Source organism: Salmo salar, chromosome ssa03 (genome assembly GCF_905237065.1).
Source record: "Salmo salar chromosome ssa03, Ssal_v3.1, whole genome shotgun sequence".
Taxonomy (NCBI): Eukaryota; Metazoa; Chordata; class Actinopteri; order Salmoniformes; family Salmonidae; genus Salmo; species Salmo salar.
This window is the reverse complement of record NC_059444.1, coordinates 14952156-15017834: the sequence shown is the minus strand read 5'-3', so window position 1 is coordinate 15017834 and position 65679 is coordinate 14952156. Positions and strand designations below refer to the sequence as shown.

General features: G+C 42.8%; 3 protein-coding genes across 3 annotated transcripts; 1 reads left to right on the top strand and 2 right to left on the bottom strand.

The window, feature by feature from the left end:
- Positions 1 to 10965: 10965 nt before the first annotated feature.
- angl4 (Angiopoietin-related protein 4) lies at positions 10966 to 18356 on the bottom strand. Its single transcript, NM_001139941.1, is given in 7 exon segments — positions 10966 to 12340; positions 12473 to 12751; positions 13238 to 13333; positions 13481 to 13594; positions 16438 to 16528; positions 16639 to 16749; positions 17810 to 18356. Coding segments are annotated over 7 exon segments (1398 nt in total). The 5' UTR covers positions 18332 to 18356; the 3' UTR covers positions 10966 to 12155.
- A 20031-nt stretch (positions 18357 to 38387) lies between these two features.
- rps28 (ribosomal protein S28) lies at positions 38388 to 45832 on the bottom strand. The gene is made up of 4 exons (XM_014190015.2): positions 45725 to 45832; positions 45395 to 45442; positions 39512 to 39634; positions 38388 to 38512 (listed from the first exon to the last, which is right to left on the bottom strand). The coding sequence occupies exons 1-3, from the start codon at positions 45761 to 45763 to the stop codon at positions 39512 to 39514; spliced, it is 210 nt and encodes a 69-aa protein (XP_014045490.1). The 5' UTR covers positions 45764 to 45832; the 3' UTR covers positions 38388 to 38512.
- Positions 45833 to 55281: 9449 nt separating this feature from the next.
- si:rp71-39b20.4 (potassium voltage-gated channel subfamily V member 2) lies at positions 55282 to 60852 on the top strand. The gene is made up of 2 exons (XM_014190008.2): positions 55282 to 56868; positions 59669 to 60852. The coding sequence occupies exons 1-2, from the start codon at positions 55537 to 55539 to the stop codon at positions 59996 to 59998; spliced, it is 1662 nt and encodes a 553-aa protein (XP_014045483.1). The 5' UTR covers positions 55282 to 55536; the 3' UTR covers positions 59999 to 60852.
- The last annotated feature ends 4827 nt before the right edge of the window (positions 60853 to 65679 follow it).

The window sequence follows — 65679 nt, the reverse complement described above, 5'->3', positions numbered from 1 at the left end:
GGGAGAAGTGAAATCTATGAACTTACAAAGTGAGAACAAAGAAACAAGAGATGGCAGTGGAAATGTAACCAACGGAATAAAAGACAGACTTTAAAGACAACAGTGGAGACCTACCTATCAGGCAACACAACACCTCAGTCACCAGATGACCTGCAGCCTGAACATGAGGATATCATACCTGCCACTAACTTACCTGCCCTTATGCACACCCTGATACCCCTTCCTCATCGTCTGCAACAGGAATGAGAAGTCGAATACTTGCTGGAAGGAAAAAGGTTCGAAGTGGTCGCTCAAAAACATAGAGATCTTTGCATGACAAATGTCAAACTTGATAACTTGACGGAAAACTGAGAAATACAAAAAAAGATATGATCAACTGATGAAGAAAATGGAGAGACAAGATTTCCCAAAGACAAAACAGAAAATGAAGGGAACGCCAAAGAACCTAAGAAGGATTTTATTGTTTCAAAATGTCATCATTGCAGAGTTAAAGCAAAAGTATAAAACAATGCGCAGTGCCAAGGACAAACAAGTGGCTTCAAAAATGCTCAGAGGCAACATCCTGAGAAAGTATGGCCTGGTCAAAGCTGCAAACAGAGAATTTGGATTTTCAGCAAAAGCATTGAGGGCAAATGAAAACAGGCCAACTAGTCTTCAATACTCCAGGAAAAAGCAGTGTAACATAATTAGCACAGCCACAGAAGAGAAAATCACTAGATTCTATGAACGTGATGATCGCTGCCTGCACCTGCCCACCCGTCCAGCATCACTACTCTGGACGGTTCTGACTTAGAATATGTGGACAACTACAAATACCTAGGTGTCTGGTTAGACTGTAAACTCTCCTTCCAGACTCACATTAAGCATCTCCAATCCAAAATTAAATCTAGAATTGGCTTCCTATTTCGCAACAAAGCATCCTTCACTCATGCTGCCAAACATACCCTCGTAAAACTGACCATCCTACCGATCCTCGACTTCGGCGATGTCATTTACAAAATAGCCTCCAATACCCTACTCAATAAACTGAATGCAGTCTATCACAGTGCCATCCGTTTTGACACCAAAACCCCATATACTACCCACCACTGCGACCTGTACGCTCTCGTTGGCTGGCCCTCGCTTCATACTCGTCGCCAAACCCACTGGCTCCAGGTCATCTACAAGACCCTGCTAGGTAAAGTCCCCCCTTATCTCCGCTCACTGGTCACCATAGCAGCACCCACCTGTAGCACGCGCTCCAGCAGGTATATCTCTCTGGTCACCCCCAAAGCCAATTCCTCCTTTGGCCGTCTCTCCTTCCAGTTCTCTGCTGCCAATGACTGGAACGAACTACAAAAATCTCTGAAACTGGAAACACTTATCTCCCTCACTAGCTAGCACCAGCTGTCAGAGCAGCTCACAGATCACTGCACCTGTACATAGCCCATCTATAATTTAGCCCATACAACTACCTCTTCCCCTACTGTATTTATTTATTTTGCTCCTTTACACCCCATTATTTCTATTTCTACTTTGCACTTTCTTCCACTGCAAATCTACCATTCCAGTGTTTTACTTGCTATATTGTATTTACTTTGCCACCATGGCCTTTTTTGCCTTTACCTCCCTTATCTCACCTCATTTGCTCACATTGTATATAGACTTATTTTTCTACTGTATTATTGACTGTATGTTTGTTTTACTCCATGTGTAACTCTGTGTTGTTGTATGTGTCGAACTGCTTTGCTTTATCTTGGCCAGGTCGCAATTGTAAATGAGAACTTGTTCTCAACTTGCCTACCTGGTTAAATAAAGGTGAAATATATATATATATATATATATTTAAACAGTAGAGCAACAACAGGGAAAAAGGACACGCTAATGAGGAACAAGAAGAAAAAAAAAGCAGAATCGCTTCTTGAATGGCACAATTAAGAACCTTTATCAGGATTTTAAGAGGGAATATTCAGAAATGAAAATGTCCTACTATGAATTCTTTAAAATACGCATTTTTGGGTTGTCAAGCCAACAGTCCAGGATAGGGACACATGCCTCGGCAAAACCCACGCCAACCTCCAGTACATGGTGGATAAACTACAGTATCACAAAGTGATCCGCTGCAGCAACAATGACAACCTTATTGAGTGTTTGTGCTGTGAGAACCTGAAGAAAGAGTGCATGTATAAAGAGTTCTCCCTTTGCCAAGCCAAAGAGCTTAAACATCTGACTTTGATGCTGGTGAGCAGACATGGTGGTTTGAGTGGAAAAACTAAGCTGAAGAGAGAGAGAGAGAAGGAAAAACAAAGAGGGAAACATGGAGAAGTTCACTATACATTTGACAGTAAAAGAAAAGCTATGTGGCACACTGCATATTCAACTGGAGGACTTCTCCAAAGGATTGAAAGAGAAGTTGTGGAAACACATGTACAATATTCGACACCAATACTCCAAACTGAGAGAATTAAAAGAGAATCTGCGGAAAGAGGAGATCATCGTGCATATTGACGTTGCAGAGAACTCAGGGGCGCAACTTTCACTGGGGACTGGGGGGACATGTCCCCCTCACATTCTGAAATTGCATTTTTGTCCCCTCCAGTTTTATAATTTGAATGTGATACAAAATGAGGCAACGGTGTGCTTTAGGACCATGCAGACACCTCCGAGCGGTCGGGTAGGCTGTTTAGAGTGTTTATCCGACTGGATAAAACAAATTATAATAATTATTTCCCCCCCACTTCTAAAACCAAAGTTGTGCCACTGAGAAAAGTACCTGTGTAAATACACCAGTGAAATCCAGGCAGTTCACTATGGTGATTCTCACATGCAGGTGACCCTCCACACCTGTGTTGGACATACCACAAATGATACCGATTCACTTTGCTCACCGAGCTCTTCTATGCGGATGACCCCTCTGCAATCTGGGCTCATCTCTCAAAAACACTGGCCTACTTCCTTGAACTCTGGCCAATTTTGGAATCTTACTTTTTCTTAAATGAATTAAATGTTCTTCAATGGTTGTTGTTGAAAATGTTTGCAATAAAATATTGTTTTCATACGTTTTTTTTTTACATAGATGTCATTTCCACCACACCTTGTCATTTCCACCACACCCATATTTTTAGGTAAATTAGTATAGTATGTATAATTTACATTGATTGATTTGTTTTAGATAGGGAAATCATATGGTTGTTATCATAATCTCACAAAAAGGTTGGATGGAAATATCTTATTTTTTATGATAAATCCATTTTTTCAGCTGTCACAAAGGCAAGTTGATACATTCAGGCATTGTGTTAATTATTTATTTTAGGAAAACCTTAAAAAGCACTTCAAATAATATTCAATGCAAGTCAATGTACAAATATATAAGAAATGTGTTATAAAATAATTGTATGATAATTTCATTTTCAACAAAAATGTATGTTTAATGATGTGATGGAAATGTCTATGGCTGTCTCAGAAAAATGCCGAAAATATATCAATTCCTGAATAGTATGATCGCAGCCATTATCAGATATTATTTCTAGACAAATCAAAGACGATTATAATACTGGTAAAATGGTGTTTCAATAGATTTTCATTTCTGAAAGCTTGCCGGGCCAAAGTGCCCGAAGTTGCAGAATCACCCAGCTCTCCAGGTCTGTGAATGCTGAATGTTTGCAAATAAAGGGGCCTTATTGTGAAATAGGTTTATCAGTAATTGTAAACCTAAGAAAGATAAAGAGTTCATGTTGTGCCCTAGTCTGACCTGCCCGGAACAAAAGAGAGCTCCTTGCTTAGTAGTAAACATGACCTTTCTCCCAGTTCCCAAGCAGACTTCCCCCTCAGCTGCCTGGTCTACTGATTACATGTGCCTCTCCTCACATTCCACTACCCCCTCCACTCCTGCCTTCAATTTTCTCTCTCCTCCTTCTCCCCTCCTGTTTGACATACCTCCCACACGTGCATAGCAGCCAGTCAGTGACGTAGGAATGCATGGCCACTGCATGCACAGGGAATGCTCAGAGAGTACTATAGGGACAGCAGGCTCATTAAAAAAAATAACATATGTAAAATAGCTGTTTACACATGTGGAGCTTCAATTTCACACATGAAACCATATTTTCACATGTATTAAAGAATAATATGTTTTCACCTCACGTGAATTGCAGTTTCACATGTAAAATTTGAGGTTTCACAAGTTAAAAACGTTCACGTGAACATCGGATATGCAATTCCCCATGTGAAAGTGAGATTTTCACATGTGAAACTGCAAATTAGATGTTTGTACATGTATTTCACATGTGAAAATCTAATTTGCAATTTCCCATGTAGCAAAACTCCACATGTGAAAATCTCACTTTCACATTTAGAATTGCAGATTAACATGTGGGGTTGAAATAATGTTATTTTCCTCACGTGAAAAGATGTTAACATGTTGCAGTAGAAATGTTTCCAAATGTGGAATTAGGGTGACCACAACACTTGAGGGTGCTGTTTCTGACCAACTCTCTCGCTATCTCTCTCAGAACGATCTTATTGACCCTAACCAGACAGACTTGAAGACATCCCAACCCAAGCACTCTGTTCCACTACCTCTGGTCTCTTGGCCCTCCCAACCCTGCGGGAGGGCAGCTACCGCTCAGCCCAGTCAAAGCTCTTCTCTGTCCTTGCACCCAAATGGTGGAACAAATTTCCCCTAACCTCTTTGAAGAGTACACTGCATGGTATGTACACTATGTACACATGGTAAGTATGTGGACACCCCTTCAAATTAGTGGATTTGGCTATTCCTGCCACACCGTTACTGACAGGTGTATAAAATCAAGCACACAGCCATGCAATCTCAATAGACAAACATTGGCAGCAGAATGGCCCGAACTGAAGAGCTCAGTGACTTTCAATGTGGCACCGTCATAGGATCCCACCTTTTCAACAAGCCAGTTCATCAAATTTCTGCCCTGCTAGAGCTGCCCCGGTAAACTATAAGTGCTGTTGTGAAGTGGAAATGTCTAGGAGCAGCAACGGCTTTACCGCAAAGTGGTAGGCAACACAAGGTCACAGAACGGGACTGGCGATTGCTGAAGCGCGAAGTGCATACAAATTCTGTCCGTCCTCGGTTGCAACACTCACTACCAGGTTCCAAACTGCCTCTGGAAGCAACGTCAGCACAAGAAGTGTTTGTTGTGAGCTTCATGAAATGGGTTTCAATGGTCAAGCAGCTGCACACAATTGTAAGATCAACATGCGCAATGCCAAGCGTCGTCTGGAATGGTGTAAAGCTCGCCACCATTGTACTCTGGAGAAGTGGTGAATCACTATGGTGTGATGAATCACACTTCATCATCTGGCAGTCCGACAGATTAATCTGGGTTTGGCAGATGCCAGGATAACGCTATCTGCCCGAATGCATAGTGCCAACTGTAAAGTTTGGTGGAGGAGGAATAATGGTCTCAGGCTGTTTTTCATGGTTCGGGCTAGGCCCCTTAGTTCCAGTAAAGGAAAATCTTAATGCTACAGCATACAATTATATTCTAGATGATTCTGTGCTTCCAACTTTTTGGCAACAGTTTGGGGAAGGCCCTTACCTGTTTCAGCATAACAATGCCCCCGTGCACAAAGCGAGGTCCATACATAAATGGTTTGTCGAGATCGGTGTGGAAGAACTTGACTGGCCTGCAGAGCCCTGACCTCAACCCCATCGAACACCTTTGGGATGAGTTGGAACGCCGACTGCGAGCCAGGCCTAATCACCCAATATCAATGCCTGACTTCACTAGTGCTCTTGTGGCTGAATGGAAGTAAGTCCCCGCAGCAATGTTCCAACATCTAGTGGAAAAACTTCAGAGAAGAGTGGAGGCTGTTATAGCAGCAAAGGGAGGACCAACTCCATATTAATGCCCATGATTTTGGAATGAGATGTTTGACTTTTGGCCATGTAGTGTATCTTAAATAACTCTCATCCTTCTCTGCACCCTCTCAGGGCTGGGTGTCTCAGGCTCTGCACACTCTTGGATTGTATCCTGCCTGGCAGACCGCACCTACTAGGTGACGAGGAGAGGATCTGTGTCTGCACCACCTACTCTCACTAATTGTGTCCCCTAGGGCTCGGTTTTAGGCCCTCTCCTCTTCTCTCTATACACGAAGTCACTCGGCGTGGTCATATCCTCACATGGTCTCTCCTATCACTGCTATGCGGATGACACTCAGCTCCTTTTCTCCTTCCTCCCTTCTGACACCCAGTTGGTGACACACATCTCTGCGTGCCTGGCAGATATCTCAGCTTGGATGTCGGCCCATCACCTCAAGCTCAACCTCGTCAAGACGGAGCTGCTCTTCCTCCCACTCCAAGACCTCTCCATCACGGTTGACAACTCCACAGTGTCCCCCTCCCAGAGTGAAAATAACCTTGGCGTAACCCTGGACAACACCCTTCTCTGCAAACTTTCTCTGCAAACATCAAAGCAGTGACTTGCTCCTGCAGGGTCATCCTCTACAACATCCATCCCTACCTCACACAGGAAGCGGAGCAGGTCCTAATCCAGGCACTTGTCTTCTCCCGTCTGGAATTGGCTGGGCTCCCTACTTGTGCCATCAAACCCCTGCAACTTATCCAGAACGCCGCAGCCTGCCTGGTGTTCAACTTTCCGAAGTTTCCCATATCACTCCGTTCCGCCGCACACTCCACTGGCTTCGAGTTGAAGCTCGCATCCACTACAAGACCATGGTACTTGCCTATGGATCAGCAAGAAGAACTGCCCCTCCCTACCTTCAGGCTATGGTCAAACTCTACAGCCCAAACCGAACTCCAGCTCTGCCCAGTCATATCTCTTCTCTGTCCTGACACCCCAATGGAAAATTCCCCCCACTTTCAAAATACAGAAATACAGCCGGTATGATGCATTTTACGCCATATGATGCAAAGTGCATCATACCGGCTGTGTTTCTGTTTTTTGAAAGTTATATATCTTGAAACGTGATTGCTGACATGCAAAACATTTTGGGACTATATCAACAATGGACTAATGAAGCAAATACCAAAGGATAGTTTTAGGGTGGAGTTTTCCTTTAAATGATTTCACATATTTAAGGTGTTAAATATGTGTAAAAAAAATGACTACTGTCTTTTTGACTGTCTTTTTTGCCATTTATGAATGTGTTATTCAATGCGTTTCTCTAGGCTTTAGTAGTAAAGGCCAAATTCAATATCTATCAAATCATTTTTTTTTATCAATGTTTTTTTACCTAAAGGGGTCCTAAAATGTAAAATCAGATAGCTAAATGATCCGAAGTATGACAGGGGATAAAGAGGCAAACTTAAGGTGCTACATCCATTCTTGGACTTCTAAATGAATGATACGTACTGTCAGGCTCTGACCTAGGAGAGCTGTGTTTTCTCTGTTTAGCTAGGCCAGGGTGTGATAGGTGGGTGGGCATTCTATGTTTTGTTTTCTATGATTTGGCCGGGTATGGTTTACAAACAGAGGCAGGTGTCTATCGTTGTCTCTGATTGGAAGCCATACTTAGGCAGCCTGTTTTTCCTTTGTTTTTTGTGGGTAGTTGTTTTTCGTTTTGTTGTAAGTACCTGACGGAACTGTCTGCTGTCATTTTTTGGTTTAATTTGTAAGTGTTCATTTCTTTCATTAAAACTCAAGATGAACATATTCCATGCTGCACCTTGGTCTACGCATTCTGACACTTGTGACAGAACTACCCACCACAAGAAGTCCAAGCCACGTGCACTCTCCAGGAGGAGGAGCGGGACCAAGCAGTATGGCTCAGAGGAGTGGACCTGGGAGGAGATCCTAGATGGGGCAGGACCCTGGACAAGGCCTGGGGAGTATCGCCGTCCGCAATGGGAGATAGAGGCAGTGAAGGCGGAACGGCAATACTGGGAGGAACGGCTAGGCAAGCAACAGGAGGCCGAGAGGCAGCGGCAAAAACAAATTGGGGGGGGGCACACGGGTAGATTGGCGAAGGCGAGGTTAAGACCTGAGCCAACTCCCCGTGCTTACCGCAGGGAGCGAGTGACCGAGCAAGCATCGTGTTATGCGGTGATACGCACTGTGTCGCCAGTGCGTACTCACAGCCCGGTGCGCTCGGTGCAAGCTCCTCACGTTGCCGTGCTAGAGTTGGCCGGCAGCCAGGGAGAAGTGCACCGGCTCAACGTATCTGGTCTCCAGTGCGTCTCTTCGGCCCAGGTTATCCTGCACCTGCTCTACGCACGGTACCCCTCATTCACCAGCACAGCCCAGTTCGTCCTGTACCAGCGCTCCGCCCTTGCCGGGCTATAGTCAACATCGAGCCAGGACGGGTTGTGCCAGCCCTCAGCGCCAGACCTCCAGTAAGCCTCCAAGGCCCAGTATACCCTGTGCCTGCTCCGCTCACTCTCCCTCCAGTGCGCCACCATAGCCCAGTACGGCCGGTGCCTGCTTTGAGCACGCGGTCCTCTGCGTCTCCCCAGTCTGGTGAGACCGGTTCCAGCTCCCCGTAGGAAGCCTCCAGTGATAATCAATGGTCCGAAGCCTCCAGTGATAATCCATGGCACGAAGCCTCCAGTGATGATCCATGGCCCGGAGCCTGTAGTGATAATCCATGGCACGAAGCCTCCAGGGATAATCCATGGCACGAAGCCTGTAGGGATGATCCATGGCACAAAGCATCCAGTGGTAATCCATGGCACAAAGCCTCCAGTGATGATCCATGGCGCGGAACCAGTAGTGATGATCCATGGCACGGAGCCTGCAGCGAAGGTCCCCAGTCCGGAACCTACAGAGACGCTCCCCAGCCCGGAGCCTCCAGCGACGCTCCCCAGTCCGGAGCCTCCAGCGACGCTCCCCAGTCCGGAGCCTCCAGCGACGCCCCTCAGCCCGGAGCCTCCAGCGACGCCCCTCAGCCCGGAGCCTCCAGCGACGCTCCCCAGCCCGGAGCCTCCAGCGACGCCCCTCAGCCCGGAGCCTCCAGCGACGCTCCCCTGTCCAGAGCCTCCAGCGACGCTCCGCAGCCCGGAGTCTTCAGCGACGGTCCGCAGCCCGGAGTCTTCAGCGGCGGTCCGCAGCCCCGAGTCTTCAGCGGCGGTCTGCAGCCCAGAGTCTTCAGCGGCAGTCGGCAGTTCAGAGCCTCCGGCGCTGATCCACGGTCTGGTTCCTCCGGCGACACAGAAGCGGGGGGATCAGCGGGCGGTGTGGGGGCTACACCCCGAACCAGAGCCGCCGCCAATTATAGATGCCCACCCGGACCGTCCCCAATAGGTTCAGGTTTGCGGCCGGGAGTCCGCACCTTTGGGGGGGTGTACTGTCAGGCTCTGACCTAGGAGAGCTGTGTTTTCTCTGTTTAGCTAGGCCAGGGTGTGATAGGTGGGTGGGCATTCTATGTTTTGTTTTCTATGATTTGGCCGGATATGGTTTCCAATCAAAGGCAGGTGTCTATCGTTGTCTCTGATTGGAAGCCATACTTAGGCAGCCTGTTTTTCCTTTGTTTTTTGTGGGTAGTTGTTTTCCGTTTTGTTGTAAGTACCTGACGGAACTGTCTGCTGTCATTTTTCTTTAATTTGTAAGTGTTCATTTCTTTCATTAAAACTCAAGATGAACATATTCCACGCTGCACCTTGGTCTACTCATTCTGATGCTTGTGACACGTACCCATTAATCAAATCAAATGTATTTATATAGCCCTTCTTACATCAGCTGATATCTCAAAGTGCTGTACAGAAACCCTGTCTAAAACCCCAAACAGCAAGCAATGCAGGTGTAGAAGCACGGTGGCTAGGAAAAACCAAAACCTAGGAAGAAACCTAGAGAGGAACCAGGCTATGAGGGGTGGCCAGTCCTCTTCTGGCTGTGCCGGGTGGAGAATATAACAGAACATGGCCAAGATGTTCAAATGTTCATAAATGACCAGCATGGTCAAATAATAATAATCACAGTAGTTGTCGAGGGTGCAACAAGTCAGCACCTCAAGACTAAATGTCAGTTGGCTTTTCATAGCCGATCATTGAGAGTATCTCTACCACTCCTGCTGCCTCGTGCTTAGTTCAACTGTCGTATTCCATCAGAAGCGACAATATAAGCTTGTTTTACTCCAATGTTTGTAAACAAAGTAAATTTAAACAACCACTGTATTGCCTAAAAACATGATTAAAAGTATAATTTCTATATCATGCATGGTCAGTGTTAGCATCCATAGTTCTGTCGATGAATGAGAAATGTAACCTCTCTCAGATGAATAGACAGAGCTATGGATGTAACGACTGACCATCCATTATATCACAGTTATAGTTGTAACCATGTTTTGAGGCATGATAGTGTTTGTTTACATTTACTTTGTTTACAAACGTTGGAATAAAACAAGCTTATATTCTGGGTTCTGATGGGATACGAGCTCATGAGGCATTTGTTTTATAAGTTATATTCTTCAAGAATCAATGGGTACAAATCATTAGTTTATGAGTCCAAAAATTGATGTAGCAACTCCTTATTGCCCCATGAATAGAGTAATAGTGTTATTATATCGTGCAATCCTTTAGTGAGTGAGCTACTTTTGTTGCATTAATATCAAGCAAAACTTCTGCAGTCAAGAACAAAATTCTTATAGCAAACAAAAATAATGATATTAAAAGCAAAACACAAACTCAAAAGTAACATATTGCAAGGTCGGTCCCAGGATGGGGGACTAGATGTAGCTGGAAGTGGTGATAGATAAACATGTGAAAAGGGGAGGGGAAAAAAAATTCACGAGGGAAAAACACTACATGTGAATCTTCACACATGTCCGTTAAAAAAAATATATATTTATATATTTCACGTGTCCGACAACCACGTGATTTCTTCATGTGGTCTTTTTGTAAGGGATTTGATACTCAATTCTGGTCATTGGCTCACTTCTGGATTGTATTTCCAGTTGCATCAGTGTGTTTGATCAGAGATCAGACAGAGAATTGTCTGTTTCATGCCAAAGATAATTTTCATTGGCTGGTTCACGCCAAAGATCATTTTCATTGGCTGGTTCATGCCAAAGATCAGTTTATTTTCTCTTAAAAAAACAGCAATTTTACACAACTGGAAAACATGAAACAGACAATATAAATTACAAACAGGCGATAGCAGAAATATATAACGATTCTTTACAACTTATAAATAAAAAAACTCAAGTCATCAACAAGAACACTATAGAATTTTACAACAAGTTACAGTCAAGGTTCTGAAGAGACAGTCGACATTCATTCATCATACACTAGACAGAAATAGATGACTCTGGTCATTTTAAGGACAGTCAATGTGACTGAAGGGTAAAAGATCTCCACGAGAACACAACAGTGGAGCGTGAGCTTACTTTGATTCAAAATAAAACTGCAGGAAATGTAGTGTTACATTGTACAGAAGCTGGATTGATGTTTGCTACATAGAATAACTTTAAATTTAGACAATGAAACCACCATTGTTGAAAAATACTTCACACACGTTCTATCTCATTACATCCTGTAATTCTGTAATTATAGTTTACAGTGATTATTTCTTTACATAATGCCTTTGGATAGCTAATGGCATTACTTTCATGTGGAAAAACAACAAATTGTTTCAGTCACCATTTGGTCCATACAATCGGATTAAGAAACTCTCTAGAGCAGCCCCACTGGTACAACTACAGTGTTCATTCTGACAAAACTTTGCTCTAGCTAGAAATCCTGTTAAAACTCTGGGAGAGCTCTTGCATTCAGAAACCACTGTCAGATAGGTCTTAACGTGGAAAATGCTTGGTTTCTTGCAACACAAAACACGTTGGAACTCGCCTCATTCTGTTCCATTCATTGATGCCGTCTGAGAGGCCCAGCGTTGCTTTAAACAGTGATTAAGAGTGAGCTCATACCACAGCTGTGGTGAAACACCCTTGCTAACTTTCCACTGCTAGATTCACATGTACATGTACTTCTTAACATCTTAAAGATACATTTATTCATTGTTCGGTTGTGTATCTAGCTGAGAGACTGTAAGACTTTTGAAAAACAGAGAATTGGAAACATGGAGCCCATTCAAGTACGAGTTATTTTGGTTTTGATAATGGCCTTGGCTCTGTTGAAGTCTCACTGGGTGAAGCCAGGACTGACTGTGTAGCTTACCCAATTCATCAGCTAACCACCTCTAACAGTGTTTCAGTTCAAGAGGAGAAAATTTGCCAGAATGCTGAGTGTCTCTCCTCTATGACTTGTTCTCGATCACAGCGGGGGCGATCATCATGATGGTGGTCTTCAGGGGATAGTAGTGGCCACGCCAGGTCTTCCAGAAGACCCCCTGCTTCCTCTGATGCCTCTGCTTGGGAGGAGGGCTCATGAAGTAGCGGCCGTTCAGGTTGGAACGTCCACAGTTGCTGAACCACCAGCCACCTGGAGAAAGAGAGCAAACATCTGGTTAGATTGGCATTGGTGCTACATTCCCAATTTGAGTTATTGAGAGATAAATCTTAGATAGAATTCAACCAAATAGTAACTTTGAACTTTGAAAAAGAGGAGACGTACCAGAGAGGTGTTTGGCGCAGTTGGTGTCGCTCTTCTGGTCATTGTCTTGGTCGCGGGTGGAGAAGGGCAGGCCGGAGGCCTCGGTAGCCAGGGCGCTCTCCAGGTTGCCGTTGGAGGTCTCTTGGATGTGGAGGGCGTAGTGGCTCTCCTCCCCGCCCAGACGGATGGGGTACTGGATGGTCTCAGAATCACCTCTCCAGTCGGAGAACTTAACCTTGAGGATGTAGTCTGTGTCTTTAGCCACGGCGCTCATCTTCTCAAGACCAAGCCAGAACTCACCTAGAGAGAGAGAGAGAGAGATCAAAGGAGTTAAAACCTGATCAGTGACTGTGGTAGCATGTGCAAAGTCTGCATACATGTGTCCAGATATCTCAGTGTCTTCGTTAATTTAAAGGATCTGATCGTAACAGGGCTGGTAATCACTTAATCTAATTTAACAGGAATAGACCATGCGATTTGGTCACTTCTGGCACCTAAAGCCACCAGGGACATTAAAGCTGGAGATTAGATGGTTGTTTATGCCAAACCTGCCATATCAAGATCCATCTGATCCCTCGATCTTGATATCTACAATCCTGTTTTAGTGTTAGTATCACTGCTTGTTAATCAAACTGAACTGGGAGGTTTCGGGTCAAGAGCTCTGCGCTGTACTGTTCTATGCTGTGGATGTGGGTGGTACTGTCCGAACCTCGGTGTGACCACGCTAGCTAGCTCCAGAGGAATTTATTGAGGGAGATGATAAAAGACAACAGAGGATATATTTACCATTCAGACTGCCAAAGCCGCTCTGGTAGGCCTGCCATAGCTGGTCAAAGTCAACTGAGCCATCCTGGCGCCTCTGGATCACAGTCCAGCCACCTTCTGTAGAGAGGAAAGAGAAAGAGCAGTGGGATTAGTCTTTTTTTTACTACCGCCAACTGTCATACATGTATGGATACAATATGTTCATAAACTAAGCTATAGGGTAACCTTATACAGTGAGCCAAAATCCTGGCTAACTCCACTTACCGGTTGTCATTTCGCAGAAGACTTCAAAGGATTGGGAGTTTAATGGCTGAATGGTGTACACTCCGCTGGCCGTCTCGCCTCTCAGGAACAGCTCATGGCATTCTGAGGCCATCTCTGAAAAAAACAAAGACAAAAACACAACACGGTTCACAAACTGTTCTCCCACACGTCGTATCTCAAGACAGTATCAGTATACGTCGTCAAGGTCTGTGTTCTAACAGTGCCTTGGCCTTTCCCCTTCGCTGGCACAAATATTCTATTTATAAATGACTCATTCAACTAGAAAACAAAAACTCTGGTTTCTTATCTCAAGCGCCTTGAACAGCAGCCAACATAGAGCTTGTTTGTGAGCTATGGGGCAAAAGTCCACCCTGCCTCTGACAACTCTACTTGTTTTCTACTGAGGGAATTCACACTTGTGTGTATGGAAGTGGGGGTTGGGTGGGTCCAAGCAGAAGTAGTCAAATATGACTGTTTTTAAAATATTATTTTGTAGGGACATTATTGCATAACATGTTTACCTTTCACTTAATAACTAGGTCAGATGTTCAGGAATCAGGATACATCTGGTTTCCCTATCTGGGATCCCTATCATTGGCTTCTTCATTGTAGCTCTCCAGGTCTGTGAATGCTGAATGTTTGCACATAAAGAGGCCTTATCTTGAAGTGGGTTTATTAGTAATTGTAAACCTAGCAAAGCTTAAGAGTTAGTGTTGTCTAGTCTGACCTGCCCGGAACAAAAGAGAGCTTAGTAGCGATTGGTTGCTGTGCTCATGAGGTAGAATGAGATAGAAACAGCATTAACAAAAGGTATGGGGGGCCCAGTGGCTGTCATGTGCCTGATGAGGCATGAGATGGTGCACACCCTTAATGTTTTCCAGAAAAGGGTTCAAGTTTATATGATGCCGACTTGATAGATACTGCATACGTTCATCGGCTATGATGCTCTTTATCAGCACCAATCGCCTAAATAAATATTTTAATTGAATTGGAGCCAATCAATCGATATTGGTTTTGGTTTGATTGATATTGATTTGACTTGGTTGATATTGAACAAACATAAGAGCAGACCACGGGACCCCAATGCATCACTCTTCTGAAATAACCCTTTCGGGGCGAAGCATGAACTCTATTGATTAGCGGTGCGTGGTTGTGGTCGCAGTTTGCCTTGGGGTCAGGGGTTCCTCTCAACTTTGGCACACTTCTCATTTATCTACGGCCGGAGAAGCAGGGGTCTACAGGGATGGGGAGCGGGGAAGGAGGGATGGAGGAGGGGAGAAGAGAGACTTTTGACTACTCTGATAGATCTGGGGGAAAGGTTGCACATTCTTGAGGGATGTACCACTGTTTTATGACGAGAGGGAAAAATGGGAGGGCTGGAAGGAGCAAGGAGGTATGCAGTCAGTGCCTTCAAAACAACAAAGGATGTGTGTACAAAGTTCACCAGACTAAATTAAACCGCCTCCTTTTCCTTGAATTCTTTCATGACTTTTTCTGGCTCTGGGCCAAATGACCTAATCTGAGGAACATACACTCTTAATAAAAAGGGTTCCAAAAGGGTTCTTCGGCTGTCCCTATAGAAAAACCTTTAATGTTCCAGGTAGAACTCTTTTGGGTTCTATGTAGAACCCTCTGTGTAAAGGGTTCTACATGGAACTCAAAAGGGTTCTACCTGGAATCAAAAGGGTTCTCCCTGGAACCAAAAAGGTTCTCCTGGAACCAAAAAGGGTTCTTCAGAGGGTTCTCCTATGGGGACAGCCGAACAACCCTTTTAGGTTCTAAATTTGCCAAAATTCCCCCTCCTCCGCCCCAAGCTCCATCAGATTTGTGAGTTATCCCCCTGTGCTGGGCTGTGACCCTGAGTTAACACAGTCCGAGACAGCTGAACTATTACCCAATTGGAGTTCAGCCAGATAACTTGTTTCTTTTACAGAATTTCTGAAATCCTGCTGACGTCAGAATTTGCTGTGAGACGACTCATTGTGTTCTGCTGGGTGACTGCATCTCACAATTCTGGGCCTGTAGGTTCACCTTTCACCTACTCCCTCAGTGGCTATCAGACAGTGGGAAATAGTGTAAAACCCAGTATTTAGATAGAACCACAAGTCATGTTGCTTTTGATTGAGAGAGCGATAATTTACTTGTTTAACAGGAAATATACTGAAATGGTATGTATAACAATGTTACTTTCTTTTTCAATCAACTCTGAGTAGGTCAATCACATATCTGACCAACTTCCATAAAGTGACATGGTTCGCATAGGTCACATTCAGAGTTAAAACATGACTCACATATCCTGTAAAGGCCAATTGATTCATTCATATCCCTCAATGTTGACTTTTTAGTGAGACCATACCCTAGCTAAAGCACTAAACAGGAACTTGCCATGAGTTAATCATTGTTCCATTGCCAGAAATCCTTTTCCCTACTTGGCCATGATCAAGCTCCATACAGCACTGATGAAAACCCACATTATGAGCTGGCCACAGTAGTACAGTTCAGATGTTAACAGCTGTCTGGTTTGGGTGTAGGTTGAGGACATCATGATCACTTTTACAATTACTGTACTACTGCATTACGTAAGACAGTGTGTAACCTAACTTCATTGCCACTTCCCACTGTGATCTTTTTCTTTATACTGTGAATATATTATATTTTCTGTGAACCCAATGAAACCGTTCCTTCAGACAAGTAATGTACATGTTCAGTCATTGGTAAGTGCATTAATTGGCATGGCCAATCACATGTGCGTCATGTTTCGCGGGCCTTGGCGGATAGATGCGCGCGGGCAATTAACTGATAATTACAGTCAATTCTTCACGTCATTTAGAGGGAAGTCCAGTTAAACTTGATGTTTTAAGCCTCTTACTGTCTCAAAGGAGATGGCATGGGAGATCAGTATTTGTCTGGGCGTCAATTTAAACAGCGGATTTGACATGAAGCTTGGCTTTACTTACCGATGGGTGAGTCGCGCTGCTCAATGCTGCCATTTTGAACGGCCTCTTCTGGTTTCCGCCTGAATGCTGGTCTCTCTTTTTTCAGCTGAATCTGAGTGAGCAAGGAAAACGACGTTTTAAATAATTCATAATACATAATAGCCTCATGAATTGTTTACATAATTATACATGGGTCAGTGATATTCACAGAATGTTTCATACCTGGTGTTGCAGGGTCCTGATGCGCACGTTCTGCTTTTCAAGTTTATCTTGCTGGAGTTGGATTCTGTTGACCAGGTCATCAATACGTTTATTCTGAGCTTCCAGCATCCACTGAAAGAAAACAGACAGGTACCCTGTTAGTCTTTCTCCTGTGACATCATTTTAAGTAGCCTAGGTTTCTTATAACTTAGGAATAGCCCACCACCAAAGCCGATATTGTGATCTGTGTTTTTAGACTATAACATATAACGTAACGTTAGACCACTATGTGCTTGTACTTTGAATGGGGCCGCATTTCACATACCCTATCCGAGCACATTCAACAGCTTTTGTCATGTCCAACCCGGTAGTTTGGTTACATAATAACGCGGGGGTTTCCATCCCACAAAAAAGTCAATGTCAGAACAAGAAATTATATGTTTTACTTTTCAGGTGCTATAGCAGCTCCACGTGATCTTTAAATCAAGAGTGACATTTTCCTCAACTGGGCTATGTTCAAAATATCATGGTTTAAAAATCATTCACACATTCTGAAACGAATGCGTGCAGTTCCTTTGTCTGGCCAACGTTTAGCACGTAGTCCACGCACTCCAGCACAATAAACACACCTACTGGCATGCCTTCAGACAGTGCTTTAGGCTGAATATCTTTAAATCCCTTTGAGTCAATGTAAATAATCCCAGACCAACTGTTCTTGTCCATCAAAGTGCATCTATTGTCCCCCTCCAGTTGTTCCTCTGAACATCAGCTAATGGGCCATTTGCTAAACTATTATGCATGACTAATGTAGGAGAAAGTATAATACTAGTAGCCTACTGTATTACACATTACTTAATGTTAATCAATTAATCTATTTGCTGTGGTGTTTTGTCATGTTATCGCAGTAAATTAATAGTAAATGAGTATGCCAGGCTGCTCACTAAAAAAGCATTATTTGGTAATGCCTTCATACAACTGAAGCAATCAGAATTGTAGTGATCAGAAATTAATGGATACAATGGCAACTGCAGAGAAGTAAACTCACAAAGGGGGAGACATGCATCAGTTAGCTTAATCACTTTCTAGCTCAAGTCATTTGCTTCCCTTCCTTCACACCAAATGCACAATTGTATCATAGCTTATTTTCCAAACACAATGAATGACCAAATAGAGTCATGGATTCCCTCCTTACCTGAATGATGCGTGCATCGCTGTAGTTGCCTGCGTTGCCCATGTTCATGTCGGGCAGCCCCTCTCCCTGCAGCATGCCATCCATCTTCTCCTCCAGCTTGTTCATCCTCTCATCCACCCTCTTCCTCTCCTGCTGCATCTCCTCTGTCTTCTCCCTCAGCTCGGCCGTCTCGTTGAGCACCTGGACCTCCATGTCCTCCAGCCCCCGGGCCTTGGCCTTCAACACCTCGCCCTCCGCCTGCAGCCTCTGGCTCTCCTTGCCCAGGTCCGCTGCAGTGCCGTTGAAGACCTTCAGCTTGGCAGTGATGTCCCTCATCTGGCCCTTGGTTTTGTCCACATGCTCCTTGAGGCCTTGGCCTAGCTGGAGCAGGCCATGGGCGATCACATTCACGTCGTCCCACGCTGCATACTGCATCCTCTTCTCCTTCCTGCTGGTGGCCGAGCCTCCTCTCCTCTCGAAGGGGTTGCCGGTGGCCATCAGAATGACCAGGCACAGAGTCAGGGTTGCTAGTGTTGTCTTCATTGTTGCCTGCTTTCCTTTGTTTGTTCGTTGGCTCGGGTTCTTTGGTCGTTTTTTTGTCAGGTGGTTTGCAGAAGCACCCTTCTCTTCCCAGTTCGTTGCTTGAGCTCAAGATCCTACCTCTCTGTGCTGAGCACTTTGGTTTTATACTTTCAGAGCCCTTCAACTGGCTGATCTGATTGGCTGGCCGAGCAGAGGGGGGAGAGCTGCTCTCAGGTTTCTCCCCCGCTCAGTTAACTCTTTATGTCAAGCAAAGGCAAGAGAGGGGAGCATGTGATGTAACAATGAAGCCAATTTCATCACTACCTGTAAAATACAGTAAACAAAGAGATTTCAGTCAAATTATTGCACATTGACATGCACAGCTGTACAATAAAAGACAGCTTTATGTGCAAACAGATCTTTCTACTGTCACCATAATGTTTCTACTATCACTATACTGTTTCTATCATTCAGTACCCATTGAGAATCACACAGCTGTATGGTAAAGGATGGATTAACACACTTTGTGTGATAAACATGATGACGTAACAAAGAAATGGTTGATATCACTTCAAACAAGAGAGGAAAGCCTATGCTGATTGATACCTGTTACTTTGCTGTTGATAATATTATTGTTATGGTGTGATAATGCTATGATAACATTACGGTGTGACAATGCTGTGATAACGGCATGGCGCGATAATGCTGCGGCAACGCCACAGCGCGATAATGTTGTGATAATGTTATGACAACGCTATGACGCGACAACGTTGCGATAATGATAGGATAACGGCGCAGAGGGATAATATTACGATAACGTTAGTGTGAAAATGCTGCGATAATGTTATGGTGTGATAATATTATGACAATGTTATGGTGTGACTTGAACATAATATACAAATGACACAAGTTACCATTACTTTCTATAAAGAGGTTAGGTAGTTATTACAGGTAAAGCTAAGTGTATGTTATTTTCCGAAACGCTTAAAAATCAGATTATTTATGTGTATGTACATTGGATGGTGCCCACATTGATCGTGCCCCTGCTTATAAATATTTTGGCATCTGGATTGACGAAAAGCTATGTTTCAAAAAGAATATTGATGAGTTAGTTAAGAATTAAAATGGGCTTCCTTTAAGGATTGGCCCCTTTTAATCAAATTTCGCCTAAAATGACATACCCAAATCTAACTGCCTGTAGCTCAGGCCCTGTAGCAAGGATATGCATATTCTAGGTACCGTTTGTGGAAATGTGAAAGGAATGTAGGAGAATATAGCACATTAGATCTGGTAAAAGATAATACAAAGAAAAAAACTAATGTTTTTTTGTATTTTTTGTACCATCATCTTTGAAATGCAAGAGAAAGACCATAATGTATTATTCCAGCCCATGTGCAATTTAGATTTTGGCTACTAGATGGCAGCAGTGTATGTGCCACGTTTCAGACTTATCCAATGAACCATTGCATTTCTGTTCAAAATGTTGTATCAAGACCGCCCAAATGTGCCTAATTTGTTTATTAATAACTTTTCATGTTCAAAACTGTGCACTTTTCTCAAACAATAGAATGGTATTCTTTCACTGTAACAGCTACTGTAAACTGGACAGTGCAGTTAGATTAGCAAGAATTTAAGCTTTCTGCCAATATCAGATATGTCTATGTCCTGGGAAATGTTCTTGTTACTTACAACCTCATGCTAATCGCATTAGCCTACGTTAGCTCAACTGTCCCACAGGGGACCCACCAATCCCGAAGAAGATAACTCTATAGAGATCCCTTCGATCTCCACTGAGTCAGGGAAGGATAACTCTGGAGATCCCTTCGATCTCCACTGAGTCAGGGAAGGACTACTCTGGAGATCCTTTCGATCTCCACTGAGTCAGGGAAAGAGAACTCTGGAGATACCTTCGATCTCCACTGAGTCAGGGAAGGATAACTCTGGAGATCCCTTCGATCTCCACTGAGTCAGGGATGTTTAACTCTGGAGATCCCTTCAATCTCCACTGAGTCAGGGAAGGATAACTCTGGAGATCCCTTCGATCTCCACTGAGTCAGGGAAGGATAACTCTGGAGATCCCTTCGATCTCCACTGAGTCAGGGAAGGACTACTCTGGAGATCCTTTCGATCTCCACTGAGTCAGGGATAGATAACTTTGGAGATCCCTTCAATCTCCACTGAGTCAGGGAAGGACAACTCTGGAGATCCCTTCGATCTCCACTGAGTCAGGGTTGGCTGACTCTGGAGATCCCTTCGATCTCCACTGAGTCAGGGAAGGATAACTCTGGAGATCCCTTCGATCTCCACTGAGTCAGGGATGCTTAACTCTGGAGATCCCTTCGATCTCCACTGAGTCAGGGATGCTTAACTCTGGAGATCCCTTCAATCTCCACTGAGTCAGGGATAGATAACTCTGGAGATCCCTTCGATCTCCACTGAGTCAGGGAAGGACAACTCTGGAGATCCCTTCGATCTCCACTGAGTCAGGGATGGCTGACTCTGGAGATCCCTTCGATCTCCACTGAGTCAGGGAAGGATAACTCTGGAGATCCCTTTGATCTCCACTGAGTCAGGGATGGATGACTCTGGAGATCCCTTCGATCTCCACTGAGTCAGGGATGGATGACTCTGGAGATCCCTTCGATCTCCACTGAGTCAGGGATGGATGACTCTGGAGATCCCTTCGATCTCCACTGAGTCAGGGATGGCTGACTCTGGAGATCCCTTCGATCTCCACTGAGTCAGGGAAGGATGACTCTGGAGATCCCTTCGATCTCCACTGAGTCAGGGAAGGATAACTCCGGAGATCCCTTCGATCTCCACTGAGTCAGGGATGTTTAACTCTGGAGATCCCTTCAATCTCCACTGAGTCAGGGAAGGATAACTCTGGAGATCCCTTCAATCTCCACTGAGTCAGGGAAGGATAACTCTGGAGATCCCTTCGATCTCCACTGAGTCAGGGAAAGAGAACTCTGGAGATACCTTCGATCTCCACTGAGTCAGGGAAGGATAACTCTGGAGATCCCTTCGATCTCCACTGAGTCAGGGATGCTTAACTCTGGAGTTCCCTTCGATCTCCACTGAGTCAGGGATGGATGACTCTGGAGATCCCTTCGATCTCCACTGAGTCAGGGATGCTTAACTCTGGAGATCCCTTCAATCTCCACTGAGTCAGGGATAGATAACTTTGGAGATCCCTTCAATCTCCACTGAGTCAGGGAAGGACAACTCTGGAGATCCCTTCGATCTCCACTGAGTCAGGGTTGGCTGACTCTGGAGATCCCTTCGATCTCCACTGAGTCAGGGAAGGATAACTCTGGAGATCCCTTCGATCTCCACTGAGTCAGGGATGCTTAACTCTGGAGATCCCTTCGATCTCCACTGAGTCAGGGATGCTTATCTCTGGAGATCCCTTCAATCTCCACTGAGTCAGGGAAGGATAACTCTGGAGATCCCTTCGATCTCCACTGAGTCAGGGAAAGAGAACTCTGGAGATACCTTCGATCTCCACTGAGTCAGGGAAGGATAACTCTGGAGATCCCTTCGATCTCCACTGAGTCAGGGATGCTTAACTCTGGAGATCCCTTCGATCTCCACTGAGTCAGGGATGGATGACTCTGGAGATCCCTTCGATCTCCACTGAGTCAGGGATGCTTAACTCTGGAGATCCCTTCAATCTCCACTGAGTCAGGGATAGATAACTTTGGAGATCCCTTCAATCTCCACTGAGTCAGGGAAGGACAACTCTGGAGATCCCTTCGATCTCCACTGAGTCAGGGTTGGCTGACTCTGGAGATCCCTTCGATCTCCACTGAGTCAGGGAAGGATAACTCTGGAGATCCCTTCGATCTCCACTGAGTCAGGGATGCTTAACTCTGGAGATCCCTTCGATCTCCACTGAGTCAGGGATGCTTAACTCTGGAGATCCCTTCGATCTCCACTGAGTCAGGGATGCTTATCTCTGGAGATCCCTTCAATCTCCACTGAGTCAGGGATAGATAACTCTGGAGATCCCTTCGATCTCCACTGAGTCAGGGAAGGACAACTCTGGAGATCCCTTCGATCTCCACTGAGTCAGGGATGGCTGACTCTGGAGATCCCTTCGATCTCCACTGAGTCAGGGAAGGATAACTCTGGAGATCCCTTTGATCTCCACTGAGTCAGGGATGGATGACTCTGGAGATCCCTTCGATTTCCACTGAGTCAGGGATGGATGACTCTGGAGATCCCTTCGATCTCCACTGAGTCAGGGATGGATGACTCTGGAGATCCCTTCGATCTCCACTGAGTCAGGGATGGATGACTCTGGAGATCCCTTTAATCTCCACTGAGTCAGGGATGTTTAACTCTGGAGATCCCTTCAATCTCCACTGAGTCAGGGAAGGATAACTCTGGAGATCCCTTCGATCTCCACTGAGTCAGGGAAGGATAACTCTGGAGATCCCTTCGAACTCCACTGAGTCAGGGAAGGACTACTCTGGAGATCCTTTCGATCTCCACTGAGTCAGGGAAAGAGAAGTCTGGAGATACCTTCGATCTCCACTGAGTCAGGGAAGGATAACTCTGGAGATCCCTTCGATCTCCACTGAGTCAGGGATGCTTAACTCTGGAGATCCCTTCAATCTCCACTGAGTCAGGGATAGATAACTCTGGAGATCCCTTCGATCTCCACTGAGTCAGGGAAGGACAACTCTGGAGATCCCTTCGATCTCCACTGAGTCAGGGATGGCTGACTCTGGAGATCCCTTCGATCTCCACTGAGTCAGGGAAGGATAACTCTGGAGATCCCTTTGATCTCCACTGAGTCAGGGATGGATGACTCTGGAGATCCCTTCGATCTCCACTGAGTCAGGGATGGATGACTCTGGAGATCCCTTCGATCTCCACTGAGTCAGGGATGGATGACTCTGGAGATCCCTTCGATCTCCACTGAGTCAGGGATGGATGACTCTGGAGATCCCTTCAATCTCCACTGAGTCAGGGATAGATAACTCTGGAGATCCCTTCGATCTCCACTGAGTCAGGGAAGGACAACTCTGGAGATCCCTTCGATCTCCACTGAGTCAGGGATGGCTGACTCTGGAGATCCCTTCGATCTCCACTGAGTCAGGGATGGACGACTCTGGAGATCCCTTCAATCTCCACTGAGTCAGGGATGGCTGACTCTGGAGATCCCTTCGATCTCCACTGAGTCAGGGAAGGATGACTCTGGAGATCCCTTCGATCTCCACTGAGTCAGGGAAGGATAACTCCGGAGATCCCTTCGATCTCCACTGAGTCAGGGAAGGATAACTCCGGAGATCCCTTTGATCTCCACTGAGTCAGGGAAGGATAACTCTGGAGATCCCTTCGATCTCCACTGAGTCAGGGATGCTTAACTCTGGAGATCCCTTCGATCTCCACTGAGTTAGTTAATTCTGCTTTTAGTTTTTTAGCACCTTAGTTTTTTAGCACCTAGTTTTTTAGCACAATTCATAACATGAAAATTAACTTTTTGTCAATCCAGATGCCCAAATATTTATTATGACTTATTGAGGACCTTTTTACTGAAGAATGTGTTTGTTTTCTATGATTGTGTTTTGTAGCTCTGTTTTGCTTTTTGTAGCGCATTGATGTGTATATTTTGGTGAATATTTATTTAATTACAGCGCTCTTCTGTAAAAGAGACCTTGGTCTCAGCATGATAAAGGGTTTTTGATAAATCAGTGGGCCGCATTCATTTACACAAGGCTTTAATAGCTCAAAATGTTACATTGCATATAAATGTGCATAGCTAATAATTTGACAAAATATGTCCAGTGTGTGAATAAACATTCTGTATTGCGTCCTCCATAAAGAAAAATAACTGATTGTACTTAGTTAAATGAAGTCCAGTCAGGTCTATAATTATTGGCACCCTTGATAAAGATGAGAAAAACATGTATAATACAAATACTGAGCTATATTGTATGCTAAAAAATATATATTTTCATGTAATCTGACCATAGTACCGGTTCCAATCCAAGTGCCAATGCCGCTTATCAAACTCCAGGCAGTGCTGTGGTCAAATGACATGAAAATAGATATCTTTGGCCACAGACACCAGTGGAGGGTTTGGCGTTGAAAAACAGAAGCATATGCAGCATACCTCATATGGTAAAATATGGTGGTGGATCTTTGATGTTATGGGGCTACTTTGCTTCCACTGGTACTGGGGCCTTTGTAAAGGTTTTGCCAATAATTATGTACCTGACTGAACTTCTTAATAAACTGAATATCATTTCAAGTCTAGATTTGTATTGAAGCCAGTACAGAGAAAACACAATCGGAGAAAAAGCTATTTGAGCCAGCCTAATTGTATGGCTGGGATAAATGAAAGCCGGTTGCGGTTGTGTGAAGTCACTGGCACTGTGTTGGACGTCAGGAGGAACGTGCTGTATGATTTGGCCTGAGGTGCTCCTCTGTTAGACTTGCTGTGAGGTAGGAGCAGTGTGAGAATTAGGGGAAAGTTCATGCATAGAAAATGCCCAAGTTAAGGCAATTCCCAACATTCAGATGTAACACCCGTGCTGGGAAGCACGGAGAGCACGGGGAGCACGTAGGCGATTCATGACCTGGGGCAAGACCACAAAGAAAAGGAGTTAACCCTCTCTGGTCTGCACCGGAGGCTAAGTAGGTGAAAGGTAACCAGCAGACTTCTTACTGTGCTTGGCTGGGAAAATCACTGCAGTTGAACTATAAATCATTACTAACGCTGCTGAAATGTAACAAACACCCATTAGTTTGATTAAGGATCAGGGAGTTTATGAAGTCAGCCAAAGAACAATCATTTTTATACAAAAACAGTATTTTGTTGCCCAGTCTTAGGAAGGATATAGATTTACTCTAAATTAGAACCTTTGTAAAACAGTTTGCTTTTGTACGACTTGCCTAAGCCAAATTACTTATCAAATAACATGTATAAGGTCAGAGTAACTGACAGAGACTAGTTGAATGGAAACAGATGTGTTGCTGAAGGCTTTTGAAGAGCTGGAAAAGCTGACAATTATTTGTCTGTGGCAGGAACATGTAAGAAAGAACATTGAAGCCTATCCACAAATGTGCAGTCATACTGTATCTCAGGACCAGTAATATTGAATAATGTTAACACAAATTGAACTAAAATACTCACTGGTTACTGATTTTAAATGGAAGGAATGTGCATGTGCTTCTGGGACATTACCGATGGAGTGAGGAGGGGCCCTTGGAATTTGGGGGTGTAAAAGACAGCGTTGCTTTAGGGGACTGGAAGGGTCCCCAAGCCTTCCACTCTCTTCCTGCTGGAGCATGCAAACCAAGCCATGACTGGGCCTGCTGATGTCTGAGAAACGGCAGGTTTTCTGGAAGCCAGATGGGAGAGGAAGGTGCCCACTACTTACTGTTTGAACATGTAGTTATGCTAGTGTTTCACTGAAAGTGTGACTGACGGACTGTGTCATGAACCACAGAATGTTCTAATCACATAAGGGTTATTCAGTCAATGTTAAATGTTGGCTTTAAATATGTTTTACAGATGTTACTATATTGCCTATATTTAGAGTTTCTTATTTGGGGATGTTTAATCCCCATGGGTACAATATATTTTTGGCAGTGATTGAGAGAGGAATGACACAAAAGACAGCTGCAATAAGTCAACCTTTCTTGTCTTGGAAATGTCAGTATGTTACTACAGTGTAATTACCATTCCACAATGAAACATGTACTTTGAATTAATACCTCAAGCCCTGTTTTTATCATAAGTGACTCAGAGTGTAATGATTAAGTTGTTTCCATGAAGAATCACCATACTCTTTAACATTGTTGTCCCTAACCAAACAAGATTATTTTTATTTCAGTGTTATTTACATTATGGAAGAGAACCAGCATACAAAATATAAACCAAGGAAGGAAGGACTCAGTATTCTCTGTCAATAGTTATATGCAGGACATTCCTAGGAGACTGGCTAAACAGGGGTTTTAACTAAGAAAAGTCAATGATGCTGGAGGCTATGGGAATCTGGCGCCTTCCAGCCGTCTGTGACTGATCATCACCGGAACCACACCTACAGCTGCTTATTCAATTCCAAAATGGCCGCTCTCTCAGCATGCCGACCTTTTACCTAGATTCTAAATGCAGAACATCTGTATGGCCCACTGAAGTCCAACAGTCATTCACATATAGGGAAGGATGGAAACCACATGCTCACAATGAATGTTGAAATGGTGGAACCCGGTTTCCATGGATATGAGATTGTCTTTATTTGTTTCTACATTTTTACACATATGTCTTTTTTTCCCTTATAATGTACACTGGACAAACTGTTCAAAAATAACATCTTATATTAGAATTGAGTAACTAAAGAAATGAATTGATATTCAATGGATGGAATCACTCCATTGGATTCATCCTCCTAATTTCTGTCAGATGACTAATGCTGTATTGTCAGGAAGTGTCCTACCTAGGTATGTAGCTAAATATACAGAAAGCTCCAAAAAATAAAGGAAACACCAACATAAAGTGTCTTAATAGGGCATTGGGCCACCACAAGCCGCCAGAACAGCTTCCATTTTTTATTTAACCAGTATTTAACTAGGGAAGTCAGTTAAGAACAAATACTTATTTACAATGACGGCCTACCCCGGCCAAACCCTATGGGACTCCCAATCACGGCCGGTTGTGATACAGCCTGGAATCGAACCAGGGTCTGTAGTGACACCTCAAGCACTGAGATGCAGTGCCTTAGACCGCTGCACCACTTCAATGCGCCTTGGCATAGATTCTACTAGTGTCTCTATCGAAGAGATGCGACAACATTCTTCCATAAGAAATTCCATCATTTGTTGTTTTGTTGATGGTGTTGGAAAACACTGTCTCAGGTGCCACTCCAGAATCTCAAATAAGTGTTCAATTGGTTTGAGATCTGGTGACTGAGACATACATACCCTTTAAACCCCTATGCTCCTTTGAGACCCCTGTTTCAGAGTCAGTCTCTTCTAGCCATGGTAGCCAAAATAATGGGCCACTGGGCATTTATATACATTATCCAAAGCATGATGGGATGTTAATTGCTTAATTAACTCAGGAACCATACCTATGTGGAAGTACCTGCTTTCAATATACTTTGTATCCCTCATTTACTCATATGTTTACTTTAATTTGGCAGTAACCCGTATGTTTGTCTCGTGACTGTGACGCTCGTTGTCGAAAGGAGTAGAACAAGGTGCAGTATGGTAAGTGCTCATATTAATCTTTATTGTAACTCAGAACACTAAATCAAAATAATAAACAACGAAAAACAAACTTCACACTCTGCAGGCTTACTGAGCTGTACAAAAACAAGATCCCACACAGAAGGAGGGGGAAAAGGGCTGCCTAAGTATGATTCCTAATCAGAGACAACGATAGACAGCTGCTTCTGATTAGGAACCATACTCGGCTCAACACAAATAAATAAAAAACATAGAAATATAACACATAGAATGCCCACCCCATGTCACACCCTGACCTAACCAAACAGAGAAAAACGTCTCTCTCAGGTCAGGACGTGACAGTGACGACAAGACGTAACATCTTCCTCAGTACTTGCAGTGGCTCTGCATTCAATGATGTTAGAGGCAGTTTATGGTAGATAAATTAACATAAAATTATCTGGCAACTGCTCTGGTGGACATTCCTGCAGTCAGCGTGCCAATTGCACACTCCTTCAAAACCTGAGACATCTGTGGCATTGTGTTGTGTGACAGAACTGCACAATTTAAAGTGGCCTTTTATTGGCCTTGTGCACCTGTGTAATGATCATGCTGTTTAACCAGCTTCTTGATATGTCACACCTGTCAGGTGGATGGATTATCTTGGCAAAGGAGAAATGCTCACTAACAGGGATATAAACAAATTTGTGAACCAAATTTTAGAGAAATAAGCTTTTTGTGCGAACGGAAAATGTCTACACATAATTGTTGATGGGATAACTACCCAATCATTTTATTATTTTGTTGTCTAGTATAGGATCGATGGATGATCTCATTTGTTCATTTTGTAAATGAAAAACATCCTAAGATTACAAAACTGTTGTTCAGGTTCAAATGGCACATGACGTTCTGGTGAGTCAGTGCTCATTTTGTGGTGCTGGGAATACAAAAACATTTACACAGGCAGCCCAATTCTGATCATTTCCCCCCTAATTGGTCTTTTGACCAAGCACATCAGATATTTTCACATAAGTTATTTTTCAGAGCTGATCTGATTGGTCAAAATACCAATTAGTGAAAGAAAAGATCAGAATTGGGCTGCCTGTGTAAACGCAGCCTTAGTCATTGGCGTATATCACTCCTCTCCTCTCCACCTTGATAGCTGATGTGTGGTGAGTGTTATGGCACAAAATGGTTGCCGTGCATCACCCAAATGGGTGCTAGACATTGGTGGTGGAAGAGGTGAGTTTCCTACCTTACTTTGCAAACCGCTTTGAGAACCTACTGTAGGTGGAAAGGAGCTATATAAATGCAATCAATTATTATTACTGATACAAACGTGCAGAGCTAATTGGGGATATTTTAGTACCGGCAGAAATCCAGACAGAAAATATTTACACAAGAAGCAACCTATTATCACACAGTCAAACTCTCATTTCATTTAGTAAGTTCACCATTCTGCCGTTCTCACTGTTAAACATCGCAGTGTTCAATACACAGGACACAACCCCCCCATCCTGGGAAAAATATGATTTGTCCCCCCCAATATATCACTGAAACATAACTATGTAATTTAAATAATATTAATAATACGCAATGAAAGCAATTGTGCTGATTATAGACACTTAATAGCGCGTTTTTAAGTTTCAAACGATTGCGACCCCCCCACCCTTTGCCTCACAATGGTTTGATCCACTGCCAGGTCCTTAGTTGGCAAGGTAACAGAGGGGTCGTGTCTACTGTCTGAAAGGCACTCAATGAACGTAACTGACGTGAGGTTAATCCAGTCAATCGCGCACACACACTAGCTGAATATGCAGAGCTAGCACGCAATATTAACTATTAAGCTAGCTAGTACCTATTCCATTTATGTGGCCTGGTCAAAGATGGAATCTTTGCTATTGTCAATTTATTCCAAGATCAGCATGCAGATGATGTAAATTAGTGCTTCAAAGTCCCTGTGATAAGGTTAGCGATAAACTGAAGTCCAAACTGAACAGAACTACACTCTCTTCTACCATTGTTTTAAATATATTTAATGGTCTCGTTGCAAAAGCTAAATTGTCGCAAGTGAACTTTTATTTATTTATTTTATTTCACCTTTATTTAACCCGGGTAGCAAAGATTATAGTAAACACCACTGAAACGGAATTGGTGCTCGCTAGCTTTGCAAATTCAGCTATTGTTGGAAGCCAGCCAATATGAAACAAACTATTAAAATTACAAAAGGTTGCAGCATATGTTGTGTAAATGGTGAACTCATACAGCTGTCAACTCTTGTCATTTTAATCCGTTTCACATTTGCTAGCTACCTTTTAGACCGAAGCCCAAATAGAATGATAAAAGATAAGATGATAGAAGCCCATCTCCTACTGTAAATAACCTACACACTGTGTGTGTGTGTAGCCAGCCAGGTAGAAAAATTGCAGAAAAATAAAAGACGGACATCAGAGTATTTTTCAGTACACCAAAACGCAAAGTAAGAACCCTAGTAGCCTAATATCTCAAAGACTAGTTGATAAAATGTTCATAAGAAAGAAATGAAATTCTAATGGAAATGTTTCACAATGATGTCATTAGGCAGAGCAGGCAACAGATGGCACACAGACAGCAGAGTTGGGGACAGATATGCAGGGACAGACTGGCAGAGACAGGGAGTCTCAGGTAAGTTTGTTGAGTCTTTGTTTGGCAACATTATGAAAGGTTCTCAATTTTTTTTACTTGTAAAATAGGAACATAATTGGAAAATGCCATGGATACCCCCACTCTCAACTTAAACTGGTGACTGAACTAAGATTTGTTAAAGGCAATGGTATTGCTGTTGTGATTAGTTGTGTAGTTTTGGTACCGGTAGTTAGGAGTATGGCAAACACCTTATTTCTTTGGTTCCTCAATATACATTTACCATATTACAATGTAGGCTGTGTTACAGCACTACTTTTGGTGTCCCCCTCAGGAATTGCTCTTGAGAAAATTTAATGTAATTGTCCCCTCCAAAGTTGATATCAGATTTTCGCCCCTGAGTACCGGTAAATTGATTATTTGCATAGTGTAAATTGGAGGGTCATGCATGGAAAAACACACTTCTGCCCTCTTGTAGCAGTAATCCATGCCAATGTTTACAAAAATTCGGAAGAGGCCGAGGGGCTGCATCCGTGGTTGTCCCACTGCTCTATCCTCAGTCTAAATACCACATCACATTCAAGCCAGGACTGGTTTTCCCTTCATCCCGAGAGACGAGAAATATTTAATACGACTGCTGCGTATTCGGCACCTCCCAAGCAGCAGTGGATAGAGAAAGGATTTCCTGTGAGGGCTCAGCAGATGCTGTCTATCTTGGACGGGAACGGTCCCCGGTGTATAGGAACCCACCTCAGAGGCACGCTCTTCAACGTTTGACCGCTGCTTCTTTATGAGTTCATTGTGCCAAACTTCCTCTCAGATTTGCTTTTGTAACCTCTTATGCACCTCCTACTAAAGTCCATATGTGAGGCATGTAACATGCTCCGTTCTTTAAAGATGTAACCTAGGTCACAGAATATGTACAGTACATACAGAGTGTACAAAACATTAAGAACACCTGCTCTTTCCATGACATAGACTGACCAGGTGGATTCAGGTGAAAGCTATGATTCCTTATTGATGTCACTTGTTATATCTACTTCAATAATTGTAGATGAAGGGGAGGAGACACGTTAAAGAAGGATTTTTAAGCTTTGAGACATGGATTGTGTATGTGTGCCATTCAGAGGGTGAATGGGTAAGACAAAATATCTAAGTGCCTTTGAACGGGGCATGGTAGTAGGTGACAGGCGTACCGGTTTGTGTTAAGAATTGCAACGCTGCTGAGTGTTTCACGCTCAACAGTTTCCTGTGTGTATCAAGAATGGTCCACCACCCAAAGGACGTCCATACAACTTGACACAACTGTGGGAAGCATTGGAGTCAACATGGGCCAGCATCCTTGTCGAACACTTTCGACACCTTGTAGAGGTGAAAAGAATAATCCAAATTTAACCGTATAGGATATCTTTTCAGTTTTTAACATAGGAAATGTGAGGATTAGAGTGAATTCATATTCGCAATACTTGTCAAAACTCTGGGAGTACTGACATGACGTTGCATACAATTATGTAAAAAGAAACACAACGATACTTATAACGTTGCAAAATACCAAAACGGTGCAACATCTTAATATGAATAATATAGTACCATACCACCCTTCTTTCACACAGCTTACTATGCCATGTGCCTCAGCAGAACGTGCATGTCAGCCTGCCCTTCTCTGTCCTTACATGCCATCACCTCATACACCTTAGCTAAGAATAATTATGATTCATAATAGTGATTACAACTTTTTGTATAAAAGCCATACAAAGTCTGAAATCATTACAGAAAGTGCATGTGCATTTTGAGTGACCTCTTGTCTTTTTGATGCTCAACGGTTAAAGAAATGTTGACCCAATGCATCTATGGAGGGTTTTGAAAAAAGACATAACGCGTTTCCTGGTAAGATGGCACAAAGTAATTTTTTCTCTCCCCAATTTCGTGGTATCCAATTGGTAGTTACAGTCTTGTCCCATCGCTGCAACTCCTGTACGGACCCTGGAGAGGCAAAGGTCAAAAGCAGTGCTTCCTCTAAAACAGAACCCAACCGCACTGCTTCTTGACACAATGCCCGCTTAACCCGGAAGTTAGACGCACCAATGTGTCAGAGGAAACACTGTACACCTGGCAACCGTGTCAGCATGCACTGCACCCGGCCCTCCACAGGAATTCGCGAGAGCGCGATGGGACAAGGACATCCCCACCGGCCAAACCCTGCCCTAACCCGGACAACACTGGGTCAATTTTGCGCCAGTCTCCCGGTAACAGCAACAGAGCCTGGACTCAAACCAGGATCTCTAGTAGCATAACTAGCACTGCGAGGCAATGCCTTAGACCACTGCGCCACTCAGGAGGCCACAAAGTAATTATTAGGAAATATGCATTTGACCAATTCATTTCTAAGTATAGACCAGCTAAATAGCAAAATATAAAAAAAAGGCATTTCTGAAACTAATCTGGCGCCCCTTTTGGATCCCACACCACCTCTGATCAAACATACCACGTAGCTGGATGTCGACCCTGTGACCCTCTTGGTGGTATTTGCACAGGTCATGTTTGACTGCCAAATGGATGCAATGGCTGTGTGTGCACAGCAGCGATGCTCTGTCCCAGGGTCACCTCCAATGTCACTGGCTGATTCATTAAGGGATGGCACAGGTTTGGTATGCCTGAACATGGCATGGGCCAATTCAGCATGCACGCTGCATGCTCAGAGGTACCCCCAGTAAGCACGGGCAACAGCTGTTCTTCAGCTCGGTTGTGTCAAGTGCCAGGATGCCCAGGGTTTACTGGCATGCTTACTGGAAAACATGGTTACAAGACAAAGTGAGGGTAGATAGTGTGTGGGTGTTTTAACTCAAGTTTAACACAAGCAGGTAGTCTAACGGTTAACCGCTTTGGGCCAGTAACTGAAAGGCTGCTGGTTCGAATCCCTGAGTTTACTAAATTAAAAATCTGTTGATGTACCGTTGAGCAAGGCACTTAACCCTAGTTGCTCTGGGTAAGAGTGTTGGCCAAATCAGGGTTTCCCAAACTTGGTCCTGGGGCCCCCCTGGGTGCATATTTATTTTCCTCCCCTAACACTACACGGCTGATTCAAATAACCAACTCATCATCAAGCCTTTGATTATTTGAATCAACTGTGAAGTGCTAGGGCAAAAACCCCAAATCTCTGCTAAATTACAAAAATGTACTGTAAAATGTAAATGTTGGTGTCTTTTCATGTTTCAGCTTCTTAGAAATAAGAGAGATTAAGATTCTGCTGGTTGCATACATACACATAGACAGCACAGAAGGTTGGTGGCACCTTAATTGGGGAGAACGGGCTTGTGGTAATGGCTGGAGCGGAATCAGTGGAACGATATCAAATACATCAAACACATGGTTTCCATGTGGTTGATGCCATTCCATTTGCGCTGTTCCGAACATTATTATAGACAGGAATATGATCTAGGGAGTTTTTCCTAACCACTGTGCTTCTACATCTGCATTGCTTGCTGTTTGGGGTTTTAGGCTTCAGGCAGCGCAGAAGACACAGTTCATCAGCTTCATCACAGCAGTGTTTACTAAAGAAGAGAGGCTCTTTTTTCCACTCCCCATAGCACAAAAACAGGTCTAACAATAACAGCAACATGTCTGACCCTGCCTTGTGGCTCCAACAGGCAGTCGCTCTTTGCACCTGCTATTTGCACTGCCACTTTGTTGCCACTTTGTTGAGTAGTGGGAATTGTGGGAAACTGATCCAACATATGCGACGTGGGGGACTGCACCTTTGAAAATAAATGGTTCTAGATTTCATTGACCTATCCACGTGCTATTTGTATGAGCTAGTGAAAAGTGAAAAGTCTGAGTGCTATGAGGAAATTATTTGTTTCTGTGGCTGGTGTTGTAGTCCTAAAGCACTCTTTCTCATTCCAACTGTCTGTTATGGTCACAGTAATCTCGGTTAACCCAGATCTAAAGTCTTGCGTAATTGGTCAGACACTCTATTAATATCTGGGTCCATACTTGTTAAGAGAAGAGAGAACCAGAACGAAGTGCTTCAGCCTCTCTCTTTGCAAGTTAGGGACAAGTCTATGGGCAAAATGTCCCCTCCCCTTCCGAAATTCGAAAGATACTAACACCTGCGAAATCGTGATTTGTCCAAAGTAACGGAACTAATGGTGCTAGTTGTCTCATGCATCACATTGTGTCATGACAGATCTACGGTAACATTTATGTTTACGTAGTCTGTCCACTAGAGATTAGGGTCACATATGTTGAGGACATACACACTTTCTCTAGCCCCATTGTTAATGTCCTTCTCATGCACACAGGATCGAAGTTGGTAGCTTTAGGCTGAAGTTATTTTCAGGTTATTGGGATAGTAAAATTTCACCACATCCTAATTTGGAATTTCCTGTGCATGACATGGCGTCAATGGAAATTAGTGTTCCTGCCCCTGTTTTTGTTTCTTTTTGTCTTTCAACTTAATTCATTTGCTTTGCTTATGCCCCCAATCTGTGTGAACTTGGACTCCATCTTGGAGCTTAATTTAAACAGGTTGTGCTGCAATTAGTGGCAGGAAATGGATGCTCTGTGCTTAAGGGTGCACTGCAGTTTAGAGAAGCAATGAATGTCCGCTAGTTACCTCGGAGGTGATTGTCTGAAGGCCTTTCTCTGTGGTCCCAAGGGCCCCATTAGTAAATGTGAGCACCTTGACCGGGGTCACTGTCAGGGCAGTAAATCAGAGGCCCCTCTTCCCCACGAGGTCCCCTGACCTGACCACAGCACGTCCTGCTACACAGCATGAGGGGTGGCTATCCTTAAGCCAACCTAGCATAGTGGCCATCTATTGGTTGGATGAAGCTAGTCTTACATAAATGTATCTCCATTTGACAATCTTCATTTTAGTCATTTTCATTGTACATCATGACTTTTAATTAAGTCTCCAAGGTCTGCGATACAATAGTTAGATATAGCATAGGGTGTACAACATTGGTTAATCTAGGGCCAGAGTATGGGCCTATGCTGTTTTTGTTTGCTATTGCCTTATAATTACATTGAAGCTTGGGCAACCAGTTTTGTGGACTGCTATTAAATCGAATGAATTGCCAAGGACAAAAGAACAGGAGTTGTACCTCTGAATGTACAAACCTCATATGCAGAGAGCACAGTAAACATTACTTCACGAGATAACTTGTCTCAACAAGTACATCAGCCCCAGCGGTCGGCATTGTATTGTTGACTATGACATACCCTGCAGACAAGTCACCCAGCTGTTTTTTCCCCTGCTCTGTACAAGTAGATGCCTTGAAGGCCTGTAGACAGAGGGAGTGGCCTTGGTATGGAGCTGTTAGGGGGGTGGGGAGATAGAGGGAGGTAGAAGGAGAGAAAAAAACACCTGCCACCCACTGATCGAGATGGTTCACTTAGGAGTGGTGTGGTGTGATGAAGTTAGCTGAAACCTTTTTGTTTTCACCCCTTTTTGAAATGATGTCGTTGACTGAATCCCAAATCACACCGGAAAACGTCGGTCAAAAGCATGAAATTTGCCTGCGAGAGTAGCAAGCGTTAATTCACATACACTGTTTCACGTATGCCAGCATAATTGTCTTGAAAAGCCATGATAAACAGTTGTATTTTCTCTCAAAATCTGAATTCCTTAAATTTTCCAGCCATAGCTATATAGTGCATTCTGAAAGTATTCAGACCCTTCGACTTTTTCCACATTTTGTTACGTTACAGCTGTCCACGTATACTCCCTCTCTGGCCTCTAGGTCATCAGGCTGCTGATTATCCTGCACACCTGTCACCATCGTCTCGCGCACCTCATGACACTCACCTGGATCCATCACCTCCTTGATTATCTTCCCTATATCTGTCACTCCCCTTGGTTCTTTCATCAGGTGTTATTGACTCTGTTTTCATGTCGGTGCATTGTTTGTGTTTCGTGTTCATTGTTTCTTTTATATGTTGTCAAGGCAAAGGGTGGCTATTTGAAGAATCTCAGATGTAAAATATATTTTGATTTGTTTAACACTTTTTCGTTAGTACATTATTCCATATGTTTTATTTCATAGTTTTGATGTCTTCACTATTATTCTACAATGTAGAAAATAGTAAAAATAAAGAAAAACCCTTGAATGAGTAGGTGTTCTAAAACTTTTGACCGGTAGTGTAGGTCATTGTTACGCGTCGAGCTGTTGATCCACAGAACAGGTACATTGCTGTACTAGTCTAGACAAGTCCTTTCTGTCATACTTTTCAAAATGGTTTCCACATTCGCCAAATGCCCTCTCTTGAACAAGACACAGCATTGTGATCAAGTTACATAAGAGCTCACATTATGAAAGTAATGAATCAGATAATCATTATTTACCAGAAGACAACAAAAATCACATTTGATCGGATAAGAAGAATGAGACATTCAAAAGCATGAAAGGCAATGATAGACAACGGAGTTCAGACAAATGATTTAAAGGAATATGTGACATTTGTCACAGTATCAGGAAGCATAATAATGTCACTGAAGATTAATTTAGATGGCATTCATAAATTACCATTTTGGTCTCAAAAGACAATAGATAGCACAAACAGTACGTCCATCTACAGTAGTTGTTGGAAGTAGGTCAGACGTAAGTGTTAGGCTACAGAATAGAAAGCATTTTCACCAACAACCAACCAGAGGTGTTAAGGTACAGAGCAAAACAATTACACAGTAACAAATGTGTAAAAATAACCCTGTGGCAGTCAACAAAATTCCATCTGGAGACCAAACTGAAAATAGTCTAGGAACGATGCTTCCCTCTACTGGACATGAGCTAACTCAACATGAACTTGATATTTCATCATTATGAATAACTCCAACAGCACCAACAGTGTAGTTTCCTGACATGTTAGAACTATTTGGAAACTCATGTTGCTAAAACAACCTGCAGACAGAAAATAAATGGTTTAAACTTCTGCAATGATAGTTTGTCAATAAACATTCATTAATAAAAGGGTAGGCTAAATGTTTACAGAAATTATAGTAAATAAGATTTGAGCATAATTTGATTTAAGATTCTGGAGCACTGAAACTCTACATTTGGGTATAGCTAAAAAAATAATAGAACACCTCTACCCTGAAGAAAGCTAGTCAACACATTAGGGCAGGGTTTACCAAACTGTCCTGGTGCCACCCCTGGGTGCACGTTTTGGTTTTTACCTTACCACTACTTCAAATAATCAGGGCGTGATGAGTTTGTTATTTGAAACAGCTGTGTAGTGCTAGGGCAAAAACCAAAACATGCACCCAGGGAGGGGGCCCAGGACAGTTTGGAAAACCCTGAACAAGGGAATTGAGGAAATGTTTGGCACTTGCCATTAACTCTGATACAATTGATAAACAGCATGAGGATAGTCTGTTTAACAAAATTGGATACATCAATGTCAGCACTATACTGTAGTATGGTGTCAGGAATAGCCCCTTTCATAGGCCAATACCCTATGTTACCACAGCATCATACAGCCTTCCTTACCTGAAGTAACCCTGATCTGACGTAAAAGGATAGGTGAAGTCTATCATGTGGAACGCTTGCAAGCCACCCTGATCTCACGAGCTTACATGAATGGTTTGCTGCACGAGTCCAGTGAAACATTTGTGTAAGCTCGTGAGATCATGGTGGCTTGCGAGGCTACCCTTTCTCTACAATCATTCTAGATATTGGAGCACTAAGGACATTAGGCTGTGTTTTGTAGCCTGACCGAATCCTAACTAAAACAGCAAAGTGTTCCATGATGTACAAACTGATATCATATTCCACTTCATAAATATTTCAATCCAATGACCATACAATATTTGTAGTGGCACTGGTCCACTGTGTACTCCTATAGTCCAAGTACAGGCTGAAGTTCACCCATGCCCCACCTACCCAGCCCTGTAGATCTGAAACTATTAAATAGGTGTAAGCAACATGAAGATTTCATCCAATCCAATTCTTTCAAATCTACAGAACTACCCAGGGGGCAAAGTTCAGTTTGAAATTCAAAAGCAGCAGAACATTCCAGAGACAATGTAAAGAACATCACATGGTTCCAGTGATGACAGCTGCTACTTCATCCCCTGTACTTCAAATTCAGCACCTGTATTTTTTTTTGCAGTACTAGGTGTGAATTGTATGTTGTAATAGGATCATCCAAATCACAAGAGTTGGCATTAATACCATATCCTAGAACAGAGAGTACATTAAAATAAACTACCAAGTACAGATCTCAGAACACGTCTACACATGTTGGCCATTGAACAGAAAAATGACAAATCTTCGCCTTGAACAACATTTTATTTCATTAACTTTGCACAAGTGAGATGTGGGGCCATTTTCAGGTGTACTGATGGGGTGTCATCTCCACAGGCTTTCATTTGGCATCTCACATCTTCCCCGGCCACTGCAAGGAAAGAGGTGGGAATTCATTCATTTATGCACATATTTAGCTTTTTCAAAATGGTAGCTAACAGACCCAAGGACACAATACTAACATGACCTCAACTTGTCCCTGGGATGATACACATGGAAGTAGAGCTGAATGATTTCCCAGTCCAGCTACACCATTATTTACATACTATGAAGCAGTAATTTTAGTGGTTGTAGTGAGTCGTTCTGAGTTCCCTCAAGGGCCATGGCCAGCAGCCTTGGTTTTTAGTTTCCTTAGCTTCTGGTGCCAAGAACATTACATCAGTGAGTGTACTTGCACTGGTGGCAGTCTAAAAGCTGACCAAAAATATTACACTTACGGAATGGAAACCACTCCTGCAGGATTGTTCCAGCCCTACTTGGACTCCCGAGTGACGCAGTGGTCTAAGGCACTGCATCCGTGTTAGAGGCGTCACTAGACACCCTGGTTCGATTCCAGGCTATATCACAACCGGCCGTGATTGGGAGTCCCATAGGGTCTAAATCTAAGCACAATTGTCCGGGTTTGGCTGGTGTAGGCCGCCATTGTAAATAAGAATTTGCTCTTAACTGACTTGCATAGTTAAATAAAAATAAACACAACTGCGCCTCAGGACCATGATTAACTGAATCAGGTGTGATAAGGTTAAAGCAAAACCATGTGCAAACAACTGCTTTCTAGGAGTACATGTGAAGGCCCTTACTATACTTAATCTAAGTTCAGGTTAAAAGGAAAAAAATTCAGCTGAACATATTTTGCTATATTTTTCAAGTATTCCCCCATATTTTTGTATTTAAAAAAAAACTTCATGCGGTTGTTTCTAAGGTATGAAATTATTTTAAATACAATTTCGTTTTGGGCCTACTTGAGGTCAATTTGCAGTGTAAAAATTATTATAATTATGTTTAGGCCATCTGACCATCTGCTCTGACAAATTGGCCCATGGCTTAGTCTAGTTGCCTGCTCAAGCTTTGTATGGACAACAGTACACACCTATCGTAGCCTCCTGGCTTCCCTTTCAGACTCCAGAAGTGTCAACACATCGCCTTCTCTGACTGGCCCCTTCACATTCCTGATGATGGACCGGTTGCTGTCATCCATGAACTCCACACGGACCTGAAAGAGAAAGGCAGGATACAATAGAAGAGGGTTTCCCACACTAGGGATTGCAAGAGATTGCGCTTGGTTCATAGAACCGAGGTTAAGTCAGTAACCTCCAGTAGCTGCTAGATGTGGTCGTAATAAACAGTTGTTTTAGTTTTACTCCTACAAATGTGGCTCCATCTTTTGAACGGTTTAAGCTCCAAAATATGCCCCATCAATGAAAGACTTGAGCGAGTGCGTAATGTTTCCCTTTACAATGCCCACAAGACCTTAGAACCGAGTGGACAAGACTAGGCACTAAATCAGACTGGGGGGGGGGGAAATATGTTATTTTCTACACAGAAGAGCATACAACATTGCCTGATACCAATACCTTCGATGCATTTCAGTCACTTCACACCATACTGTCGCCAGACTGAAATAATGTCAGACTGATTTATAATACTCATAGCTCACATTAAAAAGTAAACAGGACTGTTGATTACTTTTAAATCAAATTAACATGTGGGGTCATGATTTACAGTTAAAACCATAACTAGGGTGTTAGTGTCCATTGTCGCGTCACCTGTGGTAACTCATTTAGATGTTTTCAAATTTACGTTTCGTCACCCCCATTTCCACGACGAGTGCCTGACACCATTTGCCGAGGCTGTGTGTGAGTGTGAAGCCACGGTGCCGTGTATGAAGTATCTAATTTGCATTGTAATTCACAAATTGTTACAAACTAACGCATGAACAGGACCGTACCTTACTGGGCTTAAATTACTGTAATGTATTTGTACTGCCTAATTTGCATAATATAATTTTAATTGAATTTTTACTTTCATAAAGACCTGTCCGCAACCTTTGACTTTTCCCAATAACTTGAAAATAAGATCAAATCGGATGTCACATGCACCGAATACAACAGGTGTAGACTTTACCGTGTAATGCTTACTTTTTGAGCCTTTTCCCAACAATGCAGAGTTAAGTATGAAAAAATAGCATGAAATAAAGTTGTTCCAGAGAAGCTTCTCTAACATGGAATACAAAGTACAAGAAACATAGTTTAAATGTGTCCCCCCAACACCCTACCATAAGACTGTTGTTACTGTTTATCTATCCTGTTGCGTAGTCACTTTATTCCTAGTCATATGTACATATCTACCTCATACCACTGCACATAGGACTTGCCACCCCATGTATATAGCAAAGTTACCGTTGCGCAATGAATTTATTCATACGTGTCATTACTTTTCCATTTTCTGCATTATTGGGAAGAGCCCATAAGCATTTCACTGTTACGTCTACAACTGTGGTTTACTAAGCATGTGACTAATAAAATGTGATTTAACACGCAGAACCAAGACAGGGACCTAAATACTATTTAAAATCAGATCCCACCTGAAAAGTGTTTAGTGAACTGGTGCATTTGTATCAATCCGTTGACAGTTGCTAACTACACAAACAAATATATAAAAACGCAACAATTGCAAATATTTAAAACTGTTAGAGTTCATAAGGAAATCAGTCATTTAAAATAAATGAGGCCCTAATCTATGGATTTCACGTCACTGGGAATACAGACATGCATCTGTTGTTCACAGATACCGAGAGAGAGAGAGAGAAAAAAAAAAAGGTAGGGGTGTGGATCAGAACCAGTCACTATCTGGTGTTACCACCACTTTACTCACGCAGTGCGACATCGCCTTCGCATAGAATTGATCATGCTGTTGATTGTGGCCTGTGGAATGTTGTCCCACTCCTCTTCAACGGCTGTTTGAAGTTTCTGGATATTGGCGGGAACTGAACGCTCTGTCGTACAAGTCGATCCAGAGTAAAGGTCGACCGATTAATCGGTAGAGCCGATTCAAAGTTTTCACAATCGGTATTTTTGGGCGTCATTCATGGCCGATTACATTGCACTCCACGAGGAGACTGCATGGCAGGCTGACCGACCGTTTACACGAGTGCAGCAAGGAGCCAAGGTAAGTTGCTAGCTAGCATTAAACTTATCTTATAAAAAACAAACAATCACTAGATAACTACACATGGTTGATATTATTAGTTTAACTAGCTTGTCCTGCGTTGCAAATAATCAATGCAGTGCCTGTTCATTTATCATCGAATCACAGCCTACTTCGCCAAATGGGTAATGATTTAACAAGCGCATTCGCAAAAAAAGCACTGTTGTTGCACCAATGTACCTAACCATAAACATCAATGCCTTTCTTAAAATCAATACACAAGTATCTATTTTTAAACCTGCATATTTAGTTAAGAAATTCATGTTAGCAGGCAATATTAACTAGGGAAATTGTATCACTTCTCTTGCATTCTGTGCAAGCAGAGTCAGGGTATATGCAACAGTTTGGGCCACCAGGCTTGTTGCGAACTGTGTGACAAAGACCGTAATTAAATTTACCAGAATTTTACATAATTATGACATAACATTGAAGGTTGTGCAATGTAGCAGCAATATTTAGACTTGATGCCACCTGTTCAATAAAATACGAAACATTTTATTTTCGAAATGATAGGTCATTAACCTGTTAGGGCTAGGGGGCAGTATTGACACGGCTGGATAAAAAAACATACCCGATTTAATCTGGTTACCACTCCTACCCAGTAACTAGAATATGCATATACTTATTACATATGGATAGAAAACACCCTACATTTTCTAAAACTGTTTGAATGGTGTCTGTGAGTATAACAGAACTCATTTGGCAGGCAAAACCCTGAGACATTTTCTGACAGGAAGTGGATACCTGATGTGTTGTATTACCTTTAAACCTATCCCATTGAAAAACACAGGGGCTGAGGAATATTTTGGCACTTCCTATTGCTTCCACTAGATGTCACCAGCCTTTACAAAGTGTTTTGAGTCTTCTGGAGGGAGATCTGACCGAACAAGAGCCATGGAACGATGATGGCCCATTAGACACCTGGCACACGAGTTCATGTTGGGTACCCTCGTTCCAATACGTTATAAAAGAGTATGCATTCGTCCACCTTGAATATTATTCATGTTCTGGTTAAAAAAGGCCCTAATGATTTATGGTATACAACGTTTGACATGTTTGAACGAACGTAAATATATTTTTTCCCCTCGTTCATGACGAGAAGTCCGGCTGGCTTAGATCATGTGCTAACAAGACGGAGATTTTTGGACATAAATGATGAGCTTTTTTGAACAAAACTACATTCGTTATGGACCTGTGATACCTGGAAGTGACATCTGATGAAGAGAATCAAAGGTAATGGATTATTTACATAGTATTTTCGATTTTAGATCTCCCCAACATGACGTCTAGTCTGTATCGCAACGCGTATTTTTCTGGGCGCAGTGCTCAGATTATTGCAAAGTGTGATTTCCCAGTAAGGTTATTTTTAAATCTGGCAAGTTGATTGGGTTCAAGAGATGTAAATCTATAATTCTTTAAATGACAATATAATATTTTACCAATGTTTACTAATTTTAATTATTTAATTTGTGATGCTGACTTGACTGCCGGTTATTGGAGGGAACGATTTCCTCAACATCAATGCCATAGTAAAACGCTGTTTTTGGATATAAATATGAACTTGATAGACAATGCATGCATTTTTAGTTCTAACATAATGTCCTAGGAGTGTCATCTGATGGAGATTGTAAAAGGTTAGTGCATCATTTTAGCTGGTTTTATGGTTTTGGTGACCCTGTCTTTGAATTGACAAAACATTACACACAACTCTTGTAAATGTACTGTCCTAACATACTCTAAATTTATGCTTTCGCCGTAAAACCTTTTTGAAATCGTAAAACGTGGTTAGATTAAGGAGATGTTTATCTTTCAAAGGGTGTAAAATAGTTGTATGTTTGAAAAATTTGAATTTTGACATTTATTTGGATTCAAATTTGCCGCTCTTGAAATGCACCTGCTGTTGATGGAGTGCACCACGGGTGGGACGCTAGCGTCCCACCTAGCCCATAGATGTTAATATGGTCAAATCTGGAAACTAAGGATCGTATTTGTGTGTTTATTATAATTAAGTCTTATTTGATAGAGCAGTCTGAGCGGTGGTAGGCAGCAGCAGGCTCGTAAGCATTCATTCAAACGCACTTTCCTGCGTTTGCCAGCAGCTCTTCGCAATGCTTGAAGCACAGTAATGTTTATGACTTCAAGCCTATCAACTCCCGAGATTAGGCTGGCAATACTATAGTGCCTATAAGAACATCCAATAGTCAAAGGTATATGAAATACAAATGGTATAGAGAGAAATAGTCCTATAATAACTACAACCTAAAACTTCTTAACTGGGAATATTGAAGACTCATGTTAAAAGGAAGCACCAGCTTTCATATGTTCTCATGTTCTGAGCAAGGAACTTAACGTTAGCTTTTTTTTTTTACATGGCACATATTGCACTTTCACTTTCTTCCACAACACTGTTTCCACATTATTTAAACCAAATAGACTTATGTATTAAGTTAGTGTTTCTTCAGTATTGTTGTAATTGTCATTATTACAAATATATATACAAAAATTGTTTGATTAATCGGTATCGGCTTTTTTCGGTCCTCCAATAAATCGGCGATGAAAAAGCTAAAATCAGTCAACCTCTAATCCAGAGCATCCCAAACGTGCTCAACAGGTGACATTGCCTGGTGAGTATGGTACCTTTTCAGCTTCCAGAAATTGCGTACAGATCCTTGCGACACAGGGCCGTGCATTATGATGGCGGCGGATGAATGGCACGACAACCGGCCTCAGGATCTCGTCACGGTTTCTCTGTGCATTCAAAATTGCCATCGATAAAATGCAATTGTGTTAGTTGTCTGTAGCTTATGCCTGCCCATACCATAACCCCACCATGGAGGACTCTGTTCACATCAGCAAACCACTCGCCCACACAACACCATACACAGCGTCTGCCATCTGCTCGGTACAGTTGAAACCAAGACTCATCTGTGAAGAACACACTTTTCCACAGCGTGCTATTGGACATCGAAGGTGATCATTTGCCCACTACAGTCGGTTACGACGCAAACTGCAGTGAGGTCAAGATCCTGGTGAGCTCAAGGAGCATGCAGATGACCTTCCCTGAGACGGTTTGACAGTTCTCCGGTTGTGCAAACCCAGTTTCACCAGCTGTCCGGGTGACCGTTCTCAGACCATGCCGCAGGTGAAGAAGCCAGATGTGGAGGTCCTGGGCTGTCGTGGTTACACGTGGTCTGCGGTTGTGAGGCCGTTTTAGTGGCTTTTTGTCCCCAGTACAAAGTGCACCTGTGTAATTATGCTGTTTAATCAGCTTCTTGATATGCCACACCTGTGAGGTGGATGGATTATCTTGACAATGGAGAAATGACAGTGGGATGTAAACAAATGTGTGCTCGACATTTGAGAGTAGTAAGCTTTTTGTGCATATGGAATATTTCTGGGATATTTTATTTCAGTTCATGAAACATGGGACCAACACTTTACATGTTACGTTTATATTTTTGTTCAGTGTAGTTTCTCAGGGATGAGATGCACATCTGTCATTACTTTGGATTTTCCATGAAATGCTACATAGCTAGCTGGCCGACTAGTTACCTCAAATGCCACCAACGGTCTACCTATACATGACAATCTTAGACATTAGCATGTGGCATAGCCAGAAGAATTACAGAATTCGAGCGCTCAATGACTAGTTTTCTGCACAAGGAGTCACCATTAGCTAACTTGCCATTGACATTCTTCTCAACTGGTTGGGTTGGCTCGAAAGCCAAAACTTTAACGTTCGCTTTTTCAGAATGTAGTAACATACCTGGGTACACTGTCCCTGGGAACCCGTTCTCCCGAGCACCTTGGTGACCTGGAGAAGAAATTGAAACAGACAATTACACAACCGAGGTAACGGGAGGGGGGAAATAAAGAGCCTGTTCTTTAGCTATCGACTGTTAGCTACAGTAGCTAGCAAATGGCTGCTGTAGCACTCCCAGCACGCGCAGGCCACCGAGCAATGAGGACCAATGCTCCGTTCAAGTATAAACGTGGTAGTAACTTACCAAAAACGAGCTCAAATGAAACGACGAGTATTTACGAATTTACATATTCATTTATTTAAGATATTTCACAAAGGATTGGGTTTTCTTACTCTAGCAAGCTTGATCGGCTGCACGCGGCTGGCATCCATATTGTCAGGTTAGACCGGAAAGGAAGTCACGTGGTGCGCAGTACAGTATATATTCAAACTGTAATACAAAATATTTGAACCTCTTAATAAATCTACACACTTTATATTTTATTTCTATTGTACATGACCTGCGTTTAAAAATAAATCTCCCTGAATTAAAAACAATGCCTATTTAAAAGAAGTGTACATTTCCAGTTCCGGTAAACTGGTTCATTCATGCCGCATTCACATGCTCTACTATGAAACTGAACTAGGAAACGCTGACATTTTCTACGTGCTAAATGTTTATAGTAATACATGTGCTGCGTTCAACCAGTTAGCATGTCGGACATTTCCGAGTTTTGACTAACACTTGAAAGCGGCAACATAAATATTGTATTATCTCTGTTTCATTCCACTCTGTAAAATAGGGGGTGGGGGAACTGACATGCACCATCTCTGATTATATGAATAATAAATGTGCTGCCTTTGATTTCTAAGGATAGTTGTATAATAAAAATGTTATATTATAGGTATATTTTAAAATAGCAAAGACAAAGCCTGATAAACTAATTAAAGCATTGTGTGGAGTATTTGACTTCGATAGAAAGAAGAATTTCAAAGGACTAGACATAACAAATGCATTTGAAATGACACAAATATACACTATATCAATAAAAATGTTTAGGCTACTGTAGTAGACTATATTGACTTGTTATGCTAATTTGTGTTTGTTGTCCATAGCTTATGCCTACCCATACCATAACCCCACCATGGGGAACCCTGTTCACAACGTTGACATCAACAAACCACTTGCCCACACGATGCCATCTGCCTGGTACAGTTGAAACTGGGATTAATCACACTTCTCCAGTGTGCCGTGGCCATCGAAGGTGACCATTTGCCCACTAAAGTCAGTTACAATGCCGAACTGCAGTCAGGTCAAGTCCCTGGTGAGGACGACGAGCATGCAGATGAGCTTCCCTGAGATGGTTCTTCGGTTATGCAAACCCACAGTTTCATCACCTGTCCTGGTGGCTCGTCTCAGACCATCCCTCAGGTGAAAAAGCCGGATGTGGAGGTCCTGGGCTGGCGTGGTGACACCTGGTCTGCGGTTGTGAGTCCGGTTGGATGTACTGCCAAATTCTCTAAAATAACATTGGAGGCGGCTTATGGTAGAGAAATGAACATAAAATTCTCTGGCAACAGCAATAGTGGACATTCCTGCAGTCAGCATGCCAGTTGCACGCTCCCTCAAAACTTGAGACTACTGTGGAATTGTGTTGTGTGACAAAACTGCACATTTTAGAATGGCCTTTTATTGCCCCCAGCACAAGGTGCACCTGTGTAATGATCATGCTGTTTAATCAAATTCTTGAAATCAGGTGGATGGATTACCTTGGCAAAGGAGAAATGCTCACTAACAGGGATGTAAACAAATTGAGACATTTGAGAGAAGTAAGCTTTGTGCGTATGGGACATTTCTGGGTTATTTTATTTCAGCTCATGAAACATGGGACCAACACTTTACATGTTGTGTTATATATATATATATATATATATATATATATATATATACAGTTAAAGTCAGAAGTTTACATACACCTTAGCCAAATACATTTAAACTCAGTTTTTCACAATTTCTGACATTTAATCCTAGTGAAAATTCCCTGTCTTAGGTCAGTTAGGATCACCACTTTATTTTAAGAATGTGAAATGTCAGAATAATAGTAGAGAGAATGGTTTATTTCAGCTTTTATTTCTTTCATCACATTCCCAGTGGGTCAGAAGTGTACATACATTCAATTAGTATTTGGTAGCATTGCTTTTGAATTGGTTAACTTTGGTCAAACGTTTCGGGTAGCCTTCCACAAGCTTCCCACAATAATTTGGGTGAGTTTTGGCCCATTCCTCCTGACAGAGCTGGTGTAACGAAGTCAGGTTTGTAGGCCTCCTTGCTCGCACACGCTTTTTCAGTTCTGCCCACAAATTTTCTATAGGATTGAGGTGAGGGCTTTGTGATGGCAACTCCAATACCTTGACTTCGTTGTCCTTGAGCCATTTTGCCACAACTTTGGAAGTATGCTTGGGGTCATTGTCCATTAGGAAGACCCAATTGCGACCAAGCTTTAACTTCCTGACTGATGTCTTGAGATGTTGCTGCAAGATATCCACATAATTTTCCTCCCTCATGATGCCATCTATTTTATGAAGTGCACCAGTCCCTCCTGCAGCAAAGCACCCCCACAACATGATGATGCCACCCCCATGCTTCACGATTGAAAGCCTTGCAAGCCTCCCCCTTTTTCCTCCAAACATAACGATGGTCATTATGGCCAAAGAGTTTCATCAGACCAGAGGACATTTCTCCAAAAAGCACGATCTTTGTTCCCATGTGCAGTTGCAAACCGTAGTCTGGCATTTTTATGGCGGTTTTGGAGAAGTGGCTTCTTCCTTGCTGAGCGGCCTTTCAGGTTATGTCGATATAAGACTAGTTTTACTGTGGATATAAATACTTTTGTACCTGTTTCCTCCAGCATCTTCACAAGGTCCTTTGCTGTAGTTCTGGGATTAATTTGCACTTTTCTCACTAAAGTACGTTCATCTCTAGGAGACAGAACGCATCTCCTTCCTGAGCCGTATGACGGCTGTGTGGTCCCATGGTATTTATACTGGCATACTATTGTTTGTACAGATGAACGTGGTACCTTCAGGTGTTTGGAAATTGCTCCCAAAGATGAACTAGACTTGTGGAGGTCTACAATTTTTTTCTGTGGTCTTGGCTGATTTCTTTTGATTTTCCTATGATGTCAAGCAAAGAGGCCCTAAGTTTGAAGGTAGGCCTTGAAATACATCCACAGGTACACCTCCAATTGACTCAAATGATGTCAATTAGCCTGTCAGAAGCTTTTAAAGCCATAACATAATTTTCTGAAATTTTCCAAGCTGTTTAAAGGCACAGTCAACTTAGTGTATGTAAACTTTTGACCTACTGGAATTGTGATACAGTGAATTATAAGTGAAATAATCTGTCTGTAAACAATTGTTGGAAAAATTACTTGTGTAATCACAAAGTAGATGTCCTAACCGACTTGGCAAAACTGTTGTTTGGTTAACATGAAATTTGTGGAGTGGTTGAATTAATGACTCCAACCTAAGTGTATGTATACTTCCGACTTCATATATATATATATATAAATACATGTATATAGATGTGTGTGTGTGTGTGTGTGTGTGTGTGTGTGTGTGTGTGGGTGTGTATATAAAGATGTGTGTATACAGTGAGGGAAAAAAGTATTTGATCCCCTGCTGATTTTGTCCGTTTGCCCACTGACAAAGAAATGATCAGTCAATAATTTTAATGATAGGGTTATTGTGAGAGACAGAATAGCAACCAAAAAATCCAGAAAAACGCATGTCAAAAATGTTATAAATTGATTTGCATTTTAATGAGGGAAATAAGTATTTGACCCCCTCTCAATCAGAAAGATTTCTGGCTCCCAGGTGTTTTTTATACAGGTAATGAGCTGAGATTAGGAGCACACTCTTAAAGGGAGTGCTCGTAATCTCAGTTTGCTACCTGTATAAAAGACACCTGTCCACAGAAGCAATCAATCAATCAGATTCCAAACTCTCCACCATGGCCAAGACCCAAGAGCTCTCCAAGGATGTCAGGGACAAGATTGTAGACCTACACAAGGCTGGAATGGGCTACAAAACCCTCGCCAAGCAGCTTGGTGAGAAGGTGACAACAGTTGGTGCGATTATTCGCAAATGGAAGAAACACAAAAGAACTGTCAATCTCCCTCGGCCTGGGGCTCCATGCAAGATCTCACCTCGTGGAGTTGCAATGATCATGAGAACGGTGAGGAATCAGCCCAGAACTACACAGGAGGATCTTGTCAATGATCAAGGCAGCTGGGACCATAGTCACCAAGAAAACAATTGGTAACACACTACGCCGTGAAGGACTGAAATCCTGCAGCACCCGCAAGGTCCCCCTGCTCAAGAAAGCACATATACATGCCCGTCTGAAGTTTGAATGATTCAGAGGACAACTGGGTGAAAGTGTTGTGGTCATATGAGACCAAAATGGAGCTCTTTGGCATCAACTAAACTCGCCGTGTTTGGAGGAGGAGGAATGCTGCCTATGACCCCAAGAACACCATCCCCACCGTCAAACATGGAGGTGGAAACATTATGCTTTGGGGGTGTTTTTCTGCTAAGGGGACTGCATCAAAGGGATGATGGACGGGGCCATGTACCGTCAAATCTTGGGTGAGAACCTCCTTCCCTCAGCCAGGGCATTGAAAATGGGTCGTGGATGGGTATTCCAGCATGACAATGACCCAAAACACACGGCCAAGGCAACAAAGGAGTGGCTCAAGAAGAAGCACATTAAGGTCCTGGAGTGGCCTAGACAGTCTCCAGACCTTAATCCCATAGAAAATCGTTGGAGGGAGCTGTAGGTTCGAGTTGCCAAACGTCAGCCTCGAAATCTTAATGACTTGGAGAAGATCTGCAAAGAGGAGTGGGACAAAATCCCTCCTGAGATGTGTGCAAACCTGGTGGCCACCTACAAGAAACGTCTGACCTCTGTGATTGCCAAGAAGGGTTTTGCCACCAAGTACTAAGTCATGTTTTGCAGAGGGGTCAAGTACTTATTTCCCTCATTAAAATGCAAATCAATTTATACAATTTTTGACATGCATTTTTCTGGATTTTTGTTGTTGTTATTCTGTCTCTCGCTGTTCAAATAAACCTACCATTAAAATTATAGACTGATCATTTCTTTGTCAGTGGGCAAACATACAAAATCAGCAGGGGATCTATATATATACACACACACACACACACACACACACAGCTCCTTGACTTTTTCCACATTTTGTTACAGCCTTATTCTAAAATGTATTAAATTATTATTTTTTCCATCAATCTACACACAATACCCCATAATGACAAAGCAAAAACTGTTTTTTAGAAATCTTTGCTAATTTCTAAACAATAAAAAGCTGAAATATCACATTTATGTAAGTATTCAGACCCTTTACTCAGTACTTCGTTGAAGCACCTTTGGCGGAAATTACAGCCTTGAGTCTTCTTCGGTATGACGCTACAAGCTTGGCACATCTGTATTTAGGGAGTTTGTCCCATTCTTCTCTGCAGATCCTGTCAAGTTCTGTGAGGTTGGATAGGGAGCATTGCTGAACAGCTATTTTCAGGTCTCTCCAGAGACATTAGATCGGGTTCAAGTCCGGGCTCTGGCTGGGCCACTCAAGGACATTGTCCCGTAGCCGCTCCTGCGTTGTCTTGGCTGTGTGCTTAGGGTTGTTGTCCTGTTGGAAGGTGTAACTTCGCCCCAGTCTGAGGTCCTGAGCGCTCTGGAGCAGGTTTTCATCTAGGATCTCTCTGTAATTTTCTCCATTCATAGTTGCCTCGATCCTGACTAGTCTCCCAGTCCCTACCACTGAAAAAAATCCCCACAGCATGATGCTGCCACCACCATGCTTCATTGTAGGGATGATGCCAGGTTTCCTCCAGACGTGACGCTTGGCAATCAGGCCAAAGATCTGAGGTCTGAGAGTCTTTAGGTGCCTTTTGGCAAACTCCAAGCGGGCTGTCGTGTGACTTTTACTGAGGAGTGGCTTCCGTCTGGTCACTCTACGATAAAGGCCTACAGTGCCTTGCAAAAGTATTCACCCCCTTGGAGTTTTTCCTATTTTGTTGCATTACAACCTGTAATTTAAATAGATTTTTATTTGGATTTCATGTAATTGACATACACAAAATAGTCCAAATTGGTGAAGTAATATGAAAAAAATGAAAAAATGTACTTGTTTTACAAATTAAAAAAGAAATAAAAATAAACTGAAAAGTGGTGTATGGGGGCGTGAATAGTTATGCGTGCTCAAGGTTTCTGTTTCTTTGTCTTATTTCATAATATTAAATATTTTGCAACTTCAAAGTGGTAGGCATGTTGTGTAAAGCAAATGATACAAACCCCCAAAAATCAATTTTAATTCCAGGTTGTAAGGCAACAAAATAGGAAAAATGCCAAGGGGGGTGAATACTTTTGCAAGCCACTGTAATTGGTGGAGTGCTGCAGAGATGGTTGTCCTTCTGGAGGGTTCTCCCATCTCCACAGGGGAACCCTGGCGCTCTGTCAGAGTGACCATCGGGTTCTTGGTCACCTCCCTGACCAAGGCCCTTCTTCCCAGATTGCTCTGTTTGGCCGGGCGGCCAGCTCTAGGAAGAGTCTTGGTGGTTCCAAACGTCTTGCATTTAAGAATGATGGAGGCCACTGTGTTCTTGAGGACCTTCAATTTTTGGTACCCTTCCCCAGATCTGTGGCTGGACACAATCCTGTCGTCTCGGAGCACTTCGGACAGTTCCTTACGACCTCATGGCTTGGCTTTTGCTCTGACATGCACTGTCAACTGTGAGACCTTATATAGACAGGTGTGTGCCTTTCCAAATCATGTCCAATCAATTGAATTTACCACAGGTGGACTCCAATCAAGTTGTAGAAACATCTCAAGGATGATCAATTTACTTATGTAAATAAGGTATTTCTGTTTTTAAAACATTTGCAAACATTTCTAAAAACCTGTTTTCACTTTGTCATTATTGAGTATTGTGTGTAGATTGCGGATGAAATTGTTTAATTCTATCCATTTTAGAATAAGGCTGTAACGTAACAAAGTGGAAAAAGTCAAAGGGTCTGAATACTTTACGAATGGAATTGTGATACAGTGAATTATAAGTGAAATAATCTGTCTGTAAACAATTGTTGGAAAAATTACTTGTGTCATGCACAAAGTAGATGTCCTAACGGTTAGGACATCTACTTTGTGCATGACACAATACATTTTTCCAACAATTGTTTACAGACAGATTATTTCACTTATAATTCACTGTATCACAATTCCAGTGGGTCAGAAGTTTACATACACTAAGTTGACTGTGCCTTTAAACAGCTTGGAAAAATCCAGAAAAGTATGTCATGGCTTTAGAAGCTTCTGATAGGCTAATTGACATCATTTGAGTCAATTGGAGGTGTACCTGTGGATGCAATTCAAGGCCTACCTTCAAACTCACTGCCTCTTTACTTGACATCATAGGAAAATCTAAAGAAATCAGCCAAGACCTCAGAAAAAAATTGTAGACCACAAGTCTGGTTTATCCTTGGGAGCAATTTCCAAACACCTGAAGGTACCATGTTCATCTGTACAAACAATAATACGCAAGTATAAATACCATGGGACCACACAGCCGTCATACGGCTCAGGAAGGAGATGCGTTCTGTCTCCTAGAGATGAACGTACTTTAGTGCGAAATGTGTAAATCAATCCCAGAACTACAGCAAAGGACCTTGTGAAGATGCTGGAGGAAACAAGTACAAAATCCCAACCAAAATCCCACCATCCCAACCATGATGCATGGGGGTGGCAGCATCATGTTGTGGGGGTGCTTTGCTGCAGGAGGTACTGGTGTACTTCACAAAATAGCTGGCATCATGAGGATGGAAAATGATGTGGATATATTGAAGCAACATCTCAAGACATCAGTCAGGAAGTTAAAGCTTGGTTGCAAATGGGTCTTCCAAATGGACAATGACCCCAAGCATACTTCCAAAGTTGTGGCAAAATGGCTTAAGGACAACAAAGTCAAAGTATTGGAGTGGCCATCACAAAGCCCTGACCTCAATCCTATAGAAAATTTGAGGGCAGAACTGAAAAAGCGTGTGCGAGCAAGGAGGCCTACAAACCTGACTCAGTTACACCAGCTCTGTCAGGAGGAATGGGCCAAAATTCACCCAACTTATTGTGGGAAGCTTGTAGAAGGCTACCTGAAATGTTTGACCCAAGTTAAACAATTTATAGGCAATGCTACCAAATACTAATTGGGTGCATGTAAACTTCTGACTCACTGGGAATGTGATGAAAGAAATAAAAGCTGAAATAAATCACTCTACTTTTATTCTGACATTTCACATTCTTAAAATAAAGTGGTGATCCTAACTGACCTAAGACAGGGAATTTTTACTAGGATTAGATGTCAGCAATTGTGAAAAAATGACTTTAAATGTTTTCTTTAAGGTGTATGTAAACCTCCGACTTCAACTGTATGTGATCGTATACAAATGTAAGCAAGGTTTGAAATGATTGTTTTAGTCAAATATTATATATGTTTGGGCTTGTTGTGGTCAATTTGCAGTCTACAAATTATTTATAATTATGTTCCGACCCTCTGACCATCCACTCATGAAAGAAATTGTCCCACAGCTGAATCTAGTTGATTTTCCTTGTCCTAAACTTTTGGTCTTTCTGGGTCTGCCTCTACCTGACTGTTTGTCTCGCTCTGCTGTGGTGGATAAAATATTTATAACTTTTACCAACTTTGTCATTTTCTTACAGTAGCCAATCAAGTTTTGAATGTTTGGACATTTTGAATTATAAAACCATTGAAATATTCTGCCCTAGAGTACATTTAAAATGTGTTCCTTCATGTGGTAATCAACACAGATGACTGTCAGCTAGATGTCAGAGTGGAGCTTGCAGACTGTGCCGGACTATAATGAACATACATGTAGGCTTACACGACTATAACTCTATTTTTAAACTGTGTGCTTCTTGCAATTCAGTCATGACCAAAGTTCTGAGAAATAATATTCTCCACTATGTTTTTATATGGGCAATCTGCAGTTAAGCGTGATATTCTAGTTTACTTTTTTATTTTTATATTGCCACACTATTAGGTCGAAAAAACACTCTGAAATTGTGAAAATTATCATAATGTCATTTTTTGTGTAAGAGCTGTGTAAGAAAAACAAAATGAAGGAATTTCAGTCTGTTTAGCCAAGATGGAACTTTTGGCCCACATCATGACTTCACAATGTGATCTGATTATAATAGACCAATGACTGTTCATTTGGGTAAGGGGGTGGGCTCTAGACCATCCTATTAGCCAATCAGGGCTGTGTATGTAAATCCTATCACCATTAGACTGACCAAACAAGGCTTAGGGAAATAAATGATTGAAAAAATACATACAGTATGTGGAGTTATTTTCATTAAATAAACACAGTGATTTATTAGACATACAGTGAGGATTTAAAAATACAGTTAAACACTGCATGGGGCTTTAAGTCCAAAAATGGATGTAGCAACTGCAGCTTGCTGCTTTAAGGTATAAATACTGTCTAGGCTAGTGTAATTAGGGGGGAATAAGTGATCTGCATGATAAAACTGCAACCAAATTTGGTTTCCCGTGTGATTCACATGAAAAAAGTGGAGGTTAGAGAAGGCATAGATTTGAAGTTATACAAAGGTTGTCGTTTACTGGGATTCCTTTTCAGTTTGAACTGCATGTACCTGTAAGCCTTTAATAGCCTTGTCACAAATGGGTGACTGCTGTCTCTGCTCTGCCTTTCCCTCCTCCCAGCACCAAATCCTTAAATCACAACACTAATCCTCCCGGACAGTATTTTTAACTTCTGTTAGGACAGAAAGAACAGCAATGGGATTAGAGAATCAGTGAGGAGGATGAATCCCCAACTCATGCTCTTGATCTTCTTGCACGTTGAATCAAACATGGTGTAGCTTTTTCTCTCCCTGCTGAATTTGTAAGGAAAGGAAAAGGAAGAAGGTCTTGCCGTTGTTGTTCTTTGTGTCGAGGAATGTGAAACGTGTGACATATTGGATTTGTTGGTAAGGTCTTTACTGATTTAACTTTCACTAGGTGAGCAGGATTGATTATTCTCAATTTCCTACCCTCTGAGGGGTCGTACAATGGAACAACATTCAAAAACCACTCATCACCTTAAAAAGCTGAAAAAACGGCGCTCCAGTTTGTTTGCCAGCGTGAAACTGAACACCAGCTTATCCAAGAACATTGAAGAACCAGACGCTACCTTCCCATTTGCACAGGAGAGCTCTGTGAAAGCATGGACGTCCATGGATAACCTGGACAACCCTGCTACTCAGACAGTGGTCTCGAAGGAGAACGGGCCCGAGAAGAAAAGGGAGGAGAAAGAAAAACGTGTCGCCAGACAATCCAACATAGTCACCATCAATGTCGGTGGGAGAGTCTTTCACATACCAATCCATCTGGTTCTCCGCTACCCCAAAACCAGGATTGGCTCTCTGGCCCTCTGTACCGATCCTGTGAAGAGGATGACACTCTGCGACGACTACTCCGTCCGCAAAAATGAGTTCTTCTTTGACCGGGACCCCACTTTCTTCCACTACATCTTCCACTTTTACTGCAGCAACGTCATGTGGGTGATGGAGAGTCTGTGTCCGCTCAATTTCGAGGAGGAGATGAACTTCTGGGGTCTCCGCATGAGGGACACTCCGAGGTGTTGCCGCATGCTGTTTGAGGAGAAGGTGGATGAGATCAAAGATGGCCTGAAGGTCAACCAGGAGCTGATCGACGAAATCAAGCCGGCCCACAGGGATGAAGAGGCCATGTTCAAAACCATGTTCCTGGGAGGGTTACGCAAGGCCCTTTGGGACCTGATGGAGAACCCCTACTCCTCTTTAGCGGCCAAGGGCTTCGCCGTGTTCTCCAGCCTCTTCGTCCTCATCTCCATCGTTGCCATGACCCTCAACACGGTGAAGGAGCTGAGGAAGTACACTATCTATGGCAAGACCTACATGGAGTGTGTGGAGATCGTCTCCATCGTCTTCTTCACCTTTGAGTACTTCCTGCGGCTACTCACCACCTGCGACATCAAACACTTTGTGAAAAGCGGCCTCAACTTTGTGGACCTGTTGGCCGTCATGCCCTACTTCATCCAGATCATCTTTGAGATTTTCACAGATGTTGATGATGCTGGTGCCCAGGAGGACCTGAAGACCATGGCCAGGGTCAGCAAAGTCAGCAAGGTGCTCAAGGTGGTCAAGCTCATGCGCATCTTTCGCATCCTCAAGCTGGCCAAACATTCCACGGGAATGCGGGCGTTTGGCTTCACCATCCGGCAGTGCAGAGAGCAGGTGTGCTGCTTATTCCTGTTCATTATCATGGGCATCTTCACCTTCTCGGCCCTCATGCACTCTGTGGAGCTGGACCAGCCAGGCACCCCCTTCAGCAGCATCCCTGATGCCTGGTGGTGGGCCGCAGTGAGTAAACAACTCCAAACTCCATATCAGGGGTATTCAACTCTAAACCTACGAGGTCCGGATGCTGTTGGTTTTCTGTTTAATTAATTACACCCACCGGGTGTCCCAGGTTTAAATCAGTGCTTGATTAGAGGGGAACAATGGAAAAAAAAGCAGTGGAATTGTCTTCAAAGTGCAGAGTTGAGTTTGAGGGCTCTATATGTTTTGTGTTCTGTATAATATGCCCTAAATTTCAGTAATTTTTCTATGGTATGATAATGCATTCCTGTTCATTGACACTTCTATTAGATTTTTCATCCTTTTAACTCTTATTTGAACTCTCTCAATTGATGTTGCCAGTGGCAGTATACATAAAGGATCCATTTCCTGTTTGTGGTTCACTTTAATCATGAGGAAACAGGCCCAACAAGGCTTTTCATGACCAACGGGGAAGGATGACAAAAATACTTCCCTGACTTTTGTTTTTAATTTCTGAGTTGGATAATGTACAGTGCCTTCAGAAAGTATTCACACCCATTTACTTTTTTCAAATTTTGTTGTGTTACCGCCTGAATTTAAAATTGAAATGCATTTGTCACCGGCCTACACCCCATAATGTCAAAGTAGAATTCTGTTTTCAAAATGTTCACAAATAAATGTTAAACCTAAGTCAATAAGTATTCAAACCCTTTGTTATGGCAAGCCTAAATAAGTGCAGTAGTAAAAATGTGCTTAACAAGTCACATAAGTTGCATCGACTCACACTGTGTGCAATAATAGTGTTTAAGATGATTTTTGAATGACCACCTCATCTCTGTACCCCACACATACAATTATCTGTAAGGTCCCTCAGTCGAGCAGTGAATTTCAAAACACAGATTCAACCACAAAGACCAAGGAGGTTGCCTCGCAAAGAAGAGCACCTATTGGTAGATTGGTAAAAATAAAATAGCAGACATTGAATCTCTTTGAGCATGGTGAAGTTATTAATTACACTGTTGATTGTGTATCAATACACCCAGTCACTACAAAGATATAGGCACCCTTACTAACTCAGTTGCAGGCAAATGGTGACTTTAAAACTGTTATAGTTTAATGGCTGTGATTGAAGAAAACTGAGGATGGATCAACATTGTAGTTACTCCACAATACTAACCTAATTGACAGAGTGAAAAGAAGGAAGCGAGAGAATACAAATATTCAAAAACATGCATCCTCTTTGCAACAACGGACTAAAGTAATACTGCAAAAAAATGTGACAAAGCAATTAACTTTCTGTCCTGAATACAAAGTGTTATGTTTGGAGAAAATCTAATACAACACATTACTGAGTACCACTCTCCATATTTTCAAGAATAGTGGTAGCTGCATCATGTTATGGGTATGCTTTCCAGATGTGGAAAGATCTTAGAGATTTACCCAGAAAGACTCACAGCTGTAATCGCTGCCAAAGGTAATTCTACAAAGTAAATTAGATATTTCTGTATTTCATTTTCAATAAATTTGCAAAAATGTATAAAAACATGTTTTCACTTTGTCATTACGGGGTATTGTGTGTAGATGAATGAGAGAAAATCTAGGCTGTAACAAAACAAAATGTGGAATAAGTCAAAGGGTATGAATACTTTCTAAAGGCACTGTATTTGCGTATTGGTTTTTCAGCCTTTTACCTCATATTTTATATCATGAGGAACAAGGGTCAACAAGGCTTTTCATGACAAACTGCGAGTGATGACAAAAATACTTTGCTGACTTTAGTTTGAATTTCAGAGTATGATAATGTAATCTGCCACATTTCATTGGATTTCTTTGCTACTCCAAACATGGGGCATGACGTGTGTTCATGCATCATAGTCTGTGTGTCTTCCTCTTTGGTGGAGGACATTATAGGCTTTATCTCCCGGCAGCTGTTAACTTTTACGTGTCTAATCTCGTCTAATGCCATGTAATGCCTTTCGTTTCAAGCCATGGTTTACAGACTGATTAGAAAAGTTGGATTGGTTCCTGGATCCCTGGAGGTTGAAGTGGTCCTTGTTATTCCCAGAAGTATTTCCGGACCTGACATAGTGTACATGACTAGTGCTGTAACTAACATCATGATCAACTACCATAATTACCTAGATTAGTATCAGGCTTATTCTCAAGGTCTGTCTCCTTCACTTGGTTGGATTCTGATTCAAGTGAAATATACAGTATGTTCTGTTTTTTCGTTGTCAGCAAAAGAAACCAGGCTGTAGCGCAGCCATACTCACCTGGCAGACCTGACTAAAACAGGGTCAATAAGGACAGCGGGTCCTGACTTATATATATGGTAGTGCATGGGAATTTTTCCTCTTGTAATGTTATTCACTGACAGATCTTAGAGTGCTATTTATAACCTGTCAAAAATGTCCATTTGGCCATGTTAGCTAAATGGGTATAGTTAGGCTATCCAGCTATCAAAATCTTAGTTATCATGGCCAGATTACGTGACCAGGGGCCTCGACCCCCAGGGGGCTACATTGATTTAGTTGAGTAATTTAGGTATCACATGAACACACATAAGACATGAAAATATGTGTTGAATTGCCGGGATTTTTTTTCTCTCTGCCAACAAGAGGGGTGTGAACAGTTTAAACAGCAAGGGTCACGATGTGGGGGTTTGTTACGATGATGATAAATGACAATATCCATCCGGACCTTTGCCATCTCAGAAATCTGTGTGACCAGACCTACTCTAATAGTAGTTGAGTACCCCTGGTGTTCTGTATAGTATGTGGCTTTGACTAAAATGTTCTTTGAGATGAACACAACAAGACCCATTTCCTTCTTCGTCCTACAGGTGAGCATCTCCACTGTGGGCTATGGTGACGTGGTGCCCATCTCCTATCTGGGTCGCTGCGTGGCTTTTGGCTGCATCTCCTTTGGCATTATCCTCAACGGCATGCCCATCTCAATCCTCTTCAACAAGTTCTCCGACTACTACGCCAAGCTCAAGGCCCAGGAATACACCCAGACTATAGGCCCGGGTGTACGCACCTTCCAGCTCAAGAAACGTCTGCGGCGCAAGTTCGATGGCTGCTTTGAACCACAGCCTTCGGACGACTCTGATGACGATTATGACACCGCATACCATCCATACAGGAGTCAGAGCTGTGCGGGCGCCGAGTGAGACCCTAATGCCAACGCCCCTTAAATGCCTTTCTCGCCTTCACGCTGGAGACTGACACCCCATCTGCCTCTGACTATATTCTAAGCCGGGATGTAGGAAAGTAAACATTGGGCAAAGGGGGTGGTGGGGGTGGGGGATTGAGGCTGAGCCAAGGGGAGATAAACCGTAAGCTACAGCTTTAGACGTGGCACGCTAAGGGTGACTCCTCAGTCAAATGGACAGGAATTACCCACCATCGGGATCGGTTTCTAAGAATAGCACCTGATGCAGTTAAGTTGAGTGGAACTACCTTTTTACCAGGCATTCATGCCTATAACAGAGTAACGGCCAACGTTTATTAGACTATATTGCACAAACCACTTGAGAAGCTGAGGGATGGTAGCCAGTAGGCCTATGACTGCTCCATTGGATGAAGTGCTAATATACATTTTTTTGGAGGGGGCCTCAGATCTATAAAATGTGCAGGCTGTAAATTTTCATATCAACACATGCAATTAGGCCTAATTAGTTTATTATAACATGATAAAAGACACTATTGCAGTTGGATGATACTTCCAGTAGGCAATTACTTCTCAGTTTTTGTCAGAAAATTAACATTCAACTAATTCATTGAAAAAATTATTATAAAACAACAGTTTTAACGGTATCTTTAATTCATTAGCAGAACTGAACCCAACTCTGACATGGTACTCAGTTTCTACCCAAATGTCCATGTTATGGGCAATAGTCAGTTCAAGTCACACTATATACTTAAAATGTATACAGTTAGACAGTACTATATAGTACTGTATACAGGACTCATTTGAAATAGACCATGCGATGGGTGTCAAAGAATAAAAGTTATTTCATCTGAAGTGTTTTATTTCTTGTTTTGTTGAATGTCTCATGTCCTATTAACCATAACATGTTACCACAACCAGTAAGTCAGTGAAAGGGAAGGATGAAGCCAAATACATTGAACTAAAGTCAACTGCAAAGCTTTCTGGGAAATAATAATAAGTGTTTGATATAAATAACAAACAAAAACATTTCTGCTCTCCATTGATAAAAAATATTTGATTGTAAGAAAATCTATTTTCAAGGTTGAAATGTGTGGCTTGCACTCAAATAACTACAGATAGAGTATTGAAACAGAAATCAAGATCACAAGCAACCAGACATTGCAGTAGTTTGATACGGCACAGATAAGCTGACTGTCTAACAGTATTTAGGGATAAGGCGACTGAAAGGATAGCAGCAGTGGCTTTTGACAGTCGCCTGGCAGTGACTTCTAGAGTTAACCTGGGGCCATGGGACTGTATTACGACAGTAACAGTAAGGAGTGAGAGGGGACAGAGAGGAAACGGAACCAAGGCTATCCACACACACATTCATGCTGTGAAAAGAGATTGTGTGACGCTGTGATGTCACAATGGGACTCCTTGGTAATGCTATTCTCGCTATAATGCACTTTGAATTTTATTGTCTGCATATTTTCTTTAAACGCAAACAAAACAAGATGTTACTGAAGCCCAATAGCCCAATGCCAAGTACTGCGTAATGTCTGTGGCATGAATCTGTGGTATGAATGCTCATGGTGAAGTCATTATCCTTGACTCTGTTTTGAACTTACATCCTAATTTTATTGGCTTTCTGAGTCTAGTGCCATGCTTTTTGGATGTTGGCACTTTGCTTTTACCGGTATTTCCAGCATGATCCACTAGGTTTGCTGCAGATAGAAAATCATACAGTAGGAAAGCTCTCTCCAATCAATCATTGTCTGGTTGTGCGTGTCTGTTTGGTGGGGGAATTGCCTAAACCAGTGGGATGCATAGCTCTGCAAATCTTAAAATCACACAAAGCCTATTGGGCAGGGATTACTATCTGTAGATCAGTGATTCTACATCTCACTTTGCGCAAGCTGATCCTCTCCAACGGACTCAGAAGTTGTAGCTGTTGGCGTAAGACATCTGGGCTGTATGATGCATCATACGGGACAGATTTCTGTATTTTGAAAGTTGCATCTCTTAAACTTGATTGCTGACATGCAAAACATTTTGGGACTATATCAACAATGGACTAATGAAAGAAATACCAAAAGATGGTTTTTGGGTGGAGTTTTCCTTTAAGGTGTTGGCTTGACAGTCCAATAAACTTCCATGGTTGGTTTCATTGACTCTCCCCTTTAACTGCCCCTAATTGACCCATTTTTAGCAACAACTTCTGAGTCTGTTGAAGAGGATCAGCTAGAGCAAAGTGAGATGTAGAATCACTGATATACAAATAGTATTCCCTGACAAATAATAGGCTTTGTGCGATTAAGATTCACAGAGCTACGCTTTCCCTGGCTTAGGCCAGGGTTTCCCAAACTCGGTCCTGGTGCACATTTTGGCTTTTGACCTAGCACGACACAGCTGATTCAAATAACCAACTCATCATCAAGCTTTGATTATTTGAATCAGCTGTGTAGTGCTAGGGCAAAAACCTAACCACAACAGAGTTTGGGAAACCCTGGCTTAGGCGATCCCCCCCACCAAACACACACAACCAGACGATTGATTCAGTTAAATAACATTTCCTAGGATTTTCAACCTGCAACAATCTGGTGGATCATGCTGGAAGCAAAATGCCCCAAAAAGCATGGCCCTAGTCCTGACACATTGCCACAATTGGTAAATAACACCTCCAAGAAAGTATGCCAACTAATTACAGAGAATACGTATCACATTTTCAAATAATTTTAAATGGAAAGTCCATAAATGTGGAGATTTCTGAAGCGATGTGTCATATTTTCATAGTAGAAGTATCATTTTGCCTATACTTGCACCACTAACTTAGTTCGTAAACACCATGCCTGGGCGGCAGGTAGCCTAGCGGTTAAGAGCGTTGGGCCAGTAATCGAAAGGTTGCTGGTTTGAATCCCTGAGCCGACTATGTGAAAAATCTGTTGATGTGCTCTTGAGCAAGGCACTTAACCCTAATTGCTCCTGTAAGTCCCTCTGGATAAGTCTACTAAATTACTAAAATGTAAAAAACAACATTTAAATCACTAGTTGACATGTATTTATCTCATACGAGAGTTCCAGCCTTGATGGGAACTCTTTTTGACACCACAGTGGTGATCTCAAGATCAGGACATCCTTTTCCTTGGCCAAGGTCGAATGGCTCCTTATGATAATCCCCACCTGGCATAGACAGTAGAGCATTATATAAAACCCTAGGAAGCTCTCACAAGTAGCCACACATCCTCACCTCATCATACAATACCTGCTCCGTCTATTGGCTGTTTGTGTCATTGACTTGGGAGCAATCATCAACATCATGGATGCTAAGTGTCTCGTGTCTCTCATGGTGGTTCCCCATGGTTGTGATGTATGGGACCCAGGGGCAGGACGCCAGGGTGAAGCTGTGTGGGAGAGAGTTTATCCGTATGGTGGTCACATCGTGTGGGAGCTCCAGACCTTGGACAACACCACAGTGAGTACAACTCTCAAGGATCTAATACAGGGCTCTCCAACCCTGTTCCTGGAGCACTACCCTCCTGTAGGTTTTCACACCAACCCTGTTCCTGGACCACTACCCTCCTGTAGGTTTTCACACCAACCCTGTTCCTGGAGCACTACCCTCCTGTAGGTTTTCACTCCAACCCTGTTCCTGGAGCACTACCCTCCTGTAGGTATTCACTCCAACCCTGTTCCTGGAGCACTACCCTCCTGTAGGTTTTCACTCCAACCCTGTTCCTGGAGCACTACCCTCCTGTAGGTATTCACTCCAACCCTGTTCCTGGAGCACTACCCTCCTGCAGGTTTTCACTCCAACCCTGTTCCTGGAGCACTACCCTCCTGTAGGTTTTCACTCCAACCCTGTTCCTGGAGCGCTACCCTCCTCAAATAAAATGTATTTATATAGCCCTTCTTACATCAGCTGATATGTCAAAGTGCTGTACAGAAACCCAGCCTAAAACCCCAAACAGCAAGCAATGCAGGTGTAGAAGCACGGTGGCTAGGAAAAACTCCCTAGAAAGACCAAAACCTAGGAAGAAACCTAGAGAGGAACCAGGCTATGAGGGGTGGCCAGTCCTCTTCTGGCTGTGCCGGGTGGAGATTATAATAGCACATGGCCAAGATGTTCATATGTTCATAAATGAACAGCATGGTCAAATAATAATAATCATAGTAGTTGTCGAGGGTGCAACAAGTCAGTAACACAAGAGTAAGTGTCAGTTGGCTTTTTCATAGCCGATCTTTGAGAGTATCTCTACCGCTCCTGCTGTCTCTAGAGAGTTGAAAACAGCAGGTCTGGGACAGGTAGCACGTCCGGTGAATAGGTCAGGGTTCCAGCAGGTCTGGGACAGCAGGTCTGGGACAGGTGGCACGTCCGGTGAACAGGTCAGGGTTCCATAGCTGCAGGCAGAACAGTTGGAACTGGAGCAGCAGCACGGCCAGGTGAACTGGGGACAGCAAGGAGTCATCAAGCCAGGTAGTCCTGAGGCATGGTCCTAGGGCTCAGGTCCTCCGAGAGAGAGAAAGAAAGAAAGAGAAAATTAGAGAGAGCATATTTAAATTCACACAGGACACCGGAAAAGACAAGAGAAATACTCCAGATGTGACAGACTGACCCTAGCCCCCGACACATAAACTACTGCAGCATAAATACTGGAGGCTGAGACAGGAGGGGTCAGGAGACACTGTGGCCCCATCCGATGAAACCCCCGGACAGGGCCAAACAGGTAGGATATAACCCCACCCACTTTGCCAAAGCACAGCCTCCACACCACTGGAGGGATATCTCCAACCACTAACATACCATCCCGGGACAAGGCCGAGTATAGCCCACAAAGATCTCCGCCACGGCACAGCCCAAGGGGGGGCGCCAACCCAGACAGGAAGACCATGTCAGTGACTCAACCCACTCAAGTGATAAACCCCTCCCAGGGACGGCATGGAAGAACACCAGTAAGCCAGTGACTCAGCCCCCGTAATAGGGGTAGAGGCAGAGAATCCCAGTGGAAAGAGGGGAAACCAGCCAGGCAGAGACAGCAAGGGCGGTTCGTTGCTCCAGGCTTTCCGTTCACCTTCACACCCCTGGGCCAGACTACACTTAATCATAGGACCTACTGAAGAGATGTGTCTTCAGTAAAGACTTAAAGGTTGAGACTGAGTCTGCGTCTCTCACATGGGTAGGCAGACTATTCCATAAAAATTGAGCTCTATAGGAGAAAGCCCTGCCTCCAGCTGTTTGCTTAGAAATTCTAGGAACAATTAGGAGGCCCGCGTCTTGTGACCGTAGCGTACGTGTAGGTATGTACGGCAGGACCAAATCGGAAAGATAGGTAGGAGCAAGCCCATGTAATGCTTTGTAGGTTAGCAGTAAAACCTTGAAATCAGCCCTTACCTTAACAGGAAGCCAGTGTAGGGAGGCTAGCACTGGAGTAATATGATCAAATTTTTTGGTTCTAGTCAGGATTCTATCAGCCGTATTTAGCACTAACTGAAGTTTATTTAGTGCTTTATCCGGGTAGCCGGAAAGTAGAGCATTGCAGTAGTCCAACCTAGAAGTAACAAAGGCATGGATGAATGTTTCTGCATCATTTTTGGACAGAAAGTTTCTGATTTTTGCAATGTTACGTAGATGGAAAAAAGCTGTCCTTGAAACAGTCTTGATATCTTCTTCAAAAGAGAGATCAGGGTCCAGAGTAATGC

Bases quoted from the DNA above. Each gene is read 5' to 3' on its own strand.
- rps28 (XM_014190015.2), bottom strand. From the start codon at position 45,763: ATGGATGCCAGCCGCGTGCAGCCGATCAAGCTTGCTAGA. The intron at 45,443-45,724 runs GTAAGAAAACCC...TTTCTTCTCCAG, and splicing joins AGCCGATCAAGCTTGCTAGA to GTCACCAAGGTGCTCGGGAG. The intron at 39,635-45,394 runs GTATGTTACTAC...TTTCTCTTTCAG, and splicing joins CCCAGGGACAGTGTACCCAG to GTCCGTGTGGAGTTCATGGA.
- si:rp71-39b20.4 (XM_014190008.2), top strand. From the start codon at position 55,537: ATGGAACAACATTCAAAAACCACTCATCACCTTAAAAAGCTGAAAAAA. The intron at 56,869-59,668 runs GTGAGTAAACAA...TTCGTCCTACAG, and splicing joins ATGCCTGGTGGTGGGCCGCA to GTGAGCATCTCCACTGTGGG.